Raw genomic sequence first — 72,089 nt, 5'->3', positions numbered from 1 at the left:
TGAGAGACTAAAGGATTTGGAGTTTGACCATGGTCAATATCGGATCAAGGTGACCTCTTTTTGAAATTTTGACTATGCGAGCAGGTTCGCATTGTGTTTTATAATTGAAATGCATATATAGTTTGTCTCCTGAAGGTTCCGAATGAGTTAATATTTTTTTAGCAAATTAATATGCCACTAAGCAGCGTGCCTAGTGGCTAATATATATATATAATCAAAAACAAAATAGGATTCAATGTTTTGCAACATGTCCAAACCCAAAGCTAAAAGAAGTAAAGTTACGACTAACTACAAAGAGCATTCTATCTATTACATTAAGTAAATCATCAACCTTCCAAAGAACTGTGGTGTGTGTATCCACAAGCTAATGGCAAAACCTCACAGTAGCACCTCCAAAGCTCTCACCAGGCACTAAGTTTTGCATGCTAAATGCCAAGGCAAATGTGCTCGAACCGTTTTATGAGCTCGTCACTACTTTTAACCTGAGGTTAAGTTTGCTACTTATTGAGTATATGGGATCGGTGTACTTATACTACACTTCTGCACCTTGCATGCAGATCTTGGAGCTGATGTTGTTGTGAATGGCCGGAGCTGGCACTGAAGATGTACTTGCGTTCCAATTACAGCTACCACTTGTTCTTGGTAGTTCTAGATTTGAGATTCTATGTATGTACATTTTAAACAAATGTTGTATCATTTTCCTATCAGTTTTGTAATTCTAAGTCTTAGAAGCTCATGACTTGTACTACCAATCCTTAGGTTATTGTATAATCATTCAATTATTTCATCATTTATTTCCTGTTAATCTCATTTGGATTGTGTTTAGGGATAATTGGCTTACCTAGTGGGTTCTGTTAGGTGCCATCGTGACTCGTTCAATTTTGGATCATGACAAGTTGGTATCAGAGCCTTAGGTTCATAGGTTCTACAAGTCATGAGTAAGTGGTTAATAGCGTCTTGTGGATCATGATGATGACGTTTATACCTATCTTTGAGAGGATATAGGGCATTTAGGATAAACATCCCATATTTCTTTCCTTATCGTGCAGCATTGATTCAGTTTGAAGCATATCTCTTTGAATTCCTTCCACTCACTCCTATGCATATGCGAGCGCTCTGTATCAGCTGTGCATCGACAGCTTGTGATTCCATGGATGAAGTGTGAGATGTGTTATCTGTGTTTTTGCATTGGTCCAGTCTAGAAGATTTGAGGCCGGGGTTTTGACCATAGCTTGAGCTCGGCGGTTCTAGTTGTGTGAGAATATGCTTTTGGACTTATATATATCTGGTAGTGTCCCTAAGAGTAGGACTTATGGCTCGGTGAGTGGTTGGATGGCTATATGATGAGTATGACGTGACTGTGGTATGCGTTCAAATGGTTTAGATGTGACGGGAAGAGTTTGTTTGGGATGTGGAAAGGGCTATTGGGTGCTTGATTTCTATCTTGATATGTTGTATAGTCTCGAGTTAGAAGCATGTTGAGGGATCTTTCATGATGTTCATGTGCGGGATGAAGTAATTCTTCTATTTTTTTGACGAGCTTAGACTCAGGGAGATTTAGTGAATACATAGTGGTTGTGACTACGGTAGGGCATAAGGAGGTGCTAGTTTGAGGCTAAGTAGGTGGGTTATCTCCTGCAGGATGTTCTGAGGTTCTATGATCCATATGATGTTTCTTTTGGAGAGTTTTTCTCTTATTGGTGGGTTATATGTGTTGCAATTTGCATTTGGATCGCTTGAGGAAGTTGTCTTGACTGTCACAGGTATGAATGTGAGTTTAACAGATGATTCGAGGTATTTTTATGATTAGTGCTATGTGGTTTCATGAAGGATTCTATTGAATATTGTACAAGATTATGGCAGTCTAGAATAAGGTTATTATGGGATATCAGATATCATGTCATATGGCTTCGAGCCAAGTGGGGGAGTCTGCTATCAACAATCAGAGTAAATAGTTATATGTTGTACTAGTTTCGATCTGAGGCATGTTTGAGGATCAGTTATGACTTGAAGAATTTGGATTTTGAGGATGATCCGGGTAAGAAAATTTCTGGATGTATGATATAATACACCTTATGGATATATGAAAATCTTGGAATGGTTTGATTTTGCTGCTCTTGATAGATGTAATGTACTAAGAAAAAGGATTCACTCGGTTGCCTAGAGGTATGGATTACTTCTTGGGGCGTTGGTATGCTAATGGAGAACAAGTCGTCCAACTTTTTTGGACGGTGCATTTGAGATTTGAATAGGTTGGATGACTCTCAAGAAGATTCTAAAGAGTCCAAGATTCATATGTGGCATTTGAGAATTTTTCGGATTTGTATATGGCTAAGATCTGAGGTTTGCATTGGATAGTGTCAGTATTCGAGGTATTTTTGTATCATTATGGATTCTGTATTTTAGTAAAGTAGTAAATGCAACCCCACTGGTGTTCAAAATGCCCGCTATGCGAAGAATTTGCTGACGAGCATCCTCTTTAATATCGAGTCACCTCTCAGAGGCGCGGGGGGGGGGGGGGGGGATTTGGACCACTTATTCTCTATTTGTTCATTAGCGCAACACTTCCTCTTTAATATGGTAAGATTTTGGCTAAATATTGCTTTTCTGAAAGTGGAGAAAAAAAATAAGAATAATATTTTTTGAAATGACTGAAAAGAAAAGAAAAAGAAATAGAGAAAGTTGATACAATTAAGCTTCGACTGTTCAAAAGAAGAATATGTGCATCTACGGAATCGAACCATAGTCAGTATCGTGGGAGAGTACTATGATACCACTACACCAGATGCGCTTCTTGTTAGCGAAATGTCGTTCGCTTTTTTTACCCTCTAAAAATAAATTTCTTTTTTGAACATAAAAGCACGATAATTATATTACTTAAAACATATTACAATAGGAGGACATAGTCTTTAGGGCATTACTATTGCCCATACTTGCCAAGTAAGTACAAACATTGGTAGAGATACTTCTAACCCTATTACATAGTTCATGCTTGTTCGTCAATACTTCTTGTTTAGCAAAATAAGGTGGACGAGCATGATAAACACATTTGGTAGAGGGGGGGTACTTCATTGCTTCTTTAGCCATCAAATGTGCCCCTTCTTTGCCTTCCCTAAAGTTATGCTTTAGGATTGGGAGCTTCAGTTGGTGCATTAACCATTTGCATTCAAAAATAATGTTATGAAAATTAGTACAATCCTCATGCATAAGTTTAATGACATCAGTGCTATCAGTTTCAATTTTCATAATTGTAAGATTAAAATCTTTTGCAATTTTGTGTCCTTCTAGCAGGGCCATCCGTTCTGCATGAATTGATGAGGAGGCATGTATTGCTTTGTGATAACCCATGATCCAATATCCGTTGATGTTACGGAATGACCCACCAATTCCTGCTGCAATATTGTTAGTAGAGAAAGCTCCATCACAGTTTAGTTTAATTATATTTGTAGGCGGTTTGTGCCACTTGATCTCAATTGAAACTTTTTTGGTAGTGAATGAGTTTCTTTCTTTGAAGAAGATATATTCCCATGCAAAGTGAATGCGCTTTTTCACATCCAAAAAACAATTAAGGTTGTTAATGTTGTTTCGATTTCTATTTTTCCATATTTCTCATATGCAGATAGGAAAGAGGGTTTCCCAACAAATGTTGTGAGAGTTGTGACAGATGAAAAAATCTCTAAGGTCCACAAGCCAATTTACATCACCAATTGTGTTAGGGGAAGTGATGCCCATGGTCGTCCAGAATTAGCATGTGAATGAGCAGTTCAAAAAAATATGTTGGATATTTTCTATACCTAATTTGCATGTGGTGCAAGTGGTGTCAATATTCATGCCAATTTTGTTTAGGTAGGATCGACAAGGGATACGGTTATGTAAGCATTTCCATAGGAAAATTTTAATTTTATTTGGACAACGAAGGTCCCAGATCCATTTGAAGGAGTTGAAAGTATGATTAGTTTTAGTGAGGAGATTATAGTAAGACTTCGTAGAGAAGTTACCATTTGAGTTAATTCTCCAGCTAATTTCATCAATTTTGGAGTTGTTAGAGGGTGTTGGAGTAATGTTAATATTTTTTATTACCTCAGAAGGTAATTCAAAGGATATTGCCTTTAAGTCCCAATTATTATTCTTGATTAGGCACCCTAGTGAAAGGTTAATGTCATTCTTGTTGAGGGGCCCTCAATTGAGCTTCTTAGAGATGAGAAATTGTATATCCAATTGTTATACCAGATATTCAATTGGGAATTAGCAAAAGGATGCTAAAGAATACCCTTGTTACATATTTTCCACCCCTTGAGAATGGATTTCCAAATGAAGGAAGTGTTAGTTATTGATTTAGAGTGAGCATATTTGGACATGATGAGATGATACCAAGGAGTGGAAGGGTTTTTTAAGAGTCTCCAAACTAGGCTAGAAAGGAGAACCAAATTTTTATCTTTTGCCTGACGAATACTCAAACCTCCCTCAGTTTTTCCCCATGTACTGGTGGAGCCCCAGATAAAGTCTCTTTGAATTTTATCAATAGATTTTAGGGTTTTGGGGGGAAGAAGAGTGCATTGCATTAAATGGGAAGGAATTGCTCCTAGGGTACTAGTTGCTAAGGTGGTACGTCCAGCCATATTAAGAAAATGGTATTTCCAATGGGATAGTTTGGAATGTAACTTGTCTAAGACGAATTGGGAATCTTTGGCTTTAGGGTAATGGTTAAGAATTAGAAAACCAAGGTATTTTCCAAATTCATTGGTAGATTTTATACCAAAAAGAGATGTTAGAAAGTTTGATTGGTCTTTTGAGCAATTTATCGGGATGACAATCCTTGATTTAGCTTTGTTGATGACTAGACCAGATTCCATAGTGAAAAATTCCATGCATTTTTTATGCAACGACTTATTTTTTTTATTAGTTTTTCCCATAAGGGTTATGTCATCCGCAAATAGAATGTGGACAAAGAAGGGCCCTTATGGCCAATTTGAATGGGATCCCAATTTCTAAGATCAACTTGGTGGTTGATTAGTCTAGATAGTAATTCAATACATAATATGAATATATAAAGGGAGAGAGGGTCTCCTTGACGAATACCCCAACTAGGTTGAAAAAAGTTAGTTCTTGTCCCATTAACTAAAATACCTATTGAGCTAGTAGTTATGCAATGCATAATGAGCCTAGATATCTTTGGAGGAAACTTGAAGTATTGAAGGGTCTTATGGACAAAAGACCATTCTAGCCTATCAAAAGCTTTCTCTAGGTCTAATTTAATAATCATATCTAAGTTGATTTTTTTTGAACGCCTAAGGTTGTTCATAATATCTTGAATTATGATGGCATTATCACTAGTTCTTCTATTTTTAATGAAGCTGGATTGCATTGGGCTAATTAGGAGGGGGAGGAAAGGCTTCATTCTATTAGCAATTATTCTAATGATGATTTTATAAGCAGTATTGCACAACCTAATAGGTCTAAAGTTTTTGAGATTGTTTGCAGTAGGGAATTTGGGAATGAGACATTAGTAAGTATCATTGATGCCACTAGGTAAGGATTGAGTGTTGAAAACTTGGTGACAATAGGAAGTAAAGGAGTTTCCTATTATATGCCAATATTTCTGGTAGAAGAATGGATGGATGCCATCCGAACCTGGTGCTTTAAAGGGTTTGAATGAAAAAATAGCCTTAGTGATTTCCATATTGGTGAGGGTAATCTAGGCAGCTTAGGTCAGCCTTATTGGCACTTGAGGGATCAGAGATTGAATTGTTTATTGGAGAAGTAATCTTAGAAGTTTTAAAGGATTCTATAAAGAAGGATAGTGTGTGATCAATTATTTGCTTTGGTTCAGAGATCCACTCCCCATTATCTTTGGTGAAGTACATTATGGCATTTCGACGTTTACGATTTGAAGCCATAATGTGAAAATACTTGGTGTTGGCATCACCTTCATTAAGCCAATTACTCCTAGACCTTAACTTCCAAAAAACATGTTCCATATGAAGAATATTGTTATATTCCAGTTGGAGGTTAGACTCAAGGTTTTGAAGCAAGTGACTGTTTTAGTAATGAGAGAAAGTTTGGATACCATTTAATCTAAGCTAGGATTTGCCTTTTCTTTTTAAAAATATCCCCAAACGTAGTATTTTTCCATTTTATAACCTCATTTGTAAAATTATTTTGGGTATCAACCAAATCTTTTTCTAGCCAACATTGCTTGACAATATTGATAAAATTCGGATGCCTACACCAAATTGTTTCCAAACGGAAAGGTTTATTTCTACTGTCTCCATTCCTAGGAATTAGATTAATGAGAAGAGGATTATGATCCGAGTGAGTTTTTGGAAGGTGAAGAACCACAACTTTAGGGTATAAGGAAATCCAATCTTTGTTAACAAAGATTCTGTCTAGACGTTCCATAATCAACCCTTTAGATTTTTTTCTATGATTAGACTATGTATACTTACAACCCTTATAGCCTAGATCTAAAAAGTTACACCGGTTAATACTATTCCAAATAGTGTTGCTACATCTACGATTTATGGAGTTACCACCTAATTTATCATAAGAAGTAAGGACATTATTAAAATCACCCCCAAGTAAACAAAGCCCCTTAAAATTATTGCTAATATTTTTTTGTTCCACATTTCAACACGTTTATAAAGTTTAGTACTAGCATAAATGGAAGAAAAAAACCAGGTAGTTTTAGAAGTGAGTACCTCAATAGTGGCATGTATCTCTTGATTATTCCTAACAAAATCATGCACCTTGACAACACTAGCATCCCATAAGAGCACTATGCCACCGGATTGACCTTCACTAGGAACCTCGATCATTTGAGAAAAATCAAAGTCACTTAGAAGGGACATATGACTTTCCATTCTAGTTTCTAAAAGAGTAACCATGCAAGGCCTATGACTATCCAACATTTCTTGAAAATTCATCCTGAAATTCTTATTGTTACCTCCCCGGATGTTCCAAATTATGATATTGGTTGATCTAAACATGTTTGCATGGTTGTTTGTTGGCCCATTCTCCCTCTGGGCCTGAAGGACTAGATTCCTCCTTAATGATGGAACTAAGATCATTGCATGGTTTTCCAATGTTAGGTCCTGAGGAGGCCTCACATCTGTTGAGAATTTGTAAAGTGCTAATGGGCAACTGAGTACATATCTCTTCTCTCGTTGGTCCCTGAATAGTTACACTTTTACTTCGTTGATTCTTGAAAACTCTAGGACTGGTCCTGACCCAGCAGATTTATTTCTTCTTCCTCCTCCATTTGTATGTTTTCTGGTTTTGGTGCATTGGGAGGGTCTTGAGCCTGAGGGATTATTGGTGGGATCTGAAGTGGAGCAGGGAGATATTGTGGGGGTGGTAGGTGTGCATGGGATAGTGTCTGTATGTTGGAGTTGTTTTGTGGAGCTACACTGTCGAATGGGGTTGTCCAAGGAATGAAGATTGAGTTCATATTGTTGATCTCCCCTGGTGGGAAGAAGAGGAGATCGATTGGAACTTGCTGAGATTGGATTGGGTTGAAATGAGGGGGAAGACTCCATTGATTTCTCATTGCTTGAGCTTGACTCAGGTTCGACGATTGGGCTAGGGGGTGGAGGATGTTGTTCATCCACACATTGTTGAGATAGTTGCTCATCGCCCTGTTCATGCCTTCTGATACTAATTGTGCTAGGAAGTGGGAGTTTCAGAGCACAATAATCATTTCCTAGCCATTTAGAACCATGCTGAATGTTATTGCATGGCCCATGAGGGCTTGTTCCACCCATGAAAGAGGTTGATGATCTTGTGGTAGTGGTGGCTGGATGAAGAAGGTCTGGTTGCCCGTTGGTGAATTTTGTGGTAGAGGTGAGTTGGACATGTTTAGGGCTCGTTGGTGCCTTAAGATTTGCACTAAACGATACCTTCTTCTCTGAGTTATTGAAATTCTTGGCATTGTCAAGAGAAGAGGTAAGGTTTATATAAATGTTAGGAGAAGTGTTGTTTAGGGTTGTGTTGTGATTAGCCATGTTGGGGAGGCTATCAATGATTGTATCTGTAGAGATATCTTTGAGGTTACTTGGAGCAGTTGTATTAAAAAGATTTGGCCTTGATTCTGTGTGAGAAACATGGTTGATTCCATTGGCCATTTGGGGTTGATGTATAATTGTTTGTCCACGTGGTGAGAGTTTAGATGTGGAGAATTACTCTCCATGTAGAGAGGTAAGTCCTCATTAGTGAGGGATTGGATACTATTAGCTAGTTGAATATTATTTGTGTATGGGATACGTTTTGTTTTAGGGGGAATTAGGAAAGCATTAGACGTAGTAGTGAAATCATTTAGTTGCATGTTATTTAATTGTCTTATTTTAGGGGCTGCCAAATGGATGTCCATTAGCTGACTGACTGCTACATCAATAGCCATGCAAGAAGTGTCGTTACTTCCTAGACCATATTTGTTTGTATTGGTGAGATTAGACGGAGACTCCAAAGTATCAAAATTATTGTTTGTGACAATGTGAGTTTTGCTGTGGTTAAACTTTTCATCATTTAGAAAAGGAGTAGTAATAGCTTTATTAATAGTAACAGTACTTTGCCATCTAGGTTAATATTTTGTAGAGGGGGTTTAGACTTACCTGAGGTGAAAGGAATTGGAACAACTGTCTTACCAGAGTTGTGGTGTGGCATTTTTGGCTTGTGGATGGATCTTCTTTTTTTGGGGAAAGTAACAGTGTGCCAGGCATCCTCCTTGGGCAGAAAAGATCATGTTTGCATGCTGGAATTAGAAGTGTCCAACGCCTTGGATTGGCTACTAGCACAGTTTCCTTCTGGATTGGTAGATTTGCTCCTTTGCTTTATGTAGTTGCATGAGGCCATTGAGTGACCTAATCTGCCGCAATGTTTGCATAGAAAATTAACCCCTTCATAATGAATTTCCTGCTTATGTTGGCCAATGAAAATGAATGGTGTAACGGGGACCTCTAATGGCACCTTTATGCAAAGCCTAGCATAACGACCCCTTAGAGTGGAAGAAGTACATGCATCAATCTTTAGTAGTTTGCCAATTTTATTGCCAACTTTTTGAGTATTTGTCCGTCATAAATTCCATTGGCAAATGTGGTAAGCGTATCCATATAGCGACTTGTGTTAATTTAGCCTTTGAGGCAATAAAATTAGGCACCCATTTTTGAACGGATAGGAAGTGATCGAAGATGAACCAAGGCCCATTTTGGAGGACTTTGAGCATGCTATCTTTATTGCTAAATTTTGTAATATAATAATCTGACCCTAGATCGATCAGTGGAAAGTTTTCCTTTAATTTTCACAAGTCTTGAATCTTCCGTTTGAGTAATTGGTGTTGAATCCTCATTCCTTGTAGTTTTATAATTGTTGAGTACCTCCAAGGAGAGTAAATTCTTTGAGGATCTTCTGGAGATAGTTGAATTAGGTGATCACCATTTGAGTGGGAGATGAAGTTTCCCATATCATCAGAATGGTTTGGATGAGGTTGGTCATGTGAATCGATGATCATGTTAATCTGACCATCTTGTAAGCCAACGATTAGTTTGTCTTTGAAACTAGGGTTGGAAGGAGTAGTAGTTACTGCGGAATACATTGGATCAATATCAGGTGGTTTAGGAGGGATTAGATTAGAGATCTTTGATTGTTGCATGGTTAGACAGTTGATACCTTTTTAGTGAGAAGGAGGAGATTCTCTCACTAAAACTTTCCAGCAAGCTCGAATAGATCCACAAGTGTATATCTTCTTGTAAGGGAAGATAGGCAAAACAAGAAGATATGAGGAGAAATTTTGGGGTAAGGGACATTGTAATTTCTATTTATATGAAAAGAATAAAACCCCATATTGTGATGCTTACACAAACTTTAGGCACACCAAAATATGAGTAGCAAAATTGATAATGTTAAAGAGTAAATAATTCAGTGAATTCAAATTATCCAAAGTCGCGGAAATTATAATGACAAAGACTATACAATAATACAAATTGTTTATTAGGAAATTTTCTGAAAAATTGTTCAAACACTATTAAATTTGGTAGGCCTTCCAATGGGCTTTGTAACTTGCATCTACATAATATATAATGGGCCTTCCAATGGGCTTGGAGGTAGAAAGTAGGGGGTGAAGTACAAAAATAGAGCTCAAAGTGAATGGTCTTAAATTTTTGTTCTTGCTTTTTCCATGGGAAAAACTTCAATTTAATAAGTATTGTTGGCTTGCTCCATGATTAATATTTTTACCTTTTGACCACAAAATTTTACCTACGATAAATAGGGCAAAAAGTTAAAAGACCACACAAGAAAATATCATATGTCTGCAATTTTTTTCAGAAAATAGCCCAGCACTAAAGTCGTAAAAATTGCACGGGACGCCCTATTTGGTCACCCTCATTTAACATATACCCATTTTTTAAAAAAGTTTTAACTTGTACCTACTTTTTAAACAACTTCAGCCCCCTTTCTCCTCCTCATTCTCCTCCTTCGTCTTCTTCTTCTTCTTCTTCTTCTTCTTCTTCTTCTTCTTCTTCTTCTTCTTCTTCTTCTTCTTCTTCTTCTTCTTCTTCTTCTTCTATTGCTATTGGTGCTTCTATGAAACTTCAGTTCATGGGATGATTTTCATAAATATATTTATCAAATTATTTAAAAATAAATTATAAATAATTACGTAAGTTAGTAACAATAATTTGTGAATATTTCCATGTACGGGAAGTTTAAGGTCACACTTAGTGATTCTTTTCATGACAATTCTGTTCTTTTCACGTTTATTGTTTCCAAAATTTATGATTTAGATACTGTTGGCAATCTGATTATTTATTTAGTATGTTAGAAAGCTTTTTCAAAAACTTCAGCTTATATAGTGTTGAAGTTTTTACAAATGAACTAAATAATTTCAGCATCTTCTGCTGAAGTTTTTGAAAAAGCTTTATGACAAAACTAATGAATCCAGGACAAAAAAACTTCAGCTTAGTTAGTGCTGAAGCTTTTACAAATGAACTAAATAACTTCAGCATCTTCTGCTGAAGTTTTTGAAAAAGCTTATCCATGACAAAAAAACTTCATCTTATTTAGTGATGAAGTTTTTATAAATGAACTAAATAACTTCAGCATCTTCTGCTGAAGTTTTTGAAAAAGCTTAATGACAAAACTAATGAATCCAGGACAAAAAAACTTCAGCTTATTTAGTGCAATTACAAACAAAAACTTCAGCAAATAGAAAACAAAACTTTAGCTACTATGCTTAAGTTCAGCAATTACAAACAAAAACTTCAGCACACTTGGTTCAACAATTTTTGCTATTTCAGGCCCGTCTAAAGCTGTATTGTGGTCTAGGCCCAGATCGGGACCGACCCAGGTCCGCGAGCCAACATGGGCTTTGGGCTAAACGGGCTGGCCCATATGGTCCGGGCCCAAGCGGTCCTAGGAGCCCACTATGGGCCGGTCCAGCATGGAGAGACTGCGAGCCCGGGACCGTTTAGCCTGAGACCGGCTGACGGGCCTAGGCCGGTTCAACCGGGCCTAACGGGCCCAACGACTATTTTTAGCACCTTGTTGTGTTCATTCCATTGGGGGGAGGAAGACTAAGAAAGATATTTCCATTTTTTTTAATGTCGTAATAATAAAAATTATAAGGTATTCCCTTGAATATTTCTTTACAATTTTTTTGTGTTTAAATTTGAATTAGAAGATTTAAGTCATAATTATATAATATAATTTACAAGAAATTGCCTTAGATAAAATTTTTTTTTAAAAAAATAGCCCAGAACACTTAGACCCGTTTAGGCCCGTTTACCCGACCCACTTAGCCCGGGCCCATGTGGGCTTAGGACCACAGTGGGCCGGTTCCATCCTCCAGAACCGTTAAGTCCGAGACCACTTGGGCCTGGCCCGCTAGAGCCCGGGCCCGTTTGGCCCGGCCCGTTTAGCTCATTTAGGCTCGGGCCCGGACCACATAACAGCCTTAGGCCAGTCTATTAGAATGCTGAAGTTTTGCGTGATTACCTTTGCTACTTTAGTCGTGTATGCTAAAATTACGCAAAAAAATAAGTATACTTGTAATTTTTTTTTGTAAAGCGGGCTTGACCCAAAAATGGGTATAAGAAGGAATGACAACTAAGTGGTGCCTTAGTCCCAAGTGTCGGTTCAAGAAGGAAACTACTTTTTCTGGGTTTTGCAGAGTGGGGGTTTTAGAGTGGAGTGTGGAGCATCCCCAATTAACTGCTCAAACCTCCTTCCCAATAATCAATTGAACCGAATATCTAATTGGCATATCAAGCACTCATGAAACGGTTTCTGGTACAACACTTCCCAAATTCCTCAAAATTTTCATATATCTTGATAATACAATCGTTTTCCGTCTTTTTGAGTAAAACTTTTTAACTGTTGTGCAGAAAAAATTATCAGATTGCGGCGACAAATCCTTCATTCCTTGTATTAGCTTTGGCAGCAGCTGGATCAACAGTAGTTTTTACTGGCAACGGGACCAGTTCAAGTGAGCATTTTAATTAAGATTTTTGCTATACTTCTAACTTTTTCTAGCGATCAAATGTGCCCTAAATTTCTGATAGAGGTCCATTTCAGGATCAATTTCGGTTTCAGTACCGCAACCTTTAAAAGATACTTTGACATTGCATTGGACGTATTTGAAAGACAAAGTTCTTCGTCCTGCTTTTCTTGCCGGGGATCCATCGCAACTTTGTATGTTGTCATAAATTTTTGTTTTCCGAATTGTAATTTCTCGTACTTTGTTTTGTTTTTGTTTTTAAATTCAACTGATACCCCACTTAATTTTAGGTATTGTCCCATTATCTTTTGCTAGAACTGGTTTGGACCCACCTGAGAATGTGAAGAAAGAAGGTAGTGGGGAAGATGGAGATGATGAGAAGAAACATAAATGTTGTAATTGTTTCGGACGAGATACTATTGCCAATGCAGCTGCTGCCGTTGGTCCTGCTGTTGTTAATATTTCTGTTTCAAGGGGTATGCTTTTTAACTATATTTGCTTAATTACTCCTCCCTTCCAATTTTATGTCATTCTTTCTGTATTAGTAAGTCCTAAGATGTTGACATAATCCATTTTTGTACAACTTTCGCAACTTATAAAAATCTATGTTTTTAAAATAATCAAATTTTAGCTTTGATGTAATATTTTCTCGATCAGACTAACTTTTAACCATTTCTTGAATATTTCTTCTACTATCATTTAGTGTATAATACTGTCATGCGAAATGGGATGGACAGAGTTTTCAATATGGGGACTGCCTGTAATATGCTATAACGTATATTTTTGGTCCTTTTGTAGGCTTTCACGGGTTGAGCGCTGGAAGGAGTATAGGATCAGGAACTATAATTGATGCTGACGGCACTATTTTGACTTGTGCTCATGTGGTCGATTTTCAAGGCTTGAGTATTTCATCAAAAGGAAAGGTCAGTGTGTTGTAATGTGTTGATGCAAACATTTCGGGGACAAAGCGTCATTCCTGTCACATTACTGCGATGCCGTTACATTCAATCAATTATGTCCTATTGTGCTTATGTTAGAGATGGTTGCCTTATGTTGGTGGTTAACTTTCTGATTCAAGAGAATGAGCTTCTTTCTCTGGTATGTTCATCAAATGGACTTCGATATAGGTTACGCCTGTTGCTTTTTGCTCCAAAGTGTGCATGGAACTTTGCATTATTGCTTCACACTTCTTCACATTAAAATACTTTTACATTCTTGTTGCTTATTCTAATCGTGCTTCCTAGGACTAAGAATAGATGTGCAAGTAGGGGTGTATTTATGATTATGGGTATGGGTATGGGTTCACGTGAACCCATGCTCATCTCTCTAAATCATGGATAACAATGCTATAATATGTCAAGATTACTTGAACGTACATGTGGGCACCCAAGCTCAAAGAGTTCTATGCAATGATTATTGGGTGCACCTTAAGGTGAAGTCGGAGTTTTAAATCTCACGTCTATCTTGTTTTTTTCTTTTTGTTTCTCTAGAATTAGGTTGAGAATCAAATCTTATGTCTATCTTGTTGCTTCTTTCTTTCTTTTTCTAAAATTGGGTCAATCAAGAGGGGATGGGCATGTCTTGTATCCCTTCTGGCGTTTCAATTAAGTACTTTTTTGTTTTTCTTTCTTTCTTTATTAGTTTATTCTTTCAAAATTCCCAAGTCATACATCCAAATCAGAATCATAGGATAGAAAGGCAGAATGCTCTCAAGCACCTTTCTCGAGGCTGACGTTTTCTAGCCTTCCTTTTCTTCAACCATTCTTTCATGGGAAAATTCCGGCGGTTTAGGCTGGAATTTATTCCCGTCTTCAGTTATTTTCGACAAAGTAATGCTTGTTCAGAACATGAAAGAAGATAAGATTTATTATAATGCATGTTTTAAATCATATGACATCACAAGGAGATGCTCCAGGGCGGAGAAGTGGTTTGATTGGGTTGAACGTAGCAGGAATTTAATAAGACAAGTTACTATCATCATAAATGTTGTTAAATGGATAGTTTATGTATTTAATATGGCATCTAAGGAGCAAAAGAAGACAGTGAAGAGGTGGAACAAGAAGGATCACTTTGCAGTGTTCTTCTGCATTCCCAAATACAATGAGCATGGTAGATACATCAGCTTTATTGCTATTCAAGGAGAAAGCAAATCTATCATTATTACATCGGAGACTACATATAAGGAAGGGTGGGGACATATAGTCTTAAGATATCCACTTTCATTAATGTTCCAGAAAAAGAAAAGGTGCTATCTCTCTTCAGCAACCTTCAAGTGGAGTCTTCTTTCATGGAAGCCTTTAGAAACAACAGATGGACGACAGAAGGGGCAAATGTTTCGCCGATCAGAAGGAGCAGCTCTAGAATATTTATTGTGGCACAACAGTCTCAGACAAAGATCTATTGGGTAGATGCCTTGTCGGCAGATTTCAGGAATCAGTTCAGGAAACTATGACTTTGAACGATGTCCGGAGATGGGGCCTGTAACTCATGGAAATCAGCATGGGGGTTAATGTCTTTGAGATGTAAGATCATCAATTTCTGTTTGAACTTCCATCAAGAAGATACCTAAATACGTCTTGTCTGAATGGAGTTGGAGGAAGTCGAAGTGGAAGCTTGAATGGTGGAGCCCTACCACTGGTTGCTGGCCAAATGAAGTTGAAAGAAACTAGGTTTGGATAAGGTTGCTGGGATTACCTATGGATGTATGATCTCAGAAGGTATTCAAATAATAGGGGTCCGTTGTGGGGGATGGACCGAAACAGAGAACGAGAATACTCTAAAACATCATCTCCACTGGGCACGCATTAAAGTATAGAAGTTCTGAGAGATATCGAGGTGGAAAGGGATGGATTTTTGTATACCATTCCAATCTGGTGTGAAATTCCAGTGACACTGAAGACCAGAATCTTTCTTGGAGATGGAGATAGGGAAAGACCTTTGGATGATACGAGGAGTCTATCCTATATAGGGGGAGAAGTGACTTATTAGGCGTAGCAAGGGCTAGGTCACATGGGCACGTCGAAAGAAGGGAGAATTTTGAAAAGGGAACATGTGGGGTAAGTGGGTCTGGAAAGAAAGTGTTTAATGCTCAAGTACATGGACTATTAAAGAGTAAGGAGAATCTGGACCTTGACAATTTGGGCCCAAACCTGAAATATAACGATTTAGTGGGCACGTGCTCCACTTCAGACGCAGTGGCTGGACCCGTTAATGAAAGTATTGCGCCGATTCAATGGCCCATCCGACAAGGATCTTCTAGTCATCAGCCCAACTTTTGTTCCACAAACTCCAACTCTGGAAGAATCGATATTTATCTTGATAGAACATGAGGCAGAGATAGAGAACTTTCATTTGATATCATGTTTTGGGAGTTCAACTCTTCTTCTCTTTCTACCGACTCTAGTCTAGTTCCAGAAGAAGGTCTGCTCCAGACCCCTCACATAGACATGCAATCGACCATAGAGATGGACAATGTTGAACTCACTAGAGCAGGGGAATCAAGCAAAAATGATAATGGTAACAACTAGTTGGTCGTGTTTGGGAAATTGACTACAAGCATTGATGAAGAAGCCACTCCAATAGAAATTCAAGTTCAAAGGGTAGAATCAGAAGCTTCACTATGGGTGCATTTGAATGTACTCAAATTAAGCAAACAATTTGGGGTTAATTTTGAAAGGTGTGAATGGGAAGCCATTTCTTTATTTATGAAGATCAATAGCAGGAGGCACAAGAAATGGAGGACCCCATAATCTGAAATTTTCCTACAACCAAATCAAAAGGCAAGAGACAATTGGAAGGTCTAAAATTAGGTATTCAATACAAATATGGGCAAACTAAGGTTAGGGGGAGAGGCAACCTTAAAGTAGATTAATGAAAATAAGTATATATTTGTGGAATGAATGGAGATCAAATGATAGAGAAAAAGTGGGAGTTATTAAAACTGCTCTTAATGAATCGATATGTGATGTAGTGGTTCTTCAAGAAACAAAGATAGAAGGAGATATAACCTATATTGCCAGACATTTATGGGGGAGCAGATGGGTGGATTTTGTTAACCTTGAAGCTATGGTACCAATGGTGGAATTTTTAGCATGTGGGATAAAAGGATACTTCAAAGGGAGGTGATTACTACTGTAAATCAGTGCATCACTTGTAAATTAACTGCTATAGCTAATGGTTTTCATGGTTTATCATTGGGGTCTATGCATCAACTTCCAGAATTGAGAGGCAAGACTTATGGTGGGAGCTGGCAGCTTCAAGAGGTCTTTGTAGTGGCCCATGGGTGGTTTGTGGTGATTTCAATACAACGAGAGATTCAAATGAAAAGAGCAATCATCACCACCTCACTAGAGCTTTGAAGAAATTCTTTGATTCAATTAATGATCTACAACTAGTTGATCCTCCACTTTTTGGGGTCTGCTTCACTTGGAACAAGGGAACAACCAGGGGATTGCTTCAAAAATTGATAGGTTTCTTTTTATCACTGAATGAGATGAATTTTTCAGGAATATCAGACAGTCTACTTTGCCAAGAATCACATCTGATACATCTGATCACTTCTTGTGGTGATTGGGAACAAAGAAAATCATACTTTAAATTTGCCAGTTGGTGGTTGGAGGTAGTAGAGATGGTTAAGGAATGGTGGTCATCTTTTATAGTCCAGGGTTATCCAGATTATATTTTAGCAACAAAGACTTTTAAAAGTTAAGCTGAATAAGTGGAATGCTGCGAACTTTGGGGATCTAACAAGGAGGAAAACATAGCTTTTGAACCAATTAGCCATTCTTGATGTTTTGAAAGAAGGAAGTAAAGCAACCAATAGCCTTTTTACCTACTCTGCCTTTCAGCGGGTGAGCAAAACAAAGAAACCTCACTGATGATGAATTGATACACGAAGCCAACACAACATTGGACTTTGAGGAAATCCCCTAATATGAAGAGTCATCATGGAGGCAAAAATTCAGAATTCTATGGTTAAAACAGGGGATAAGAACACAGTTTTTTTAATAAGATAGACAATGCACACAAAAGATACAACACCATAGACAAGCAGAAGATCAATGGGGTTGAAGTCACTAATCCAGTTGGGATCAAAGAAGAAATTATATCTTTTTATAAACAGTTATACTCTGAGTCAGAAGCATGAAGGCCTAATTGTAACCTTCAGAATCCTGCTTCAATAACGTCGAAGGAACAAAACTGGTTGGAGAGACCTTTTGAGGACAAGAAGTTCTCAATAATATAAGGCTTTGTGCTGTTGTAGATAACTACTGACCCGGAAGGCTTCTCAGTGGGGTTTTTCATTACTTGCTGGGATTTTTTGATGGATGACATCCTACAAACCATGGCCAATTTTCACTCTCTGAGAATCTTTGAGAAGAGCCTAAATCCCACTTATATGGCTCTTATAAGTTATACCCAAGAAGAATGGAGCCAAAGAATTGAGAGATTTCAGACCAATTAATCTGATCGGCAACATCTACAAGATTATCTCCAATATTTTAGCGGAAAGACTCACAAAGGCAATAGATTAGATTGTGAACAAGCATCAAATGACTTTTATCAAACGAAGACGGATTATTGATGCTACCCTTATAGCCAATGAGTGTCGAAAAAGAGAAGAAATCAGGGATCTTGTGCAAATTACATATTGAAAAGGCATTTGATCATGTAATTGGAGGTATTTGATCAATATTCTGAGAATTTTGGGATTTGAATGAATGGCTCAAATGGATCTTCTTTTGCATTAGCATAGTGTAGTTCTCTGTCCTTACTAATGGATCTTCTGAAGGCTTCTTCCCTTTAATGAGGGGTTTAAGACAAAGAGATCCTGAGGGGATTGGGTCTCCTTTTTCACATCTTAAGAACAGTCTTTTATCTTTGATTGCTTTTTGGTGCACTCATATAGCCCCTACTTGTATAGAAGATTGGGCGTCATTTGTAGAGAATCATGTTCTGATGTAAATTCTGTACTTTTTGGTATACTTCTTGTATACGGGAGTTTTTCTCCCTTTTGATTAATACAATTTACCTTATAAAAAAAAACCTTTTCTTTTCATACTAGCCATGGAAGGGTTAAGCAATATACTGAGAATTTCCACGGCTACCAGATGCTTGAAGGGTTTTATAGTCCAGAACAGGAACACCAATATGGAGATTTCACACTTGTTGTATGATGATGATGCATTAATTCTTTATGATGCTGAACCCGCTCAGTTAATGCATTTTAGGTTGGTCCTCACAATTTTTTAAAGCATCTCGTTAATTGGAGAAAGAGTTTGCTGGTACCAATTAATGCAATTGCAGGTAGTCCAATTCTAGCAGGGATTTTGGGTTGTGAAGTAGGAACTTTACCAACCAAATATTTGGGATTATCACTGAGTTCTAAGAACAAAGCTGCAGAAATATGGGAAGGGGTACTTGATAAATGTGAGAAAAGACTTACAAGAAGGACAACTCAGTACTAATCCCTAGGGGAAAGGATCATTTTGGTAAGCATTGTCTTGGATTCCCTTCCCACATGTATTATGTCCTTATTGCCTTTTCCAGTCAAAGTAAGGAAGAGAATTGACCAGCTGAGAATGAACTTCATTTGGGAAGGCAACAGAGAACCCAAAGGCCTTCATCTTGTTAACTGGAAGGCTCTTATTTCAAGCAAGAGAGTTGGAGGTTTAGGCATTAGAAATATAATAGCCTTTGGCCAAGCTTCTAAAATCAGCCTATTTTGAGAAGTGCTTTTTCGCAGAAGTACTTTTGGGGAGAAACAGTTTGTGTTTCGGCTAATTAATTTGAAAAATACTTTTGAGCAGTAATTAGTGTTTGGTCAAGCTTTTAAAAAGTGCTTCTGGGGAGAAGCTATTTTTTTCTGCTTCTCCAAAACTGCTTCTGCTTCTACCCAAAAGCATTTTTTTTTCCTTCAAAAACTTTGCCAAACACCTGAACTTTGAAAAAAAATACTTTTTTTAGGAGAAGCTTGGCCAAATAGACTGTAAGTCTGGTTAACAAAAGTCTCTTAATGAAATGACTTTGGAGATACAACACTGGAAAACAAGCATTATGGAACAGGTTATCAAGTGCAGGTATGAGCAGTGAGGACACTAGAGTACCAATCCAGTGAGAACTTATGGAGTTAGCAACAGGAAATACATTAGGAACCTATGGGAGGAGTTTTCAGCAAACATAGGTTTTAAGATGGAGATGGAAGGATCGTCTCTTTCTGGAATGATGATTGGCTTGGGCATGGAGCGTTGAAAGACCTCTTTCCTAATCTATTTATCCTTTCAGCTTCACCTAATACCACAATAAAAGAATCTTGGAGCCCCCATGGAACTTAACTTTCAGAAGGTTTCTCTTCCCAGAGTTACTGAAATTCTCAAAATGCTAGAAGGTTGCAGGATTGGATGGGGAAGAGGACTCTCTTACATGCAAAGGAGGCAGTAACTCAAAATCCATAGTTAGAGCAGCATACACCTATCTTTCATCTATTGGCAGCCCAACACCCCTAGCCTTGGAAAAGGATATGAAGATCAGAGTACCATTCAAAGTTATATGTTTTTCATGGTTAGTGGTAAGAAAAGCCTACCTCACACTGGAAATTCTACGGAGAAGAGGTATTCAGACCAATTCTACATTCTTTCTATGCTTGCTGGATGCTGAAACCAATGAACATCTGTTCCTACACTGCGTTACTAAACAACTTTGGCAGCTCTTCTTAACACTAGCTGGAACTGTTTGGGGTGATGCCTAAAGACATTATTGGCCTGATATGTAGCTGGAACAGTATAAAAGGAAGAACTTGTCACAAGGTATGATGGAAGATTGTTCCAGCTTGCATATGGTGGACAGTTTGAAGGAGAGGAACGCAAGATGTTTTGAAGGTGAGAGCAGCTCATCCCAGAAAATCAAGGGTTCGTGCATTTCTCTTTTTCATGTTTGGTGTAAAGAACAATTGGTAGATGATGCAGAATCATTGCTAGACTTTTTTGACTCCTTGTAAGAATTGCAGGGGTTTTCTTCTTGTAATTATTAGATACTAGCCCTATTTTGGTTGTTGATGATAAAATTATTACCCTTTCTCAACAAATAAATTAAATTCCCAAGTCTAATAAATTGAAATTCCCAAGTCTATAATTTAATTGAATGTCTTTATCAAAAATTGCGATAGTGGAGGATGTAGCATATAGGCAATGGGTTCACCCGATCCTAACAATTTCGGTACAAATTATAGATGTATGCATATGTGGAAAATCACTAAAACTACCCAAAAAAATACTTTTAAACCTATAATTTTCAAAGTATAATGAATTCATGGTAAGAATGCAAAAGTTGAATGCATCAAATGTTAATCCTGAATCTACCTCCTCGTAATAGTGTACCCATGTTCTTGAAATCCTGAATATGCCGTTGTATGCAAGTGGATCTCGGGTTGTGTTTCTTTCCTCTGTTTTTATTTTTTGGTTGTAATTAGCGTGTTTGATCTTCTGTCTTGGACCTTGAAATCCGAAGGATGATCCTCTTCTTTTTCTTTTTGAGTGGTATGCATGGGTCATTATGTTAAAGTAGCTTGTCCATATCTATCTATCACCTGTATTCTTTCGCTGTTGTCCTTATTTCAATTGTGTGTAAGTCAATTTTGAAAACCTTTTTTGTAGGTTGATGTGACTTTGCAAGATGGCCGTGTATTTGAGGGTACTGTGGTCAATGCCGATCTACATTCTGATATTGCAATTGTAAAGATAAAATCCAAAACTCCACTTCCAACTGCCAAACTTGGCACTTCAAACATGCTTCGCCCTGGGGATTGGGTGGTGGCTATGGGTTGCCCCCTCTCCCTTCAAAATACAATTACAGCAGGCATTGTGAGGTAATATGAGCAGAAAGCAACATGGAAATTTCTTTTGTTTCTTTAGTAGTGGTGCAAAACTATTTGTTTCATGAAGTTTCATTCGAAGATAAGTTTGTATGGGCATGCAGAATAACATGAACCAAAGAAATGTCCACTGCTGTCAGTCCTAATTATCTCTACTTTGAGTAGATGTTGCATAAATGATTAATCTTTATTGATCCCAATTTTTTCTTTCCCTGTTCCATGTAGCTGTGTCGATCGTAAAAGTAGTGATCTTGGACTTGGGGGCATGCGGCGAGAGTATTTACAGACTGATTGTGCTATTAATGCCGTAAGTTACTCATAGTTTATGTATATATTTGCATATTTCTAATGTTCCTTGCTCTTTGGATTTCTTTATTTTGGAGGTGGGGTGGGGGGTTTCGGTAGTTGGTGGCAAATCATATTTAATTTTTCCATGAGAAGCACATCAAACGATGAGCTTTCAAGACTTTACTAGTTGAGAGAGCAAATGAATAATGCTGGTAATGAAGTGTAATTTTCACCGTCAGTATGTGTAGGATTAGAGTCCTATTCTCTCTCTAATCTAAGCTTATCAACATCTGCAGTCTCAATGCATTAGAGTACATAATGTTCTTTAAGGATATTGGCTGTCAATGGAATTTGTGCAACTTGAATATTTTTCCTTTCCTTTTCACAGCAAGAAGCTTCGGTAAAGGATTGTGGCCTTAGTCATCCCACCTCAACAACCAACCTCCTCGTCAGGTTTAGCATTTGAGATTACTCATCATCCATATAGTCTTCTTCCCTACAAATAATAGATTTTAGTTTTTGTAGTTCTATACGAAGTGCAGGTTTTTGAGGGATATACAATTGCATAATGCTAATCAGATACATAACATAGCTTACTTTGCTTTGATCTATTTCTCGTTGAACCTTAGCACCCTATGGTGTTGATTGTCCCCTGTTAAGTGGATTTAGAGCTTCTTAGAAAGTGTACTTCTGGGAACTTAATGTCCTATTTGCAGAAGACAATCCCCAGTTGAAAGTTAGATACAACCAAATCTCTCTTTTTGGATGTTATAGCGAAGTGCTGTTATAGAGAACATATATTATAACATAACTTAAAAATTGGTTCCGAAAAAAGCTTGGCTTTTATAGTGAAGTATTGTTATATAGAGATGCTGTTATAGAGAAGTATGACTAACCAAGAAAACTTTAGCAGTAGTGCTTCCTTAGGATCAATCATGTCATCCAAAAGCGACACATTCTGAAACTATATCTGATTAAATCTGAACTGAAGTCTGGTACGGTTATGTCTTAAGATTCCAAGAAGTTTCGTTTCTTTCACATGATTGTGTATGATTAATATAGGCAATTGTGCAACTTTGCCAAATGTGTATTGCCAAGGAAAACATTTGGGTATCCAGAACTTTTCATAATCAGGTGGAATGATATTTTCTGAAATTAGCAGTGCCATTCCATTTTATATGAAGTTAGATAGTTATGTAAATAACATGAACAGAGGCGGATTTAGGGGTTCGTCAAAAAATTACATTGTGTATATAAGGTAAAATCTGTTTTCTACCTCTATATATTATGTGTTGAATCCCCTTGATATAGCCCAAAAGCATAGCTTAATGGTCAAGGGGATTCAAAACCTTTGTAAGGTCATTGGTTCTATTCCCACTGGCTACAACCTTTTTTTAATTTTTTTCTTTTTTGAATCCCCTTAGCGGAAATCCTGTCTCCGCCATTGAACGTGAATTAGTCCTAGTCCCACATAGAATAGGAGTAGGATATGTATTATATAAATAGGGCTCCTTGTATTATAATTGAATAGAATATTAATAATATATTTTTCTTCAGTGTTTTCTCACATGGTATCTGAGCAATTAGTGAGAAATCTCTGATGTGCAGTAACCAGCGAGTCCGGGATAGTCACCGTGCCTTTTTTTCGATGAACTACGAAAAGTAACACCACCAATAGGTGCGGAATTCTCAGGCGACCAAACCCTAGAAAACCACATCGGCATAACCCTATCCACGCGCCCTCAAGCGCCTGAAAACCCTCTGACGTCGGCGACGCGTCAGACCCATGCGCCGGCACGTGACACGTTTTCCGGCCATTTTTGAAAAAGTTTCTTAAGGACAGCTGTCTCGTCTAGTAATTCCGAGCCTACCCATCCAATTTAAACCAAATTCCGACAATTTTTATTTTTTCTGGCATAAATAGTGCACCTTTTCCGGCGTGATCGACGCTTTTTTTTTTCCTGTTGTGAACAGTGTTTTCTCGGATATTTCTTCAGTTTTTCACTATTTCAAGTGAAGAACTTGGTTGCCAGAGGTCGTCTTTTCCTTTCCAACTCCGTCTAACTAAGAAGAAAAAAAAGGGAAGTCTCCAGCTTAACTTGTTCTGATTTGGCATTCTATGGTTAACCATACAAGTTTTAGTCAAAAATTTGAGAAAATTTGTTGTAGCCAAATGGGATCCAATACTATGAATAGTTGGATGGTTTCTCTACCGGATTATATTGAGTTCCTTCAGTACAAAGCATATAAACTGACATCTTCAGATACCTTCCGTTCAAATAGGTAATAGCGTGACTTGTGTCTCCTAATCTTCATCCTCCGATTCTTGGGATAATATAGGTGCTCCAGTTATATTATTTAGCCGTGAATTTAAGAATGCGGATAACACGGATTTATATTAAGTAGTATACTAAATAATTCAAATTTTATTTTTTTATTAATCAATTTTTTTAGATATACACCAAGATGATGTTCAATAAAAGAAAGTTATACTACAAGATCGCATTGATCATCCAAAACTCCTGCCAACTCTCTACACAAAATGGATGTCATGTTTACGCCTAAAGTAAATGAAACAAGGGTTCTTTTAACTTTTAGTACAGAATTCTCAAAAAGTTCTTCTATTCCTCTCTTTTATATTAGCTAAACAATACATAACGGAATGCTGTTCCATAATTTCTTCTCGTAGCATCTAATTTTTTATCGTGCAGCTTATGCATGTCTCTTCTAAATACTGCAAACTTACTATCTGTATAATTAAATATCAGTGGCTTAAATTTTTCAGTGACATACAGTTTAGACATAAATATTTAGTCTTTAAGCCTAGATATTTATTTATGCAATAGTAAGGGAAAGAGACAATAAACAAATGCTCCCTGTATCCAAAATACAACGTATTATTATCCCTTTTGGATAATCTATATATATTTCTATTTCCAGACAGAGAACTTTTGTTCTTGCGCTTTTGCATATTTCTTAAAACTCAAACTGACTCACAGGTATTAAACCATTTATGTAAAGAAAAGGGCAGCCCGATGCACTAAGCTCTCGCTATGCACGAGGTCGGGGGAAGGGCGGGACCACAAGGGTCTATGTAAACCATTTATGTACTAAGAAAAATTCCATTCATCAAGAAATTATTTTATACCCACTTATGTTGTCCCTCACATTTGAATATGATATACTCCCGATCTTGCTTTAACAGCCATGGGCTATAACTAAGAAACCTGATTTGGGTTTTGGGACTAGAAGTAATTTTCTGGAATCTGCCGATAAACATGTGGTCCCAAAAATTGCTGCTGTGAAGGTTCCCTTGAATCAATAACTGTTGGTAAACTGCAAATTATGCCAATTGTCTACATTCTTTTTTCTGGGTGACCAACTAATTGGGATTAAACTTTAGTTGTTATTGTAGCACTCAGATCGTTTATTTTGGTCCAGTGTTTGTCAGATGCCTATTTGGTCTAGTTAGAGACTTGTATTAGATAAGTGGGAGATTTTAATAATCTTAATTGAAAAACACTCCCAATAATATATATATTGGAATGAGGGATTCGTAGGGAGTCAAATGTTTATTCGAGCCAACTACTTCGGGACTGAGACGTACTTGTTAATTGCTTGATACCTTTTGAGGCTCAGAGGCGATGGGTCGTCCTCTCCCCTTACAGTTGAATATGGGAAGGAGAAAATCACTGGTTGATATTAATGGATCTAATTTACTTCATCGGGGAAAAAAAAAACCACTGGTTGACTGAGAGCTTTGAGACATTGGATTTTACACCTGCTTAAGGGGCAGGCAAAGGAGATATTATCATTTTCTTATTTTTATAAATAAAGAGAGGCGTAGGAGCAATATATCAGGAGGGAGCAGGAAAAGTTGATTGTTGAGGAGTGTGTGTGGAATGGCATCGTAATGTCAGAATTTCTTATTGCCTTCTTATTGGGCTAATTTTCCTGCATAATGCAATCCTGTATGTAAGTCGAACAGCCGTTTGACAGATCGAAACGGTGGAAAAATGTTCTAATTGTGTTGACATCTGCATGGATCTACGAAATCCTGAGAAGCATGTCTTGCTTTATTATCTCTGCCAGATTGACTGGATTATGATAGATAAAAAATTTTCCTCTTTTCAGCTTCAGTTTTCAAAATATGAAACTACCAATTATGTTTTGACATAGATAAAAAAATTTCCTCTTTTCAGCTTCAGTTTTCAAAATATGAAACTACCTATTTTGTTTTGACATATAACATAACTTCGTCTTTCCCCAATGTAGGGCAATTCTGGAGGACCTCTTGTAAATGTCGACGGAGAAGTAATCGGAGTTAATATCATGAAAGTATTGGCAGCTGATGGTTTGGGCTTTGCTGTACCAATTGATTCTGTTACCAAGATTATAGATCACTTCAAGAAAAGGGGGTATGATATCAAAACACTATAGTTGTCGTCAGGTGCTAAATTATCAGCATTTTGTGTAGGCTTGATTTTAACATCTCCTTCCCCTTCTCCCCCTCTCCCTGATTCACTCGCATTAACAGGAAAAATCAAAAGATATGAATACTGAATAAATTGAAAGATCCAAATGCAGACATAGAGCCACAGAGGCTCTGTCACTGTGTTGAATGGATATTTGGAGATTTTGTGAACATTTCTACCATAATTTTAGTGACATCTATTTGTTCTTTATCTCTGTTGGCTTTCAAGGACGCATTTCTTCTCTTGTCTCACAAACTTGTACTAATTGATAAGAACCAATAAGTTTCCATGTAATCATTCTTCTTGCATGGGCATCTACGAGTTACTCCTTCCTTTTCTGAGGTATTTGAGACTCTTTTTTGATTGATTTTGAGACTTTTCATTAAAAAAAATTTAATAATGGAATTTGATCTTACACAGGAGAGTTATTCGACCTTGGTTGGGTTTGAAAATGCTCGATCTTAATGATATGGTTGTTGCACAGCTTCAGGAAAGAGATCCATCTTTTCCAAAAGTCAACAAGGGAGTTCTTGTATCAATGGTATGGCATCTTGAGTTTTTCCTCTTCCCTTATTTATAGATTGTTCTTTTATCTGGTGAAGGAACGGTGGTAGGCTCTCTTTTACATACCTTAGGGGCAGATATTATGTGCATTACAGCTTGCGCAGAAACAACTCTGGTACATTTTTTTTTTATGGGGAAGAAAAAAATATTTCGCGTCATGGACCCAAAACTAATTTAACGAGAACATCTTTACCGTCTGAACTTGTTTCGTTGGCTGTAAAAAGCTTTCTTTGTTTATCATTTGATTTGTGGCATTTGCCAGGGAAAATTCAGATTTACACGTGTGGCAGCTCAAACATGAGCGTTCAGCTTTTCTTTAGTTTGGCTTATTCTATTTTTTGATCAAACCTAGAATCAGCTTCCTGCCTGGAACTTCCCTATTATGTTTATGAATGCTGCTACACAGATGGATGTTAGGCTGGTGTTTAACCATCACCAGCTTTGTCACCACAATTTTTTATTGTTGATGATCAGTGATATCGGGCATTTGCACTATTACAATGACAATAAATTTCATTGTCTTGTTTTTCTTCATATACTAGTACATCTCTGAATAGATCTCCGTGTTATAAATTTGAAGGAGCACTGGCGTGAGGTACATGTCTTTGCCATTTGTTTGTGTATGGGGTTTGAACTGTGACATTAAACTTCAAGTTAATTTATTTCATGGATTCTTAGGCACTAATGCTGCATCGTGAATCTTTAGTCTTTAGATATTCACCCTTTTGATGCTTTGGTGTTATCATGAGACCTGCCAATCATTTTCGCTGTCATTTTACTGTATAGGGTGGATGTTAATGTAGTAAAGTAGTGAACATACATGTTGATCTTTTTCTGGGTTATGTACATAACTTATTGGCTCTCTTTGGACCTTTACATGTTTGTCTGTTGAATATGTTTTTGAGACAGTGAATCATTTATTTTCGCAGGTGACTCCAGGGTCCCCTGCTGATCGTGCTGGATTTCACCCTAGTGACGTGGTTGTTGAATTTGATGGAAAGCCTGTTGGGAGTATAAAGGAGGTAAAATCACCTTAAGAGCCATAATGTTAATGACGTCCGGTTGGAGGGACCAAAAGGGCAAAATGAAAAGAATAAAAAATTGATAATTTTCCACCTGCAGATTAGGCGATCTACAAGTTTCTTATTTCTTTGTAATACTTCTCGGGGAGGTGTATTTTTATGGTTTGCAAAATACCAGATGACATTTTATTATCTCCTCTAAGTACGTACACAACCTGATTTCCCTCAGCTGATACTTGCTATATTTGTATTAATCACCAGAACCTGGTCAGAGTTTATAGCCATTACCTTCTCATTTCACACACTACCACTTTGAGCCCTTTTGCTTAGGATTTTCTTCTGAAGACCAGTTGCTTCATGTAAAGATAACTCTACCCTTACTTCCAGCTGGCACATTGTCGAAAGCCCTTCCTTCCTTATCGTTATTTGTGTAATTATTAATTGTCCTACCTTTTTCTCATTGTTTTACTTGTCAAATGCTGCCTTTTCCACCTATGGCTACCACCCTAGCATGCATAAACCTCCTTTGAAAAAGTCTCATACGCACACACCAAAGAAAGAAAAAGCACCTAGAACTCGAGACAAGGCAATGATTGGGTGCTTTTGTCACTGCTTTTCTTTTTATTTTTGTGTTTCTTTTGGAGGGGAAGCGGTAGGTGGGTTGATTGTGGAATTGGGGTTCTGGATCTGGGGGGTAGAAGGCTCCAATAAAAACAGGAAGAGTTAGGTGTCAATATGCTTGCTTCAGAGCAACTGCGCTGGAAAAGCAGCATAGAAGAAGATGGTGAGATTCTTGTAGTTCCATCTAGCGTCTAGTAAATTCTTCATTCCCACAAATATTCTGAAAATCTCATTCCAGCAAAATGGAAACTTCAAAATGGTTTAACAGCCTTCAGTTTCTTCCTCCTTGCTATTGGGGCGAAGGAGCAGTAGATGTGCTTTACTGATAAAAAGGGAAAAGGGCTACCTGGTGCACAAAACATTCCGGATTCACACAAGGTCCGGGGGAGGGCTGCGCCCCAGAGAGTGTAATGTAGGCACCCTATCCTGAGACAAGCATCAATGGTTGATTCCACGGCTCAAACCGGTGATCTATAGGTCACATGGAGACAACTTTACCATTGCTCCAAGGCGCCCCTTCTACGTGCTTTACTGATAATCAGGGTAATTTTGACTGTTACAGTGCAGGTGTCATGGTTACTCTGCAAATATTTGTAGTTGAAAATGAAAAGACAAATATTCATTCTACTGATGAAAAGTTAAGACATTCATGTGAAGTGCAAAATTTGAAACCTGAGTGATGGTATATAATGACAATTACCTGCGATATATTATTATTTTAATTGGTTGATTGGCTCTTATATAATAATAATTACCGGCATTGCTCTGTACTAAGCACTAGTGACTTTTAATTCTCTGATTTTGCTACAGATCATTGATATAATGGGCGAAAACCTTGGAAAACAATTGAAAGCTGTGGTGAAAAGAGCGAATAATGCTACTGCCACCTTGACTGTGATTCCAGAAGAAGCCAATCCTGACATGTGAAATGACCATTTTGCTTTTGTTCCTACAATGTGGCCTGTGAGTTCAACCACTTTCCGTCACTGGCCTGCTACCTCGTTGAAGTTGATTCAGAACCAATTCCATGTGTGTCAATTTCTCTGGGTACATATTTCCTTACTGTGCATAACTGTACTATGCCAATGGTCTTCTTTTGGCTAATGTTCCGTTATGCCACATTCATCGGGTATTGGTGGAAGAATTTAGGTTGAAGGAATATTTTCCCATGTAATTGGTGACACAAATTAGGAAGATTAGATTCTGAACACATTGATCGTGTTATGGAGAACGCGACAAATGCTTCCAAAGGACTTCTCCTCTAGGGTTTGCCTTTTCTACCATCATTTAGAAATACGAGGGAAGATACTGTGCTATGGCAACCTAATAAGAGGTTAGTAGACAAAATGAACATGACATCCAATTCTATTCCCCTTTGTCCAATGTATATCATCTATACTGTATTAGAACAGGAACCCTAAGAGATAAGTTAAATTACAAATATACCCCTTATATATCTGAATACACTATTAAATGAAAAAAAACTAACGCCACTTATGCGACTTATCGGTAAAATATTTAAATGACCAGGCAGCACTTGACTTTTTGCTCCAGTAAGCAACCCCTTAGTTTGCTTCATTTTCCACATACCATCGGCATCTGTCTTTGTTTTTGTCTGTCTACTTTTACTGGTTTATCTTTACCAATCATTCGTCGATTCTCAACTATTATCTTTTACCTGTTGATCATGCTAATTGTGTTTTAGTTTGAGCGCTTCTCCATTATAGCTTTGGTTGTTCAGCTTTTCTGGCGAGTTTTCTCCGGACTTTGTCCTTGGTTATTAATGTTTGTACAGTTGATTGATGTTAAATATTGTAAACCTTTGATGCTTTTTCCTTCAAAATTATTGATCTTAAAACCTTTATTAAGTTATCTATAATTTGTGCTACTATTTTTTATGTTGGAACTTGGATAGTAGATGCACATTTTTTCCTGTTTTTTCTCCAGTTTTCTTGGTGGAAACGTGTACATGCATATGGTTAATCATTTTCGGATATATTTGTTGTCACTTAATCTGTATTCCTTGTGGGTTTCCTTGCATTTCGATTGTCTAGATCTATTTGTCAATTAGGGAATAATACTGATGCCCATGATGTGTTTGATAAAATTTCCCATAGGAAAACCTTCCTTACTGCTTTAGGAGATGAGATGACACCATTAACAGTACAGTGCTAGTGCTACTACTGCACTAATACTATAGAACCAACTCTGCTTGGTGAATGTTTCCGTCCGTTCACCAACAGTGTAGCCTTTTCGTCGATTCGACTTTAGCATTATTCTCAGATACGTACTACTCCCTCTGTTCCAGTTAAAAAAAGAATGATCCTTTTTAAAATTTGGTAATAATTTAGCTTAAATTTACAATTCTAGCCTTATGAGATGCTTTTATAACCACACAAATGTTTTGGGTCCCTTTATCACTTGTTTAGGACCAAATTTCAAAAGTCTTCATATTTTCTTTAACCTCCGCGCTGGGAGAGTATGTTTTTATAAAACCTTCGTCTGCCACTATTTAAGAGCTGAACTCTTGGAGAATAGTCATATATTTGTTATCATCACATAAATGAGCCAATCCCATCTTACTATGCGCAATTTCTAGCTGACTTGTCCTTTCCTTCCTTCCCCACCCATACAGCCCTATTTAGAAAAAAGTGCATCCACTTCGCTGACTTTGTTGGAATAACACTGTACATACATGAGTATAATTAGCTAAAATAATAGGGGGATTTGTATGTATATCCGCTTTTTGGGTTACGTTTTAACTTGTGCCCGATTTGCATCTTTTCCAAAAGTCATCCGGGTATCTTAATACCCAATTCAATTTAAATTAAGGGAAAAAAAACATAAATATACAAAATTTAAGAAAATATTTCGCAAACATAGCAGCAATAGGTATTTATGAGAATAGTTTTTAAAAAGGGAGCAACCATGTAAAAATTTCTATATTGATTGGATTCGGAAAAACCATCTTCCAACTAATTTGTAGCTATGGGCTTTTGACTTGATGTCCTTTGGTTCATCAGTATCGCAAGAAAAAAAATGGATTATTATATCTATCAAATAACTGGATAATCAAATTTTGGACTCTATTTATGGATATGCAGTTGGATCCACAGAAGAAAGCACTTACAACTTACATTCGGTATTTATATTGAAGAATAATCTCTTACTCTGTGCTGGTTGCTTTTATAAATTGTCACTGCTCATAAAGAACTAATCAGAAAACGAAAGATCATTATCCAAAATATGTACATAAAATGCTGCACTTCATTCATCCAAAATTAAGGAAAAAAACAAACAAGTAGTTCTGTGTTTTCCTATTTCAGTATCATTTGGAGAACCAAATTACTTTTGCCAATATAACAAAAAATTAAACTTTAAAATATTGGGGTTGTAGGCTTGTAGCACAACGTAAAAGAATTTTATTTAATAAAATGAATTAGTTCCAAAAATCAACATAAATGTCCAATGTATTATTCGAAGTGTCAAAATGGGATAATATATTACTGACTTTTTTTTTATAGCTAAATTATGGTACAATACATACAGTCTAACAAAATCTAATCTATGATAGCTTTTCAGATGTTTTACCTTTCTGTTTGCCTTGCCGGCATTTTAACGGGTCGAAACAACCAAACGAAAGACGAAGCATTAAAATAGAGAATTACCTGCAAGGGATGAAGAAACTTTCAGAATAGAAATAAAAGAGAGAAATTGCTGAACAGTATTGAAATTAAAAAGAGATTAAGTAATTAAATTGAACTACGAGCTTCTTCAAGAGTACTACAACACAATTTCGTCAGCGACTCTCCTCCCTTAAGCAAGTTTGAACATAATTAAAACACGTGTCCCCATGATGTTATCATCAATAGCTACTCCTACAAATATTTTTAGTTTCTTTTATAAAAAAAAATAACGCAGTAGTATTTTCTTTATTTCAGATACTGGATTTAAGTTATAATGATGAAAACTTCAGAATTATGTTAATATTTTTATTTTAAATTATAGTAATAATTTGATTATAAATTTTGTTGATATTTACTTGATGGAATGAAACCCGTCTATTCTACATATTTCTTTCTTAGCGTTCTTAGTAAATGTCTCCATTTGTTTAAAAATTACTTATTTATTCTGATTAGTCTGAACTTACTCTTTCTTTGAATTTACAAAGTTGAAAATCGTACTTCTCTTACAGCTTGTTTAGTTGGTTGTTACTAGGGGTGTACAGAGGAAACTGACAAACTGCATCAATCCGATAATCCGAGTCAAATCGTGAAAAAAAATCCGATTATAATTTGGTTTGGTGTTGGAAAAAAAAACCCTGACCATAATTGGTTTGATTTTGTTTTAACTAAAGAAAGTCAAACCGAAACCAAACCAACCCGACATTACATATATAGAAATTTTAGATATATTTAATATATAAATATACTTATTGTGATGTAATTTATAAATATTTCTTTAAAAAATTCATAATTTTATCTTTTAAAGTATTATTTCAACGTTGGACTTAGAATTTTTGCGTGTTCCAATAAGTTTTATAGCCATTAACATTAGTAAATTAAATAATGCTAACAAAAGCCCGAACCAAAATCAAGTCAATATTAATGCTAATAAAAGACATTCAATTTCAATACTACGAACGAGAATGTATTGAATATCTATTTTTTGTTTTGCAATAATTTAGATAAAAATGCATAAACTATTTTTATTTTTTCTTTAGCGTTTAGTCATGTAATTAATACTCCCTTATTAGTCTATTTATTTTAGCATGACTTAATACTTTTAGATTATGTTTATTTTTATTATGGCTTTTTAATTAGCAATATTTATATTACATAATTTTATTGTCTTTATTGTTGAATATTTTAGGATAATGCCCCATGACACATCTCATATTTTGTATTATTTTCTTGGAAAATACTTTATATAGTTGTATCTTATTAGGATTAAAGAAATATTTTTGAACACAATTTATATGTTTTGTTCTACGAGATTTTATCGGAAAAAAAACCTCGAAAAAATTCGAATAAACCGAGAAAAATCAAGAGTGAAAAACCCGAGTTTTATTGGTTTGGTTTGGTCTTTGATTTAATAACCCAACACAATTGGTTTGGTTTGGTACTTGTAAAATCCGAACCAACCCGATCTATGTACACCCCTAGTTGTTTCCCATTGTACTGTATTTTATTGTAATTCCAAAACAATGTTGTTTTGATTAAAGGGCAATTCGGTGCACTAGGCTCCCGCTATGCGCGAGGTCCAGGGAAGGGCCGGATCATAAGGGTCTATTGTAAGCATCCTCACCCTGCATTTGTACAAGAGGTTGTTTCCACGGCGCAAACCCGTGACTTCCTGGTCACATGGCACCAACTTTACCAGTTACGCCAAGGCTCTCCTTCAATGTTTGTTATGGTTATTTATTTAAAATTGATCGTATTATATTGTTAAATTTATTGCTCCGGAAAAACGAAAAATCCCATTTTATGAAACAATCAATTTGATGTGGTGGGATTGTTTCCTATATTTTCTTCAATTATGCCCTTTCTTATTATTCCATAATTTTATTTTATCCTTAATTTTATTTTTAACTCAAAATCTCCAACCTATTGACCTACTTTGTTTTCGTCCATCTTGTCCAGAATTGGTTTGTGCCATGCTTTTCATACAAATCTACGTTCGTTTTTTGTCTCTTTCCATAGTTCTATGATTATTATTTTATTTTTTGGGCTTTTCTCACTTTTAATTCGTGCCAGAAACTATTTATATTTGATAGCCAAAAAAATGCATAAATTTGTATAATTTTTGTTTATAACATATATATACAAAATTATTAATTTTTCTGCTATTACTTTGAAAACCGCTATACAGTGTTATTTTTTTCCCCTAATGGTTGTTAACCTTTTTCTGTAGATTTTGTTATTATTTTCAAGCTACATAATTGGTGATAAATTATTAGAGAGATCTTGTTGAATTATTTTTATGCGTAATTCTTGATAACTTTAATATTTTAAAAAATAATTGGAGGTATTTCAGTAAACTTATCCGTTACAGTACATTACAATACAGTCAAACCAAACAACAAAAATATTATTTAACAACAGCAAACAATACAATCTATCCAAACATAATATTCATAAAGCATTACAATACGGTACAATCCAGTACAATACAATATATATTATAAAACGATGGATAACAATAATCTAAATAGAGTGTTACTTAGTAAATTGTAACATTTAATTATTAACGCTTGAGCGCTCATAAAATTATAACATTAAAATAAGAAAATATCCAAAGAGAAAGTTTACGTGTATCCTTTTCTGCCTTGACTCGGCTTGTATAATGTTGAAATACCACAATATCAATTACATTAAAGAGGTTAAGCATTACAGCCAAACGGTATTCCAACCACCAGTAAAAAAAACTTCCTATACTTTCGCATCCAAAACTTCTATCTTCTGGAAGTGGAGGTTCTGTCGAAACTCTCAATAGAAAATTATCCGGCACTAACTGTTCTTGGTAATTATACAACAAAAATCCCACCAGCCATCACACACTATATCCCGCTCCACCTAAAAGTATTCTGATACTGTATCTTATTCTATCTGTGGAAGAACTTATAATAACAAATATTTGATTAAAAGAATAACCAATAAATATCGGTGTGTGCTACGCGTCGAAGTTTTCTCATGCATCATCTCGTTGACTAGGAGGAGGAGGAGCAAGCCATCCCCACACTCCACCAGAGCTCTGCCTTTGCTTTGCGCTCAAGGCTTGCTCAGAAGCAGCCTTTTGTAGTCTCAGGAGCTCAAGTTCTTTTTGTAATGTTTCCATTCCTTGTAGCTTTTGTCTTAGCTCCGCAACATCAACCTGTCAAACGAGGTTATAATTAATGTACTACCTCCACTTCAGCAAATTAAGATAAATCAGGCCTTTCTCTTGAAAACTTTGCTCTTCTCAGTGCGTTGTAGCTATAGTTTGATAATAGTGAGTAGTGTCTGAGTTCAACTTTTAAAAGCTATTTGTATGTGTATGTTTGCAAGTGCATATGCGGGCAGAGATAAGTAAGAAGGGTATATTGGAACCCGCAACTTCTGTCGTGTCTTAGCTCCTGATCTGTCCAATGTATTGTAGACATGTCTCTCATCGTCACTCATTTTTGCCATCATGTCATGCAAATAATGAACCACAAACAGAAACTAAATGTGCAAATATGCTGACGGACATAATGACAACATAAACAAAAATACCTGGTCATTCTGATAAAATCTGCTGTTATTTGATGGGCTGGAACCAGTCCAAAAAAATAACTAACACATACACGATTAATCCTTTTTTTTTTTTTTGGTTGAGAAAACACATATACATGTTTAATCAAAAAAAGAAGCTGGGTTTAAATAGAAATGAGAGACAGGGGTGAAGTCTAGAACTGAAACTATAACCAACAAGATGTTACCAATAAAAGCATGTGAATCATTAAAGTCAAAATGTTAACCACAATTTTGGCAGGTACCATCCTAAATCCTAATTGGTTGCAGGTTCAAAGCATTTCCCCTTTCCACCAAAGCCTCCAACCAGAAATTGGTTTTCAAAGGAAAGAAAAGGAAAAAAAGAAGCAAAAGATAGTCTCTTACCTCAAGTTTGAAACAACTCGACTGTTCAGCAGCAAGTTGACCTCGTACAGATTGGAGTTCCTACATATGCAATAGAGAAATACAAAGTTAGATGTGACGCACAGCTGTCAGAGACCTGGATCTTGCCTGGTGGCAGTCTTATCTTTTGGAAATTACTTAGGGGTCGTTTGGTAGGGTGTATAAGAATAGTGCGGAATAAGGTGTATTAGTAATGCATGTATTAGTAATGCAAACATTAGTTATGCAAATATTATTTCTTATCTATTGTTTGGTGTGGTGTATTAAAATTATAATGCATTGCATAATTTTTTTTAAAAAAACAGTTGCTTACAAAAATGCCCTCCATATTCTCTAGCTTTAAGGGACTTTAAGGACAATTTTGTCTTTAACCATGCTAATGCATGCATTAAAGCCTTGGTATTACTAATGCCATGGTTTTCTATGCATTACTTATGCATAGGATAATGCCAAGTATGGTGTATAACTAATACAAGTATTAGTTATACACAAGTTGAAAAAAGGTACCAAACAATGTATTAGTAATGCATAGAGCTAATGCTTGCATTATTTTTTCTAATACCTCCTACCAAACGACCCCTTAAAGATCTCAAATACATATGTGCAAAACTCCAAAAGATATTTCTTTTTCTCTTACTACATATTTTCACGTTATCTAAACTTGCACTTAGGTGAGCATGAGCACCAAGACCAAAATGCTGGAAAATTAGCTCAGATCTTGTTTCAGAATAAAATTGAAAATTAGTTTATGTAGACAAATGAATGCAGTAAAGAATAGGAAAGACCCATATGGAATATGATAGCATGCCCTGCAGAGAGCATTTGAACATCAAAGTATCCAAACAATAAAATCTGTTTGAAGAGAATAATAACATTAACAGTATCCAAAGGGAGCAACAAATGACAAAGTGGCCACTTAACCACAAAGCATTATCAAATCCGAAAGATACCAAAAGCATGTAGCCATTTACCGGAGATGGAAGATAAAACAGACCAGTAGTTTAAACAAAACAATGAAACACAGAACATAGGCTACAGTGCAACTCAAATTTTAAAAAGAAGCAAAAATGGGAAGGGGAAAAAAAGCACTTTGCTTTCACTTATAGTATACCTATCAATTTGAGAGTTACCTTGTAAAGGTCACTGTTGTGAGCCTCGGCATCTGTCAAGTCTTGCTTCAGCTGGAGAGTCTGCAACTTCTCTTTGCTGAGAGATGACTCTACTTCTTCCTTCTCAGCTTTGAGAGCTGCTAAAAGACATTCACTAGTTTCTTCAACTTTATTCACCTGCATGATGAAACTATGAGATGATGTCCCAAGGGAACGACAAGGAAAAAGACAAACAGAAGGATACCAGAAGAAGTATGGTCAAAGAGAACAAGTCATGACTCATGGCACTGCAAAAAAGAACTCGCATAGAAATATGACAATATAGTGGTTTGTCAGTTTAAATCATGTTCAAGTGACGGCAAATTATTGAACCCTTCAACAGCATAAAGCAATACGAAAGCAGGCTAAGCTTGTGGAGACAACAGCGATCGAAGTTTTGCACTGGCGTTCTGGCTTACCTGGCTTTTACATTTAACGAACAACAAATCCTGCATTCTTACAAATATCTCAGTTAACGCCACACATCTACATTTTCTGTTACTCAAGTAGTATATACATTTAGTGACAGTGACCTGCTATTTGAGATATCAGAAACCAATCGCTCTACTCAACTCAAATTTTAGACATTTAGGCCTATCAGCAGACATTTAGCCAATTTAGAACTGCCTCTGATGGTATAAGATGTTAGTGTGATTGAAGCGCTAGAGAGAAAAAAAGAGGGAAGTACCGTTAATCATTTCTGGAAAGCTAGGACAAGTTGGAAGATTGAAGGCCAAGAAGAAAATGGCATATTCTTATATCATAGATCCTCTGTTTCACTTAAAATCTATAACTGGAGGGTTGAGTTACAGAAATAAGGATTTTTTTATTTTTTTTGATAACCGTGGTGTATGGTCCAGCTAGCGCACACTTCGACTAATTACACGGGATACCTGCTACCTCCCACTAGTAACAGGTACCAGTTAAGGCTTGGAGGGTGAGTTACACACGTCTGGAAAGGAACATATTTCAAACTACTGGATCCTAACGTTTTATTTTTTTTCCTTTTGGGATGCAAGAAAAGATATTTGAAATTTTCAACATCAAAAAAAAGTGAGAAAATAGGAAAAACTAAAATAGGAGGACCAGACATGTTTTACAGAAGCGCTAATATGGCCCGCAAATGTAATTGCTAATTGAATAGTATATGACATGCCAAACCTTCAAGCATGTTTGTTATTTGGTTTAAATTTGCTTAGGTGATATTAACACATATACCTACACAGGTATACTATGTTTGATGCTTGTTTCGTGTGCCAGACTCAGGGACTCATCTTTGTCTCTATGCCATGTGAAATGTGTGCGCTAAAGTGGTTAAAATTGACTATGGTTAATCTTTCAAGGACTATAAATTAAAGTTGATTATATAAAAAAGACTAAATTCTTTTCATTGGGATTGACTATGTTTAATCTGCACTTAAATGACTCTGCCAGTATGAACATCCATGAATACTCTTGTTGGATATAAAGATATATGAACAAGGAATTAACAAATCAAACTCACCCATGTGCAATTAATGATGTGGATTCAATCCACCCAATAAATGCACCTCACAATAGTTAAGGAGGAGTCATAATTATAAATCTATAGCACACAATCATTTATTGCTTTCACTATTTTTAGTTTTTATACAAGATACGTTACACCTATACATAGGTGGTGTTTCGTAACAAGCAATCATCAATTTCAATGAATTCAAAGATCCTTTGTTGTCTTGTTTGAACAACATTTTTATTCTCACGAGCTTTTTTATCTCTTTCTTAGTCTATTATCAACTACTCGAAATATGCAAGGAATTTTAGAAACAAGACATACCTAGTTGGTTGAGGCATATTCTCACAGAGAAGAGAACAAAATGTGAACTTCAAATGCAGCTTTATAGATGTACCTATTTGTTTTTTTTTCCCGAGTAGATAGATTAACATACTAGTTATCTTAAAGAAAGTTGATAGCACAATTAAACTGAGATCTCAGTGTACAAGAAAAGCTAGCAAAATTCACATCACATCACCAGTCATAAATGCAAGATAATGAATTTCAAAGCATCTGAATACCGTTGGCTCGGACTCAACGTTGTCCATCACAATTTCCGTTATTTTGCCGTCTTGGCCCATTCCATACTCTGATTCCATATCTCTTGTGGCATTAGTCGCATTCTGCACTGCTGAAACACTATCTGCAGGAGTCTCAATCACTTTGGATTGAAAGGTTGACTTGTGGCTTGGTTTTAGTACGCTGACCTTAAAACAGTGATGAAAGACACCATAGAGAAATTTAATTAGCAGAAGCATAGCAAGGATAAAGAAACCAACCAACAATCACTTGCCCCAGTGGAAGGGCTGACCAAACTAGCAAAGAGAATAAATATGATTTAGCTGTGCTGGAATTACCTCATTATTATATCGCCCATTGTATCCTCCAAAAGAAACTACAATATCTTCACCATTATATGAACATAAGACCAAGCTCAAGCCCTTTAGGACAAGAAATTGTCTTAAGTTAGAAGCTAAAACACTTTGATATTTAGAGAAAAAGACAATATAGCAATCTCTTAAGCATAATTTGATATTCGGAGAAAGAAAAACGCAAAATATCAATCTCTAAGAATACTTAAGAACCCAACGTACTGTTATCTATTTGAAAAATAATTTCATGCAAACGCAGGTTCATCAAACACATTTAGGTCCCAGATGATCAGTGGCCCGGGCAATAAGGAACAATACAATAGTCTTGGCATAGTAGAAACTGAAGAGTTCCCAAACTTTCCAACATCATTTCATTGTTGTTTACTTCTTAAATGAGGAACAATAAGTTAAAACTTTTGACAACTAAAACAAATGCAGTATCAAAATTCAAATCATCTCTAACTTAGGCTTAACCTGAGATGGTAACATATTCATATCTGTCTGCATCACAATTTAGTGGTAACTAAAGATATTGCAACCGCACGGACAATCTAGATTTTGTCAAGCTTATTTCCACAGAAGTTTAATCAGGGATGAGCGTGATCAGAACTTGAATAGCTCAAGGGTACTGATGGATGCTCTTCTTCATTTTTGTCTGCTGTATTATGTCACATTGATGACATATCACAGATTCTGTAGAGTGTCGAGCACACCTCAGGAATTCAATCGTAGGACCACATTGGACAGCCAGAATAATGGGATATGGAAACAACAGAAGCAGCACGTGGCATTAGTTCAGACAGCTCAAATTTGAGTCATCCAACTAAAAATTATTTTTTAGTTGGAAAACAGAATAAGCAAAAGCTTTGTATCCAGTCCAGATACTTAAAGGGGAAAAAAAGGAAATGAAAACTGGTAGGTTGCTTGAAAAAAGAAGACGCCGCCCGGAACAGGAATACCTCAGTGGCAAGAGGAACATGTCCTTGAACAGTTGTTACAACTGACCAAGCCAAAGTAGACATGTTGAGCACAACAGTTTCAGAGACCCCTGCAACAATTGTAAGATAATAAGAACAGCATAAAGTTGTAAGAGAGACTGAAACAATAAAAATAAATTAAAAAAGCATAAACACAAGAACGATGTCAATGGTCCACAACTAAAATCATACTGAAGCAAATATAAGTGATCCACAGATATCATAATTTTTTGTCCAACTCCGGATTACTGCTTTCACTTTCTAGAAAAATTAGAATCTACAGTACGCTCCCCCCCAGATTATAAACAGAGTGACCTCAGATTTCTACTGTACTTTTGCACCGGCTATTCAGATGATTCTTCACAGAAAACCAATCATGCTAAGCACAACAAGCTTATGCATAAACCAAGAGACAAACCCACAAGTCCCCTGAACCTGTTAACTCTCACGGGTCATTTGGTAGGGTGTATATGAATAGTACTGAATAGGGTATATTAGTAATGCTGAGATTAGTAATTGTAGGATTGGTTATACTAGGATTAATTATGCTAGGATTATTTCTTATCGACTATTTGGTTTGGTGTTAAAACATACATTGCATAATTGTTTTTGAAATTGTTTGTATACAAAAATACCCTCCACATTCTTTAGCTTTGTATGTGAAAAAGGTTTTGGAAGGGCAGTTATGTCTTTATACATGCTTATCCATGTACCAAAAACCATGATATTGCTAATGTCATGGATTGCTATGTATAAGAATAGTACTGAATATACATGTATTATATTCCCTAATAATACCAAACGACCCCTCATAGTATTAAAATGCTCTAGTTCTGTACTAGATTAGAAACAGTTGACCTCATATTTCTTCTGTACTTTCACTCATTCATCTGCACCGGCTATTTAGATGATGCATCACAGAAAACAATCATGCTAAGCACAACCTGCTTATGCAAAAACCAAGAGACAAACCCACAAGTTCCTAACCTGTTAACTCTCATAGTATTACAATGCTCTAGTTCACACATCAAGAAAAGAATTTGTACATGCAACTCAAAACCTTAAGGCAGGGGATAGAGTAAAAAGAGACATTTGCAAATCAATTTGGAAAACCCTTACAAAGCTGATATGGGAAGCTATCGTGTCAACATCATCTCGCACATGTAACTCAGTTCTAGGGTTTATATACTAGTTGATTGTTTTTTGCTCTGCTTTGGCTTTTTAAAAGGCTTAGTATGCTAAAGAGTCAGCTAGAGTAGAGAGAGTAAGCTCAACAAACTCAAGAGTGGACAGGAGAAGAGTGACTAAGCTCAACAAGCTAAAGTGGGGGCTGGAACAAAGAAAATGGACTCAGAATGCTGAGATACGAACCTAGAACAAAGTTAGCGGCTCAATGAGTTGAGTTAAGATAGCGAAGCCCGGAGAGATGGGAATAAGCGAAGACAATATACAATTGAACCAGAAGTAGAGATAAACAGTTGTAAGCACCGAATTAACAGTGAGAACAGAATCAACAGATGACCGAGATTTGGCTGATATGACATATTAAATGATGTAAGCCGCCTTATCTGAAAGATTAACCCAAGCTTAAACACTTAGAAAGAAGACACATTTATTTATTTATTATAGGTTCGCAAGACGTCCTTACACAGGGGCTGACACTCTCTTTCTTGGATCAAATACCTATAAATATTTTGTCGGGCTAGTGGAGGTAAGACTCAAACCTAGAACCTCACAAGTTTTTAGGTGAAGTGGTTCACACCATTGAATATAGTATCAGAGTTCCTGGGTCAAGTTCAATAAACCCATCAACAATTGAGGCAATTCACACAGTTCAAAATGTAAAAGAACACGAGCTTACAACGCAGCAATGTATCAGCGTAAACCCTTTAGAAAGGCCCTAACATAACCAATATGTAAAATGTTGTAGATCTCTAACATATCTTCTACAAGACATTTTCTAACTTGAGAACTACCTTATCAAAAGAGGTTGTACATAACCTTTCCTTTTTTGGGGAAAGATGTGGATAACAAGTTGAGAGATAAATAAACACTATTTTACCATGAAAAGTTAACCAACCATTCGAACTATCGAATGGCCTTTCCCAATTGTTCAGGGGCACATAGGGACACTTCTCATGCACCAACAACATTGACTCCAAGATTCTAGGAAGTAACAAGATGATACAGTCAACCCTCTCTATAACAGCCTCGTTTGTTACGATATTTGGCTTTTACAGTGAACGGTTGTTACACACATATAACAGCATTTGACGTTAAAATAATTTTTTGGTTGTTATAGATAAAAATTATTCAAAAATCAATTATTTTTTCTTTTTTAATGTTACATATAAAAGATAAGAAAACTATTCAAATTTAAATCTCAAAAGATATGCATATTTCACTAGTTAAATATTGAAGAAAGCAAATACATTTTTAATAAATTCATAACTAAACCTATACATATTTAAACTCTAAAGCAAACATTTTAAAGCTACCTAGAAAAATAAATTCTTTCAAGATTGATGGAAGAACTTTGTAATTGTAGCTTGTTTCGTAGATTTCATTCTCTTACTAATTTAACGCTTGAATTGGCGAAGGTTCGTGTCCAAATTTCAGCAAAAAGGTATCCAATAGCTTTCCCTTTAAGACAATCTAAGAGCTTAACAGTTAAATTTTCTATCTAAATATTTTTTGGAATTTGTCAAATAGAAAAGATATCATGTGTAAATCTTCAAATCTTATATATTATGCAAGATAGAAACTTGTTATACTGGGTATGTAGTTATTGTTGTTGTTGTTGTTGTTATATAAACTTGTTTAATGGAATAGATTGTGTGCATATTTTTAGAATTATTAGTAATTTTAAAGATTCTATATGGTTGTTATAGAGGGGTAATAATTTTTTAGCGTTTTGCTATAAATATGGCTATTGTTGTTATAGGTAAAAAGTTGTTATAGAGAGGTAAAATATAACTTAAAAATTGGTTATGAGAAAAACTTGGCTTTTATAGTGAATGGATGTTATATAGGGATATTGTTATAGTGAGGTCTGACTCAGTGTTTTGGATAGCGTGCGGCGACAAATAGCAACGAGGGCCCGCTTCACTGAGGCGAGAGGCGCGCAGCGAAGCGCTCGCCTTTTTGATGTGAAGCGACAATTTATACAAAAACATAAAATATTATATACATATAACTAAAAACTCAATAACAATAATATATTAATAAATATATCATTCAAAAATTAAAGACTCAATAGATAGTCATAGACTCATAGTAGATTCATAAACTAAAGTCTAATAGTCTAAAACAAGAGTGTTTGTTAAGAGAAGCAGCAGCCTCTGTTATTTTGCCATAACAGGGCCTCGAAACAGCCTCTGTTATTTTGCCAAAACAGAGCCAAAAAAAATTAAGAGAAGAAGAAAGAGGAAGGAAGGAGCCTCTGTATTTTGCTCGAAAAATAGAGCACAAAAACAGACCTCTGTTTCTGTTCTTTTCGACAAAAAACAGAGGACAAAAAATAGAAAGAAGAAGAGAAGAAGAAGGAGAAAGAAGAAAGAAGAAGAAGAAAGAAAGGATACTCAGAGAAGCATACCTGGTCTTTCAATGGCAGAAACTTGATGAAGAAGAAGATGGCACTTGGCAGAAACCTCAAGCTTTCAGATGAAGAAGACGATGGCACAGTAAATGCGAGCCCTAATCGGCTAATCGCGAGTTCAGATGAAGCTCTGTTGTTTTGTTCGAAGTTGAAGAAGCTCTGTTGTCAAGCCCTAATCGCAACCCTTTTTGTTTAATCTTTGCCCTTTTTCTTTTTTGTTATTTTAAAAAGCGACGCTGAACTCGCTTCTCGCGACACTGTCGCCTCTTGCCACACAGGCAAAGGCGAACGCTATTTTGAAACGCAACGCAAAAGAGGGAATGTAGCGACACTGCCTCGCATCGCATCGCCTCACGCTATTAGCGCTGAGGCGAGCGCTATTTATAACACTGGTCTGACTGTATAAAACTAATCCCTCTAGCCAAAAAAATTTAACTACTCCCTCTTTCATTTTGTATGATGGTATTGCACGAAGTTTAAGTAATAAAGACTTTTGACACATACCAAAAGTACCCGTAGAACTTGTGGTCTTAAACATGTCATGTGATTGCTATGACTACAAGAGCATGTCATCAAGGGTAAAAATAAAAAGTTAAAGAGTTTCCACGTACAAAAATGTGTCATTCTTTTCGGAACCAACCAAAAGGAAAGAGTATCAGATCAAATGGAATAGAGGGAATAATTGAAAGCTACTTCCTCTGTCCCAATTTAAGTATCATACTTTCTTCTTTAGTCTGTCCCAGAAAGAATGTCATACTTATTTAAAAGTAATTTAACTTAAATTTCTCATTTTACCCTTAATGAAATGATTTATAGCCACACAAATATCTATAACTTGTTTTAGACCACAAGTTTCAAAAGTCTTCTTTTTTCTCTGCCTCAGTCAAACACTGCTACATAAATTGGGACAGAAGGAGTACTATCTTACTCGCATGATCTGTTATGGACTAGAAATTGCTCAGACAACGAGATCGTCATCATATCTTATTCAAATTTCATATATTTAAAATTGTAGATTCTGCCAAGAACCCTCGACGAAGGAAAAAGGCATTAAAAATCCTAGCATAAACAACGGTTGGAACTATTATGAACGCCGTGGCTATTCTTAAAGAACAAAGCATACCGCTCTTGTTGTTGCCTCCCCCAACAATAAACCAATTCTCTCCAACAGTTACACCAGCATGGCCGGCACGTGGACTTGGTATTTCACCCTGTTGAGTAGGCCTTGACCACTCCATCTGTAAAAGTTAAATTAAATAACAGTTACCAATAACAAATAATATTCTAATTTGAGCAGTTCTCTATCTTTTGGAACCGAAAATATTATCTCACAGTTTGCAGGTCAAGAACATGCAGATCATTGAAGCAAGCAGTGTGTGAGCCCCCACCAAAAACTAGAAGGTAGCGCTCTGCATGTATAGTGGCAGCATGATCTGACCTTGGAGAAGGAGGCATTCCCCTAAGAAGATAATAAGGTCAAGGAAAGTGGATATTACCAACTTATAAGAGTAAACTGCTTAAGCAACCAGTAAAGGCATATACCAAATGATGATGGTTTTTTAACGAAAGATAAAAAGATACATGGGCAAAATCTTTGTAAATGTTCACACTATTAGCATCAGTAGATTTTTGAAAATGTATACAGGCAATAAGACATGCAAGCTAACTAGATGAGGATTTCTTTTGCCAAACAAGAGAAAACTCCTAAAGTAGACAGATGGTAACTGACTTCTATGTCCTTCAAAAAGACAAGCAAGAAAATCTGAAGAAAAAATAGCGTGCTTAAAGACTTCCTGGAAGCATCTTACAGCGTGTCCACTTCATCCCAGGCCATGGTTTCTAAGTTTAGAATGTGTAGATCATTCAGGAGAGATCGATTTGCATCTTGTCCACCAAATATTACTAAGCTTGTTCCTACAAGGGTTACTGAATGTCCTCCACGGGAAACCTGCAAAAGCAAAAGCAGAAGTTAATCAACTCATCAAACAAGAATAATTAGTTTGTTTGTTTCGTTCGTTTAGACTAATAGCCTGTTTGGCCAAGCTTCTAAAATCAGCTTTATTTTGAAAAGTGTTTTTTTCTAAAAGTGCTCAGAAAAGTACTTTTGGCGAAAAGTTGTTTGTGTTTGGCTAATCAATTTAAAAAGTACTTTTGAGCAGCAATTAGTGTTGGCCAAGATTTTAGAAACTACTTCTAAGTATATTTTTCTCAAAAGTGCTTTTCAAAAAAGTGCTTTTGGAGAGAAGCTACTCTTTTCTGCTTCTCAAAAGCTACTACTGTTTCTACTCAAAAGCACTTTTTTTCTTTCTAGAAGCTTGGCCAAAGACCTGACTTTGGAAAAAAAAAAGAGTGCTTTTGGCCTTGGAGAAGTTTGGCTAAACAGGCTATAAGACATGAAACAGATGGATAGAAAGAATACAACATTTAAGTCAGGAAACATCCAACCCCAGAAATCATCAAATCAGAAGCAGGGACGCCAAGAATATTTGAAGCCACTAAAAGGTAAAACAGCATTATGGGATAAACAAATATACCGGTGTCTTTCCATATGTCTTCAAGGTCGACCAAGTATGCATTTGCAGATCAAACACCATCACTGGCAAACAAATGGCACATAGCATTAAGCAAAAAAAAAAAAATCAAGTAAATAAGGTTCTATGTAATGACTCGAATCCTATGAAGATACTCTTTAAGTTAGGTGACCAAAACAGGTCGGTAGTTTGTCTCACTTAGGCAAAGCCTTTAGTGCAGACACAGATGTGCTAAGGCATGTGCCTCATTACCCATGAGCTCTGTCTGGAAAATAATGACACTAAACAATAATGTCTCACTTTATTGTAGTGTCTGAATTCCTTCTTCCTTTTTGTGATAATTTGTAGTTTTTTCAATTCCTTTGTTCATACAACTATTATTTTCTTAAGTGTATATTTTCCTTTATCAGTGTGAATTTGTAGTTATCATTCTTGAATTCCTTCCATATATGGGTTTTGCTACCTACTACATGAAGGTAGCAGGTTAGCATTGTACCCATTATTTATTTCACGAAAGTGCCCCTTAACCTAATTAAAATTAGAGACTTTTAAGGACTTTTCAATCTTTTAGTTTTCCGTAGAAAATTCGTGCCTGAAGCACTCTGCATTCTCTCTATGAATCTTTTCTTCATTTTCAATTTTCTCAACCTTCCATCTCCGGGCATACTTCTCAATTTCAAAAATTCAAAGTTCTTTATAGGATCTTTTCTCTATGCTACCTTGACCAATACGAACTTAGTGTTCATCTTCTGGTTACATTCAATTTTTCGTTTTTGAAGTAATAAATTATTCCATGAACTGTTTCAAACAGAAAAGAACATAAGATATTGATGTCGCACCATGTAGATTCAAAAAGATTAGAATATGACATTGAAAATGCCTTTGGTTTCCTCTGCTATTTTGATTATTATATTTAAAAACTTGTACTTTTGATGGTTCTAAAAAAGGGTAATACAGGTTCTTAACAGTATTTTCATGGATCCCATAATAGGGGTTTTAAGAAACATTTCTCGACATCAGAATTTGGGGTAGAGCCTCTAGAGCAAAACGGTGGAGGAAATGGCAGATGGGTGTAGGAGAATGTAGAGATGGAAATTGGGGATTTAAATAAAAGACTGAAAAGCCCTTAAAAGTCTCTATTTTAATTAGGTGGCAAGGGGCATTTTGGTGAAAAAGTTGGTATAATGCTAACCTACTACCTTCATGTAGTAGGTTAGCAAAACCACATGTGTATATATGTAGAGAGCGAATTTTTTCTGTTGTTTGTGTCTTTATTCGTTAAACTTAAAGCTCGTGCTTTATTTTCTCTTTGTGCGTCTTTATTCATTAAAGCTCATGCTTTATTTTCTCTTTGTATTTAAAGCCCAATAAACAAGGCCAGAAGTTCTCTAGGTCATGGAATAGTACTTTGCAGATATTCATGGAACATAAATGAGACCAGAGCGTCTTGCGATCTTCATACGTGCATGTATGTCACCCAGTACCTTGCAATATGCATGACTGGATAATATTGGTAGTCATAGGCCCAAAGCTGGTCAAAGCATTCTAATGAGCCAAAAGTACATCTTCAAATGGCTCAAAAGTAAACCCCAAATCTTCTAATGATTATCATGAAGCCAAGAAGAGTAATTTCATCTCTTTCTTCTTTTCTTCTGGGAAAAGAAACTTCCATTTTCAGGTGTAATGACTTGGAGTAACTACACCTGAATCATCTCTAGGCTGCTCTTATACAAAGAAAAAATTGGAATCCAATTTAAGTGACAAGAACAAACCTTGCACACTTTCAGAAGGATTTCTCATATGTCCACCAATTGATATGAGCTTAGTTCCTTCCCATGGTACCTAGAGAGAGAGAGAGAGAGAGAGAGAGAGAGAGAGAGAGAGAACAGAGGATAACTAATATGAGCAAAGAGAAACCTCAATGCTTATGTGGGTTGAATCCCCATGTAAATACCAGGCAGAAGTTGGCGTAGCTACCACAATAATTTGATTATTACAAAAACCATATATCAATACTAACCAGGGTGTGACCAGCCAAAGGAGCTACTGGTGCAGGGGAAGCCTCACCACCAGCTGCTTTAACTTCAACTCTAGACCATGTCCAACTCTTCAAGTCCAAAGCCTGCATTGACCCCCAATCCATAAAAGTTGAATGTCCAGCAACCAAAGGAGGAGAAAAACTACAATGGAAGAATACCTACTCTTTAGGATTGGGAAAAAGAAAATCTAATGAGGCAATAACATAAAAAAGTTGAAAAGAATGAGACTAAGAATGAAAAAATCTGCAGTAACTAGTGTTAACCAGCTTCCCAGGACAAGCATGGTAAAGAATCATTTGTATTTAAAGGGTGAGACCCGACCCAGTTGTACTTATATATATATATATATATAGATATATATAGATATATAGACACATTTATTATATATATAGATATAGATATATAGATATATAGATATATAGATATATAGATATATAACACCATCTTAGATAGTTTCCATACCTGGAGATCGCTAAGGTAACGCCCATTGTAGTTGCCCCCGAATATATACATCTTATCATCAATAACAGCAGCTCCATGCTGTGAAAGAAGATGGAGATTGGTTGAGAGTATGAGTAAAAGCAACAACAAATAAGAGATGCAAAACAAATACCTCATATCGAGCTTTCAGTCGTGGAGTAGATACTGGAGGTGAAACCCATTGATCATATACACTAACTGCACCAAAACTTTCTGATACAGCATCTTTATCCCAAGCATCTGACAAGTTGCCATTTTCAATAGGAATAGTTTTTGTCTCAGGAAAAGTATTTCCGTTTTCAATAATTGACTCAGCTTTTGGATTATGCTGAACGAAAGGAGAAAATGGGAAGTTAAAGGAAAAGATGAAAGCTCAGATTAGGGAAAAAGAAAGAGAGAAAAGAATTAAAGAATCATACAAAGGAAAGGGAAACTCACATTCATATCTCCGTCAATTACAGGCTCTGAAACAAAATTTGAGGCCCTGGAATACCAACCTGGATCTTCTTCCTATTCATGTTCCATAATAAATAAAAGTTGTTTAATTTTTTCATTCATACCGCGAAAATTATCAAGATAGGCAGGGTTAGCTCTGCACAGACCTCTAATATTTTTACGAAGAGACGCATTGCCTCAGTGGAAGCCATGTTACCAAGTCCATTCCAGCTACAAATATAGGACCACCTTTTAGAATACAAATTCAGCCCACAATAATGCATATGGAATATTAACAGCTGTGAGTAGGATTTTTTTTTTTGGCTGTGGCACTGGGATGTCCTGTTTTCTTTTCTTCTCTTCTCCTCTTTTTCTTCTTTTTATCCTTTTATCTTTTTATTGCTGGCTCTGGGATACCTGTTTAATAATGAAATAATGAATTACCTTTTGGGCTAGGACTGACTATCATGATGAATCTTGATTATTAATATTCCAATTTCATAATCCCATTAATCAATCTTTTCCCCTGCTTGTTATCTCGTCTCTAAATTTGACATATAGGCGACCTGTTCAACACCAAACAGGTCAATAAATATTCAAGGAAAAAGAGCTAAAGATGCCCCTATCGTTTGGTAAATGGTTTACTATGGAGCTCCGTCCACCTATTGGTCCGAAAATACATACAACGTTATCTTCTGGTCTAAAATTACCCCCGCGACTAACGGCAGAATTTGTGGACCCCACTTTTAATGTGTTGGCATCACATAATTGGGTCACGTGGCTTAGTGGGTCAGACAATACATATGGGTATAATATACCCGCCCCATTATCCGACCCGCCCCAATTATTTTATAACTTGAAAATCTTGCATCTTCACCGCCCTATTTTCAGCCATAACCACAGGATTCCGAAGCAATCCATCTTTTCCGGCTACCTCTGAAATTTCCGAAAAACTTTGCCCTCATTTACAACACCACCTCTCCTTGTTCACTTCCTCAAAGTCTCAAACCTAGAATTTATCAAAACATCTTCACTGCAAAATTAACACCATCTCTCCTTGTTCACTTCCTCAAAGTTTCAATCCTAGAACAATTTACCAAAAAACTTTTAATACCAAAATTAATTTTTTTTGACTGGCCTGTTTAGGGAATGAAAAAGTACAGAAACCTCCTATAAAAATAATTTTGGTAGCTCACATATGGAATAAATAATTAGAAGTCTTAGAGTAATTTAAGACTGAAACATCAAGAATTTGAATAAAATATGTGAAGTGTCTAATACCAGTCTATCACCTGTAACCATCTTGAGATTCTAATTGTTCATCTTAAATGGTTAAGTACTTCTTTTTCATCTCAATGGCTGTTATATCTGGAAGGCAGAAACAAACAATTTCAGCTATTACACGACGACCCAAGAGAACAGAGATACATCCAACAATAAGAAGATACATTAAGACCCGGTTTGGATCCTACACTGTTAAGGAAAAGAATGTGAAAAGAAAGGAATATATAGTTTTAATAATGGTAAGGTAATTTTATTAATAAGAAAGTATCAAGTACATACGCTATAGCATGAAAATAAAGGAGTACATAAATTTTTGGAACAAGATTTCCTGATTCTGATTGGATCATTTGGGGAGAAGGAAAAAAATGGAGAAATGTGCAGATATCCTCGAAGAAGAACGGGAAAAAAGAAGAAAAAGAAAAAAGAGGGCTCGGGTTATAATAGAGTTGGGGCGGGTCAAATAATGAGGCGGGTAAATCTGAATATAAGGAATAAAAATAAGGAGCCACGTGGCCCAATTACGTGATGCCAACACATTAAAAGTGGGGGCCACAAATTCTGCCGTTAGTTGCGGGGGTAATTTTAGACCAGAAGATAACATTGTATGTATTTTCGGACCAATAGGTGGACGGAGCTCGATAGTAAACCTTTTACCAAACGATAGGGATATTGTTAGCCCTTTTCCGAATATTCAATTATATTACTTATCATCAGTTGTTATCTGTTTCAGAAGCCAATTGACGCATAATATGCCATTAGTTATGACCCCACAATTGTTCAATGCGAATGAGACTGCAAATGTTTTCCTATTACAACGACCAAGGTTCTTCTCGCCTATGGCACCACTATTTGCCTTAGACAACTGATTGTCGTCAACCGCTTGTCTTCAGGTGTTGTCAAAAGTGAAAAGCTGTAAAAAGCGCTTTAAGTCTATTGGGCTTTAAGCGCAAAAAGCACATAAAAGTACTAGCTTTAGTAAGAAAAGGCGCAATGACGGTAAAAAACAAAAATATGTATGTAATTCAAGAACAAAATAATAAAACAAAATAACAAATTCATTCATAATGTTTTCCTGCCTCTTTGCCCTTCCAGAGGTAGGGGTAAGGCTGCGTACATCTTACCTTCCCTAGACCCCACTTGTGGGAAACTACTGGGCTTGTTGTTGTTGTTGTTGTTATTCATAATGTTTTCCTTTACAGCTAATACACTTATTTTCTAATTATATTTGTTGTTTATTCCCGCTTGATTCACAATAAAACTCATGGGCAATGAGGCGCATGTCTTAGTTTCTTGCCTTACACTGAAGTGCAACCTCCTTGAGCTTCTTTGGGCTTCAGGGCTTAAAAGCGCCTTAAATGAGCCTTTGACAACACTGATGTCTTCCCATCCCTGGCTGTTGCTAACTGTTATAACACTCCTTCGATTATAAACTAATGAAATTGTTAGCCTGTAGCAATGACTCTACTTAAAGCTCTGCTGCTGGAGACCTTCTGATGTCGCAGCACAAATGAGAGAAGGGAAAACAAAGGGGGAAATGAGAATGAGAAGAAACAGAAGCAAGAAAGAAAGAAGATTTGAGAGAGAACAAAGAGAAAGAGCAAATGAGATAAAGAAAAGCTAGGAAGAGGGAGAGAGAGAGAAAGAGGAGAGAAATAGAGAATGGGAGAGAGGAGAGGCTGAGAGGGGGAAAGAAGGAGAATGGAGGAGGAAGAAGGGGCCTGTAATACCAAATGAATTAATTAACTATTTATGGAAAAACGTCTAGAATTACTTATTTATGAATAAGACTCTTGTGTGTTTTTTTGAGAAACTTATAAGAAGGAAAAAGAACTAGTATCTACTTTCTCAACATAATACAGAACAGTCCTATTCATAAATAAGTAGCTCTAAACGGTTTCCTTTTAAATTTTCAATAAGTATCTCTAAGCAGTTAGTATTCATAGAACAATTAACACTCTATTCTAACTTAAAGATAAAGACTACTGCAAACTACTAGGTAGACATTATCAGTTACTAATAGACAACTTTATTTTCAACTAACCAGAGTAGAAATAAATAAAATTCAATGTTATTTTGGGTGCTATCTTGTTTTTAAGCTACATCAACTTCAGTTAGGCAATGGAATGTATGTCTAAACTAATTTTATGCAGACATAAGAGAATTTAGCACAAATATGTTTATCATGTAATGAAAAAGGTAAAAGAAAAACTTCCTCGAATAAAGTAGATGATGAAAATCAAGATTAGATAATATTCGAATGATAGAGCTCATTAAAAGAAACCTTGTCCATTTGCTTTGTTCTACTGGACTCCAACTTCTAGGCTTAGGAATCTTACAAGGTCCTACAATTGCCTGCACCAATTAGACACAACAAGAATATCAATAGTCATACTATGTGCCAGATCCTTTGGAATTCAGCAAACAATTATAGAGTGCATAAACAAGAGAAAGAAAAATCATTTCTTTTTATAAGGTAAATAATTTTATTAGTATTGGGAGAGAAAGACTCTCGTATACAAGAGGCATACCAAAAAGTAGAGAAATTACAAAAGAACATGATTCTTATGGAACGACACCCAATCATCTATATAGATAGGAATCTTATGGGTGCACCAAAAAACAATCACAGACAAAAGGCTATTCCTTAAATGTACAAAATCATATTCAATCTCCTCAAACACTCCTATTTCTCTCATTCCATACGACCCACATAAGAGCTAGCAAAGTAACCTCCCAAGCCGTTTGCTTCATCTCCTTCGTCTAACAGTCCAGCTATGCAACACATATTTTGACAGTGCCTTGCATCACCCACTATATACCAAACCACCAATTCAAGATCACCCTCCACCGACCTGACGCCACCCTACAATGACCAAAAGATGATCAACTTCTTCACCCGAACATTTGCACATATAACACCAACTAAAATAAGTAATATTTCTCTTTGGATTACCAGCCGTCATAATCGCTCACCTCACTGCCAACCATGCAAAAAAATATACTTTCTTGGGCACCCTTGGTATCCAAATCGATAAATGTGGAAAATTTGTCTCCTCTCTCACCAGCAAACTTTGAAAAAAGATTTGACTGTAAGAAAAATCAGTCTATTCTCTACCCTCCATTTTCTAAACTTAGTAGTCTTAAGCCTTACACCCAATAGCACAACTGAAGAGAATGAACCATGCTAAAACTTACTCTCTTTTTTTTTTTGGCTAATGAAAGGAACTTGAATTATAAACGGGAACTAAAAACTTATGTTTCTTAAAAATGATACAACAACAACAACATATGCCATCAACCCTCTAACACCACCCCCCCCCCCCCAAAAAAAAAAGGGAAAAAGAATCATAGTGCATTTGACTCCACAAAATAATGGAACTTTAAGTTGTTTCTAATCAATTCAACTTGCAGGTGTTAAGCATATAGCTCGGCGAGATAGTACCCTGGGCCTAATTCAACATCATAAGTTAGCTCTAGGGAAGAGGATCGCCCAAGACTGTATAAGGAGACAACAACTCGTTTCCTCCACCAATGATTACCTTAGAACCCCCTCCCCCCCACCCCCGCATATCAGGACTGGACATTTGGAGTGTGGACAACATATCATAGGGGGGGTCCAATATTGAGTAAACTAATAATACACGATTCTAGCTCTGTATTGGGTAACCATCTCACTAAAAGCTTAAATTGTTAGAAGAAGCACATTTTTATTTACTTAATTATGTCCTAGACGCCTTGTCTTAAACTACTCTATGGATCCGTTTGCACGATATTTGATCTTATAGATCCATCGACAACCTATTGCCTTCTTACTTTTTGGTAGTGGCAATAGCGTCCATGTGCAACTTGTCTCTAAATTTTTTGCTTGTATAGCTTGCATCCACCTTTCATCTTTCATGGCTTCAAACTAATTTCTAGGCACAATTGAAACTGGTACACAAGAATGTCTTGTGTGCTGAAGAGAAACGTTCATAACTAAAGTGGTTTGAGAATGGGCTTTACCTAAAGAAGCTATACACTAGTATTTCGAAGATGAATTTTTCTTTTTTTCTTTTTTGAATAAGTAATCAAAGATTTATATATACTTGCTCTAAGCCAGTGCCCAATGACATAATTACAAAAAGTGCAGTTCCTCTATCATATCTAGAAATCCAACTTCATCATGTACAATAAGCAGGTTGCACCAAAAATCGAGCAAACAAATACATCATTGTTCAAGGCTATCTATGTTTCTCTTGTTGCCATAAAAAAATCTGCTATTTCTTTCAAGCCAAATAGTCCACCAAATGGCTTGGGGAATGGTATTCCAAGTCTGTTGTGATCTCTTGCGCAATCCCTTTTTTTCCAGCATTGCAATCGCTCAAAAATGAATTTTGGCATGGTCCAAGACATGCCAAGTATTGCCAAAACATGTTCAATGGTTGATTGTTAACTCTATAATGCGAGAAGAGGTGGCCAATGAGTCAGACAAACTTCCCCAGCCATGATCCAAGAGAAGCAAGAGACTTTCAAAGGAGCCTTGCTAAGCCAAAAAATTTTCCAAGGCGAATAATCCCCATTGTTGCTTGATTCCAACGAATCAACTTTTGACTGTAAAGAGACCTTTGGAAATATCCCTCCCATTTGACAAAATCTATTTTATTGTGATCCAAGGCTATGGTGTCGCTGAAGCAAAAGACATAAACTTTCCATTTCCCAATCATTTAAGTTCCTTCAAGGAAAGAGATTCCAGCCTTGCATTGAATAAATTCAGCAACTACCCCATTGTGCGGGAAGAAATATTGTATTGATCTTTAAGAGGAGTGTCGCCCATCCATGCATCTTTCCAGAGCCTTATTTTCCTTCCATTTCCAAGAATGAAGCCCATATCTGCCTCAAAGTTATTCCAACCTCCTCTAATATGCTTTCAAATTCCAGTGCCACGAGGTGTTGTGGATGCTTTGGTGAGTCATTGATTCTCAAGAGAGAATTTTTCCACCAAGGTTCTCCTCCAAAGTGCATTGTCTTCCTTATTGAATCTCCGGTGCTATTTCAGTAATAAGCTTTCATTATGGTTCCTCAAGTTCTTGATTCTCAAATCCCCTATTCTTTATCTTCAGCAACTGTCTTCCTATTAACAAGAGAGGAGTGAGATTGTTTGTTGCCTTTCCAAAGAAAGTCTCTCCTCAATTTGTCCATGCGCTTCAAGACAGAGGATCGTACCTAAAAAAGAGACAGCATATAAGTAGGAATTGCACTAAGAACACTACTGATGAGAGTGATTCTGACACCTAAAGAGAGGCATTGATTTTTCCAATTTGCCAACTTTTTCTCCATCTTCTCAAGAACCTCGTTCATAACATATAAGGATTTGAATTTATCCCCGAAAGGTAAGCCCAAGTAGATAAGGATAAACATTTTGCAGTCCGCTAATATCTGGCACATTGTTGAGAGGAAACCGAGAGCTATTTGAAAAGTTTATATGTAATCCCGAGACGGCTTCAAAGAAAGATAGAATCATCCTCAAAATCATAACCTGATGTTCTTATGATGTTCTGCATTACACATGATCAAAGTATCATCCGCATATAAAATGTGAGAAATTTTGAGATTCCTTGTACATCTACAATCCGCATGAAAACCATAAATCCAGCCTTCCTGAGTTGCACTACATAACATTTTGCTAAGTCCCTATATAACTAGAATGAAAAGAGAAGGAGAAAGAGGATCTCCTTGTCTGAGGCCTCTTTGTGAGGAAAAAAAAACCATGGGGGTTATGGTTGATGAGAACGGAGAATTTTATTGTGGATAAATAAAATCTCACCCAATTAATCCATTTGCTACCGAAGCCCAATCGACTCAATAAATTCAACAAAAATTCTCAATTTACATGGTCAAACGCATTTTCAATGTCCGACGTGCAAATGATTCCCGGCTTCCTTGACTTCATCCTGGAATCCAAGCATTCATTAGCGATCAACGCAGCATTTGTAATGTTTCTATCACTGAGAAATGCCATTTGAGAGGAGCTGACAAGACTGGGCAGTGCATTTTTTGGCTTATCTACCAATGCTTTGGAGAAGATCTTACAGAAGCTACCTATCAAACTGATAGGTCTATAATCTTTTGAGTTCCTTTGCACCGATCTTCTTGGGAATAAGTGTTATGAAGAAGGAATTTAAACTTCTATCAAAGTATTCAGAGTTGTAAAAGTGATTGAGAGCATTAAACAAATCAACTTTTATAATCGTCCAACACTTTTTGAAAAATCCAGTTGAGAAACCATTGGGGCCCGATGCCTTGTCACTTTCACAACTTTTGATAATCCCATGAATTTCCTCATCCTGGAGGGGTCTTTCAAGCAACTCTTTTTCCTCGCTGGAAATGCTAGGGCGGTCGCATATTCCCAATGTGGTCTCCAAGTCTCATTCTCCCGATACAAAGCTCCATAAAACCTACGGATCTCATTTTTTTATGGCATCTTCATTTTTAGATAGGACTCCTCCAATCTTCGGGTTGTCTATATGATTGCATCTCCTGTGGGAGTTTGCCATCTTGTGGAAGAAGCAGTGTTGTTGTCCCCTTGCCTCAACACAAAACACTTAGACTTCTGTCTCTAGGAAATTTCTTCCATTTAAAAAATGTCCTCAAGCTCCAGATGTAAGTTGGCTTTTGAGAGCAAAAGATAATTCGAGAGTGGTGCTTCTTCAGCTGCTTGATCGAGTTCCATGACCTTATTCAGGATAGGAGCTTTCCTGTAATGGCCAAAACAGGACTTGTCCATTTTTTAAGCTTGAATTTCAGTAGCTTAAGCTTCGTAGCAAAAATATAATCCGGCTTGCCAAAATACTAAAAGATATCCGCCAATTTTTGTCCAATTCCTCAAAATCACAATGCTCCAACCACATATCTTCAAACTTAAAATAAGAGGCATTTCTAGACCAACGCCCGCACTCTAGGATTAGTGGTCAGTGATCCGAGACAACACATGGGAGCTTGGATTGTTTGATTGCACTAAAGAGATCATCCCACTCGAAACAATACAAGAATCTGTAAATCCTAGAGTTGAAACTATTTCTTGACCGTGTATACTTTCCCCCAAATAAAAGAGGATCTATCAAACTCAAATCTTCAATGAACTCGAAGAACTCCAGCATTCCTCTACTAAACCTAGAACAATGTTTTCTATCACATGGGAACTCAGTGATGCTAAAATCGCCACAAATCACCCAAGGGCCCTCATACAATCCCTTAGTTGCCGAGAGTTCCAACTATAAATGGACTCTGAGAACTCCAACATTCCGAAGATGGGTTTTTTCGACTGTTGGTTGCATATGATTCCTCAAATATGATGGTGCTTTCTTCTCTTGTTGTAGCCTGCTTTGTAATTTGGCTTGTACAAGTTGTTCCTCATTTTTTTAATAATCAAAGAAGTTGCAGTAGGCTTGCTTTGTGGGCCCAACCTCACTTTGTGAGAGGTATAAGCTGGTTCGAAACTCCAGGAAGTATGAGTCCACCCCTCAATCTTCCTATCACCTCAATATACCAAGCTTTTCTTGCTTCATAGCAGACTGTTCCTCACATTTGTTCCCATTAACTTCATTTTTTGGTGTGCTTGTTTCATTTTATTTTACTTTGGATTGCATATGCTCATCCACATTCTTGTGAAGATGCTCATTAGTATTATTTTTTTGTGACTCCAACTGTTGCACTTGTATATTTGTCACCAATGAAGATTCCTCTCCCTGAGAGCCTTTCTTTTTTCTGATAAGGTAAGTAATTTTACTAATAATTGATAAAATCCCATAGACAAGGCATATACCAAAAGAAAAAAATCTACATCATTTGTTCTAAATTATTCTTTTTGTGAGAGTTCCTTGATACAACTCAATGTCATGTACCTTGCCTTCCTCAAAAGGAGACTCTTCTTCATACATACTACATCTATTGATGTGAAGACTCACCTTGACTTGAGGTCATAAACACGTCATCTCTTTTGTCCTTTTGGGTCCCCAATGAATACACACATTATCACCCTCTCATCGAACATTCCTCTAATTCTAAGATGTATTTGAACGTAACAAAGACATCCAAACACCTTGAGGGGAACAGTCTTACTTTAGGTCTTATTTTAAATAACATCTCATGTTAGGTAGTAGCAAATCCAATCTTTCACGAGCATACGGACACATAACAGTTGATTTTCCTTTTTGTTAGGTTAAATTCATATAGGAGTAAGTCACACAAGCTATGTTTATGTTCGTACTAGAGAACAAAAGGCTGACATATTCACGAAAGGCAACAACAACAACAACAACAATATACCCAGTAAAATCCCACTAGTGGGGTCTGGGGAGGGTAGGATGTACGCAGACCTTACCCCTACTCCGGAAGGGTAGAGAGGCTGTTTCCGAGAGACCCTCGGCTCAACAGAAGAGATAATAATTTCAGAAAAGAAACGAAAGAAGAGATCTGTAACAACAAAAGAAGCAAGAGAAGTAATAATAATATCTTAAAATACACCAAATAAGTGAAAGGGGGTGCAATAATACAATCATATGCAAAACAACAAAATAGTGTGAATATAACATAGACCGTTACCAGACATAGGCAAAACTCTATCAGACTACCCGGTACAAAGAGGGAAAAACTATGAACTACCCCCTAGCCTACAACCCTAATGCTCGACCTCCACACGTTCCTATCAAGAGCCATGTCCTCGGAAATCTGGAGTCGCGTCATGTCTTGCCTGATCACCTCGCCCCGATTCTTCTTAGGCCGCCCTCTACCTCTTCTCGTACCTGCCAAAGCCAACCGCTCGCACCTCCTAACCGGGGAATCTATGGTTCTCCTCTGCACGTGTCCAAACCACCTAAGCCTCGCTTCCCGCATCTTGTCGTCCATGGGAGCAACGCACACCTTCTCCCTAATATCTTCATTCCTTATCTTATCCAGTTTAGTATGCCCGCACATCCATCTCAACATCCTCATCTCGGCTACTCTCATCTTCTGGATACGTGAATTCTTAATTGGCCAACACTCAGCCCCATATAACATAGTCGGCCTAACCACCGCTCTGTAGAACTTACCTTTGAGTTTCGGTGATACCCTCTTGTCACACAGGACTCCAGATGCTAACCGCCATTTCATCCACCCCACCCCAATGCGGTGCGTGACGTCCCGTCAATCTCCCTGGATAATAGACCCTAGGTACTTGAAACTTCCTCTCTTGAGGATGACTTGTGAGTCGAGCCTCACCACCCCGTCCGCTTCCCCCGACAGGCCGCTGAACTTACACTCCAGATATTCCGTTTTGGTCCTACTCAACTTGAAACCTTTAATCTCCAAAGCCTGCCTCCACACCTCCAGTCTCTCATTAACACTGCTACGCGACTCATCGATCAGAACTATATCATCAGCGAACAACATACACCATGGCACCTCCCCTTGAATATGGTGTGTCAAGGCATCCATCGCCAGAGCAAATAAGAATGGGCTAAGCACAGATCCTTGGTGTAACCCCATAATCACCGAAAAAAGCTCGGAGTCACCTCCTGCGGTCCCGACCCGAGTCTTAACTCCATCATACATATCCTTTATCGATTCAATGTATGCTACCGGCACCCCTTTCACTTCCAGGCATTGCCAAAGAACGTCCCTAGGGACCCTGTCATACGCCTTTTCTAGGTCAATAAACACCATGTGCAAATTCCTCTTCCTCTCCCTGTATTGTTCCACCAACCTCCTTATAAGGTGGATAGCTTCCGTAGTAGAACGTCCCGACATGAACCCGAACTGATTTTCAGAAATAGATATCGCCCTCCTCACCCTCCCTTCCACCACCCTCCCCCAAACTTTTATGGTATGACTTAACAACTTGATGCCCCTATAATTGTTATAATTCTGGATATCACCTTTGTTCTTAAACAATGAAATCATCAAACTACATCTCCACTCATCTGGCATCCTCTTCGTCTTGAAAATAACATTAAACAGCCCAGTCAGCCTTTCTAAGCCCGCTCTACCCACATACCTCCAAAATTCTACTGGAATCTCGTCTGGTCCTGTCGCTTTGCCCCGACTCATCTTACCCACAGCTCCCACTACCTCCTCAACCTTGATACGCCTACAGTACCCAAAGTCTCGGTAACTCTCGGAGTGTCCCAACTCCCCTAGCACGATGCTACCGCTCCCCTCTTCATTTAGAAGTTTATGAAAGTACGTCTGCCATCTATGCTTAATCTGGGAGTCTTCTGTCAATACTCTACCTTCCTCGTCTTTGATGCACCTCACTTGATCCAAGTCACGAGCCTTCCTCTCTCTCGCTTTGGCCAACCGAAATAGCTTCTTATCCCCACCTTTGCCCCCCAGCTCCTCATACATCCGATCAAACGCAGCAGTCTTAGCCTCTGTGACCGCTAATTTTGCCTCCTCTACTCCTCTGACATATTCACGAAAGGCGTTAGGTCAAAAAGTAGTTTTGGGCATATATAATGTATTTACTCCAACTGGAGGGGTACGTATTAGCATATTAGGTTAGTTATAACAGAAAATTGGTTTGTATTTTAGTTGTATTTATAATCTTATATAAATATGAAGGACATTGCCAAGGACATTGCCAAGTTTAAATCTGTTTAGATTTAAACTTCAGCTTGGTTTACTCCTTGTTGATCACGTGCATATGTACGGGAGTGCATAAATAGTACTCTATGAATTATGTAAACTATTTCGTTGGACCAGAATACATTCACGATTTGTTCTCTTCTGAAAGCTGCGAATTTACATATAATAAGAAATAGCAAATGATTTCATCAAACAATATATTTCCTATCATAACAATACAGGGAAATGAAAGTCCAGATCTACGAGAATTTCAACGGGAATAATATGCCAAAGGCGCCTTATAGATTAAGTACTCCTATCAGTTATCCCTCCTCTGCCGTAACTCAACATAAGGGAAAATCAGATCAAGCCATTTAACCAACAAAATTACAATTTAAAAAAAAAGGAAACGGGCAAGAAGGAAAGAAGGAAAAAGGGACCTGCTGGTAAAGGGCAAAGAGGAGCAAAGCGACTTCGTTGGAGAACTTAGAGCTATTAGGGTCGGGGGGAGATCCATCAAAACCTGCATACGCAGCAGCAGCAGCATGAAATCGTTCCGGGTAAGCGAGGCCAGAGCTTCCCCTCGCCATCGCCATTCTGATTGCCGATTCCTTTTCGCTCCTCGGATCGAAATAAGTTGTCAAGAATGATTACTAATATTTGTTTGCTATATATACATTGGGGTGATTTGAATTGAATTTGGGGCGAATGAACTATATAGTATATACATGGCATCGGGGTTATAGTATATAGTATGCACTTCAATGTTGTACACTGGGCATCGGGGTTATACCCTACCTTGACGGTTGGGAATTTAGTGCATTTGCTAACCTTAGGAAAAGTAACGTGATCTTCTTTGTCCTTTTACGCGTTAGCCCTTTGTCTTGGTGTCATGAAATTGAGGTAATCCTTTTTGCTCCGAAAAGCATACCATGTTGATATATGACAAGCTACATCTTGTTGATGGAGTGGTTTGACATTGTTTTATTAGAGAGAACGGTGTACACGTAAACTTCTATACTTTAATTATGTAGTTATTTTGGTTTGATATTCAACCATTTGCAATCTTCATCAAATTCTTATTTTCAAATGGTTAAAGAAAGGTAAAATCATCATTCATTGTCATGATCCAAAATCTCACATAGTCATGATGACACCTAATCCCTAGTATGCTAGGTAAGTCAAATAATAAATAATACCGTTCAAACGAAAGATCATCGATAACGATAAATAAGAAGGTGAAAATCCATACAATTACCCCCAAGAATTTGTAGTACAATTCATGAGCCACTAAGATTTAGATTTATAAAGTTGGTACGAAAAATAAATAAAGCATATGTTTGAATATACATAAAGAGAAGTACAAATTATAAACTACCAAGAACAAGTGGTAGCTTATATCTCGAAGGTAGGTATATCTTCAATACTAGCTTTAGCAGCTCAGCTCCAAGATATGCACTCAAGCTGCAGAAGTGTAGTATAAGTACAACCGACCTCACGTACTCAGTAAGTATTCTGACTAATCTCGGTGAAGTAGTGACGAGGTTTCAGGTCAAGAATACTCACTTTACATAATCTGCATGGCTCAATAACATATACATGTACCCAGCATCAGTATCGAAATCTAAGCATGAAGCTCGAATAAGGCTATCAGTGCACATAGAGAAGATACGCACAGGAATTGTAATCAACTAACAGTTTAACATATAGAGAATACACATTTGATATCACATAACACATCAATAATTGCATATAAAGAAAACATGAATGAAATATCAAATTCTGTCAACAATTGCATATAGCTTGAATAAGCAAGTCAAGTTGCACATATTGACACATAGAGAAGATATGTACTTTAAATCAATTCTTAAATAATGTGGCATATTGAGAATATATGCATAAAAGGCATGTATATGTTCCAGAACTAGCATATATAGAAGATATGTAGTAAAAATTATGTATATATCCAAGGAGTTTATATATAGAAAAGACACACAAAATCCAACCACTGATCTATTTTCTGTAATCCGCGTGTACCTTGTCAAGGAAAAACACGAGAGGTCGATCCTAGGGGGTGGATCATTATTCACATTCAGCACGGATAACTCACGTGCCATAATTACAATGAACGCACGAACAATGCACGTTGATGATTTCACATCAATTGGTTTGCAATTTTATATATATATATATACATACATACATACATACATACATACATACATACATACATACATACATACATACATACACACACATTCATCGAATACTCATGGACTGACAAAATATCATGCTAAGGTGTAGGCATATGCGAAGTGTATAACTACAGCTCAGGTTAGGCGATGCCATATAACAACAAATAACATGTTCAAATAGGAAATCAAGTCCTGCCCATGATCTCTACATGGTTCGAGAAGTTCATGTTGTAACACCTCGTACCTTAGTGTTTCGATGCATCGTAGTAAAACCATGTTAGTTGTAAGAGATTAAGGTCGTACATGAAGCTATAGATGTAAGACCCCATAAGTTTATTGAATTTTAAACACGTTGTATATTGCCTTGATATGGTACTTTCTTTTAAGAGAAACATTCTTTTGTAAATGTTGGATAAATATGATTATCAAAAGTTATTAGTGTAATATTTTTTTTTGATAAGTTTTAGTTAAACACATGATATGAGGAAACTTTTAAATAATATTTCATGTATTGTAAAAAAAGAAATTACTTTCTCATAAGAAAAGTTATATTTTTACCCATTTTAGAATTAATAGTACAAAAAAATTGTGCTTTTGATATTAGGTTAAAAAAAATGAATTTGATAAAATTACATAGGTCTCAATAAGTAGTCATGCATTATTTTATTAATGAGTCAAAATTATTAATATAGTGTGCAATGTAAGGTATAATATTTTATGTTATTTATACCATCACTTACATATATTCCATTACCTCTATATAAAGTAATGTGATATGTACAGCTTTGTTGTAGTGGACACGTGCCAAACTTTCTTAAAAAGCTGCATCTCTATCTAATTAGTCATGATCCACCGCCAAATACTACTAGTATTGCATCATATCCTTTCCTTACCTTCTTTATAAATCAATAAGTAGCAATTTATATTCCTCTTCATTTCAATTCAATGAAGTACAACACAAAAGTCTTGTTTATTCTTTCTATTTTAACGAAGAAGAACTGCAGTCTTAATAAGAGGCTCATTTTATCAAATTATCTCAATTGAAGTAAGGTGTAGGGGAACTTTAAAGAAGACAATCTTCTATGAGCTCGTATAAGTAATTAAGGTATGTTAAGGCTAATCCTTCCTTATTTTAGCATAATTCAAATTATAAAACGTAAATATAATGGTATTCTATAAGTGATTCTACTCTTAGTAGTTAAGGATGTCTACGTTATTCATTCTTATAAAATGATACTCAAAGCATGTCTAAGTATGTTTCTAATTCCCTATTGAGGCATACAAGATGTTAATGTTCAAAATATAATGTTATATGCATCTTCATTTACCACCGAGTTACGGCCGGTTAGGAAGTCATTCATTTACCATCGAGCTACGGCTGGTTGGGCAGTCATGCATTTACCACCGAGCTATCTGGTCGGGCAGTTATGCATTTACCATCGGCTACGACCAGTTAGGCAGTCATGCATTTACCATCGTGCTACGACTGGTTGGGCAGTTACCACTAATCAGTTGGGCAATTAACATCACGATAATGATGTATTCAGAACTATGGTATTGTAGCTATATATATGTATATCCGAAACTGAAATTATTATGCATGTTATGACCCATAGCGGTGGGTTAGATATTACAGGTTGATTCTTATCCCTCTCAGTAATAGTGTCTTATTGTTATGTTTCATTCCTGCATTACATACTCGGTACATTCTTCGTACTGACGTCCCTTTATCTAGGGGCATTGTGCTTCATTCCACGTAGGTGTAGATAGACGAGATGAGGACCCTCCAATGTAGGCTGCCTCCAGATATCAGCTTTTGGTTGGTGAGCTCCACTTCTTCCTGGAGTATTTCCGAGTTAGGGTTCTATATATATTTTTTTATTTTATGAGGATGTCGGAAGCCCTCTCCCGACTTATATACTATGGTCATGTTTTCTTAGAGATTTTGCAGACTTATCCTATGTATAGTTTTGGGTATGACATGTCAACAATCTTATCGGCCTCTATGTATCTATATAAATCTTTTTGAATTAGGTATGCGAGTTAAGTTCTAATATTGTTACTTATATATACAGATGTGGCCTGTAATGGCCCGTGACAAGTATGATAGTAAACAAGGATAAAGTACGTGGCGCTCGGTTGAGTATGCTCTGGGTGCCAGTCATGGCCCTCCGTTTTAGGCCGTGACAAACTTGGTATCTAAGCGGATCTGTCCTAGGGTTATCTGCAAGCCGTATATAATAGAGTCATGTTTATAAATGTGTTGTGCACCACGTTTTATAAAAAGGAAACTACAGCGCATTTAGGGACCAATTACCTTTCTTTCTTGATATTAGATCGTGCAATAGAGTAAAGTTGTAGGGATTAAAGCCCTCGACCTTAGACTTGTTTTATATATACAGCGATGTCTATGACCAGGAAAGCTACAGCTAGTCAGAAGGGTAAAATAGTGGCAGATGAGGGGATGAGTAGAGCACCAGTATCTAGTGAGGGCCAGAGTAAGGCCCCGAGTGGAAGTGTGACACCCTCGCATAGTTCTCCGATTTCGCCAGCACCCGAGGAGCTGAAGAGGAACCCAGTACATCCACCTATTGCTCATGATGAAGATATGTATATGTGGAGTGCAGTACGATTGTTGACTAGATTGGTAGCCGCTCAGGCTCAACGCTAGGTAGGTACATGTGTTGGTTACGTTGATAGGGTTATTAGCGCGAGAGTTCGAGACTTCATCAACCCGGATCCTCCAGTGTTTACCGGATCCAATAAGGATGAGGACCCACAAACTTTATTGATAGGATGTAGAGGATTTTGAGGGTGATGCATGCATCAGACACTAAGTCAGTAGAGTTAGCCTCTTACCGATTGTGGGATATTGCGGTTCAGCGGTATGAAGTTTGGGAATTGTCTAGAGGGATAAATGCACCTCCAACGGTATGGGAAGAGTTCTCAGGGGCTTTCTTCGTCATTACTTGCCAGTAGAGATTTGTCAGGTAAGGATAGATAGGTTCTTGGCTCTTAAACAAGAGAATATGAGTGTGCGGGGAGTATAGTCTCTAGTTTGATTTCTTAGCGAGGTATGCCCCTCAATTGTGGCTGAGATGAGTGACCGAGTGCATCGGTTTGTGGTAGGACTTGGGCCACACCTGATTAATGAGTGTTTCACGGCCGCTTTGCTCGATAGTATAGATATTTCCCGTATCTAGGCTCATGCTCAGAATTTGGAGGATTGAAAATGGTAGTAATACAAGGATCGTGATGAGGGTCAGCGTAAGAGGGCTAGATCTGCTAGACAACTTGAGGATTTTCCGGGCGATCCTATGCCAGCATATCCTGTTGATAGTGTCCGACAGTGGCAGAGGTCGCATTATGAGGGATCTGTTTATTCTAAATCAGGGTAGGACTTGAGAATTTTAAGTTTTCAAAATTGGAGGGATTCAGCGCAGATGAGGGCACCTCCTCTGTGGTGCATTTAATGCGGTAGAGCTCATTCTGGACAATGTCGTTAGGGGTCTAATGTATGTTATACTTGTGGAGACCCTAGTCATTACATGAGGGATTGTCCTATGAAGGAAAGAGGCGAGATGGTTCGGCCCACCAGATCTATAACAGTCTCCTCCTCTTCAGTACGCCCTCTAGAGCGAGGCCCTCAGTATCAACTGGTAGAGGTAGAGGTAGGGGAGGAGCATCTAGCTCCTGCAGTAGTCAGAATCGCAAGTATACTTTGGCAGGTCATCGGGACCTAGAGGCTACACTGGATGAGGTGTCAGGTACTGTGCCTATGGGTAATGTTCGATCTTATTAATGCAAATTGCCTGGTTAATATGATTAAATATAAGAGTGATTACGTCTGAAGGGTTGAGGGAAATCAAGACTAACTTGAAAGCAAAGTAAGAACCTGAGGATAGAGGACTAAGGGAGGAGAGGGTGAGTGACCTAGGATATTAAAAAAGTTAGAACTCTAATATCTCTAATGCCCAAGGGAGGAAATCGCAGAAAGTACGCAAGATTTTGGGAAAATTAGTATAATAAAATAGAAAGTTATGAACCCGGTTATTAAGATTACAACCAGTAGGTGCCAACGCCTAGAAGATAGATTAACATACTTATAAGTGACGAATGGTTAAGAAGTAGTTTTAAGGAGGGACGATGTCCTAACCCCTGAGAGCCTGATATTTGTTTCAATGGTGTATAGCCGGGGAGGTAGATACATTTATAATTGATGAGTATGTCATGTAAATCTTATGAGTTAAAATATTCAAGGATGAATGTTCCTAAGGTGGGAGGATGTAACACCTCGTACCTTAGTGTTTGGAAGCATCATAGTAAAACCATGTTAGGTGGAAGAGATTAAGGTCGTACATGAAGCTATAGATGTAAGACCCCGTAAGTTTATTGAATTTTGAAAACGTTATATATTGCTTTGATATGGTACTTTCTTTTAAGAGAAACATTCTTTTGTAAATGTTGGATAAATATGTATCAAAAGTTATGAGTATAATATTTTTTTTTGATAACTTTTAGTTAAACACATGATATGAGGTAACTTTTAAATAATATTTTATGTATTGTAAGAAAAAAAAATTATTTTCTCATAACAAAAATTATATTTTTACCCATTTTAGAATTAAAAATACAAAAAAAGTTGTGCTCTTGATATTAGCTTGAAAAAAAAATGAATTTAATAAAATTACATAGGTTTCAATAAGTAGTCATGCATTATTTACTAATGAGCCAAAGTTATTAATGTAGTATGCAATGTAGAGTATAATATTTTATATTATTTATGCCACCACTTACATATATTCCATTACCTCTACATGAAGTAATGTGATATGTATAACTTTGTTGTAGTGGACACATGCCAAACTTTCTTAAAAAGTTGTATCTTTATCTAATTAGTCATAATCCACCGCCAAAGACTACTAATATTGCATCATATCCTTTCCATGCCTTCTTTATAAGTCAATAAGTAGCAATTTACATTCCTCTTCTTTTCAATTCAATGAAGTACAAACAAAAGTCTTGTTCCTTCTTTCTATTTTAACAAAGAAGAACATTAGTCTTAATAAGAGGTTCCTTTTATCAAATTATCTTAATTGAAGTAAGGTGCAAGGAAGCTTTAAAGAAGCGATCTTCTACGAGCTAGTATAAGTAATTAAGGTATGTTAAAGATAATCCTTCCTTATTTTGGCATGATCCAAATAATAAAACGTAAATGTAATGGTATTTTATAAGTGATTCTACTCTTAGTAGTTAAGGATGTCTACGTTATCCATTCTTATAAAATGATACTCAAAGCATGTCTAAGTATGTTTCTAATTCCCTATTGAGGCATACAAGATGTTAATGTTCAAAATATAATGTTATATGCATCTTCATTTACCACCGAGTTACGGCCGGTTAGGAAGTCATTCATTTACCATCGAGCTACGGCTGGTTGGGCAGTCATGCATTTACCACCGAGCTATCTGGTCGGGCAGTTATGCATTTACCACCGAGCTACAGCCGGTTAGACAGTCATGCATTTACCACCGTGCTACGGCCGTTAAGGCAGTTACCACTGATCAGTTGGGGAATTAGCATCACGATGATGTATTCAGAACTATGGTATTGTAGCTATATCTATGTACATACGAAATTAAACTTATTATACATGTTATGACCCTTAGCGATGTTACAAGTTGATTCTTATCCCTCTTAGTAATTGTGTCTTATTGTTATGTTTTATTCCTGCCTTACATACTCGGTATATTCTTTGTACTGACGTCCATTTGTATGGGGGCGTTGTGCTTCATGCCACGCAGGTGTAGATAGACGAGGTGAGGACCCTCCACTATAGGCTGCCTCCAGATATCAGCTTTTAGTTGGTGAGCTCCACTTCTTCTTGGAGTATTGCCGAATAAGGGTTCGGTATATGTTATTTTATTTTATGAGGATGTCGGGAGCCCTATCCCGACTTAGATATTATGGTCATATTTTCTTAGAGGTTTGGCAGACAGTATCATGTGTATAGTTTTGGGTATGACATATTTTGCAGACAGTATCTTGTGTATAGTTTTGGGTATGATATGTCAATAGCCTTGTCGGTCCCTATGTATCTATATAAATCTTTTTGAATTAGTTATGTGAGTTATGTTCTAATATTGTTACTTATATTTATAGATGTGGCTTGTAATGGCCCGTGGCAAGTATGATAGTAAACAGGAATAAGGTACGTGGCGCTCGGTTGAGTAGGTCTTGAGTGCCAGTCATGGCCCTCTGGTTTGGGTCTGACACACGTAGTCATCCAACATGTAAAGCATGATAGCAGGAAGTTTAGTATCCAAAACAAGGCATGATACATCTTAAAGACTACTTTGCTCATAAATCTTACAAAGCACCCACATATATGCTCGTCACCTTGTATATGATTTGCTTCTCATATATTTCAATTAGAAAAATAAGATCATGTCCTAAGAGTTATTCCCTCAACAAGATTAGGCAAGATACATACCTCATTCGGGCTAACCTCCAACATCAAATCACGTAAGAACCTCGCTATAGCCCTCCAATAACATAAATCCAAGATAATCATCAACCAAGGAAGTCAAAGAATGTTGTAGGAAGCAATCCCAATCAATAAAGTTTTGATCTTTGATGTATTCCAAAAAATCAACGAAAGTCAACCTGGGCTTGAGTGCCCGAAATCCGGAACCAATACCAAATCTCTATGACCCATAACTTGCCAAGTCCAAATATGCGATCATATTCTAAAATTGATTCCAAATCGATACTCAAATCCCAAAAATACACTCTCTTAAAGTAGAAGCAAACCTCCAAGTTTCATCTCAAAATTCCATGTTTGGGGTGTTAATAATTCATGTAGATTCTTGAAAAAATACCATAATGTGTAGAAATCAGTTACTCCAAAGTCTTGTATGAAAATCTCCAATCAATTTACCCTCTCTAAATTTAGGATTCAAAACATGAGAGAATGAGTAAAAATACTGAAATAAGCACTTAAATAAGTCTACTCAGGGGTACCCTTCACAATTGCAACAAGGCCTCGCGATCGTGAAGCACAAGCACGACCTATCGCACTGCCCCTCTTCACGAACACGATGACAATGCTGCCAAGAACTACGCAAACGCGAAAACTTCCTCGCGAATGCGAAGAATAAAGCTCACAGCGCATAATCCCTCCACGTGAACGCGATGACCTCTATGTCCGAAATCGATCTGATACTCACCCAGCCCTCGGGACCTTGCCTAATCATACTAACAAGTGAAATAACATTAACCAAACTCATCCAAAAACTCGAAATACCATGCATAATATTAATATCAAGAATCGAAGATCAAAATCATTCTCTTATCTTTCAAACATTCAAATTTTGTTGAACTCCTCCGAATTACACTTAGACATACTGATTCACAACCAAAATTTGCACACAAGTCCCAATTAACCAAATTAACCTATTTGAAGTCTTGAACACCAAGAAAATCTGGATAACACCAAAGTCAACTCCCGATCAAACTTATATACTCTCTAATTCTTCAACTTTTGAAAGATAAGGCCAAAATCTTCTAAGAACCTCCTAATCAAAATTCTGTGATGACCCGGCCGGTCATCTTAAGAATTAACACCCCAATCCCCTATTAACTGCTTTCCCCGAGTTTATTTCTGCTATTTTGATTTGTCGGGATGTTCGGTTTTGAGTTTCGGAGAGTTTTGGGACACTTAGTCCCTAAATGAGAGCTTAAGTGTTGGAAAGTTGACCATAGCCGAAATAGTATGAAAATGGCTTCGGAATGGAAATCTGATGGTTACGTTAGCTCCTTTGGGTGATTTCGGGCTTAGGGGCGTGTTCGGATTGTGTTTTGGAGGTCCATAGCTAATTTAGGCTTGAAATGCTGAAAGTTGAATTTTTGAAGTTTCCGGTTCGATGGTGAGATTTTGATCTGAGGGTCGGAATGGTATTCTGGAAGTTGGAGTAGTTCCGTAGTGTTTAATGTGACGTGTGTGCAAAATTTTAGGTCATTCGGATGAGGTTTGATAGACTTTTTGATCGAAAGCGTATTTTTAGAGTTTTTGGAATTCTTAGGCTTGAATCCGATGAAAACTAGGTGTTTTGATGTTGTTTTGAGCGTTCCGAAGGTTGGAACAAGTTTGAATGATGTTTTAGGATTGGTTGGCAGGTTTTGTTGAGGTCCCGCGGGCCTCAGGTGTGTTTCGGGTGGTCAATCAGACCATTTCAAGTTCTGAAAAACTGCAAAGAACTATTGTTGGGTGTTGCAGAAAAATGACCTTTGAGTTCGCGAGTAGGCCCTCGCTTTCGCGAAGGGTCAACAGGTGAGACTAAGGATTTAGCCTTCGCATTCGCGAGGGAGTCTCCACGTTCGCGAAGGGGCTGGGGTCTTGTGCATCGCGTTCGCGAGGTGATGTTGCGTTCAC

The 72,089-nt window shown here is 36.9% G+C and overlaps 2 protein-coding genes across 3 annotated transcripts; one reads left to right on the top strand and one right to left on the bottom strand.

The window, feature by feature from the left end:
- Positions 1 to 12,554: 12,554 nt before the first annotated feature.
- On the top strand, positions 12,555 to 29,694 carry LOC107774648 (putative protease Do-like 14; the record flags this gene model as incomplete). The annotated part of the gene is made up of 9 exons (XM_016594257.2): positions 12,555 to 12,681; positions 12,778 to 12,963; positions 13,286 to 13,410; positions 21,139 to 21,350; positions 21,582 to 21,663; positions 25,920 to 26,062; positions 26,540 to 26,660; positions 27,613 to 27,705; positions 29,137 to 29,694. Coding segments are annotated over 9 exons (1,206 nt in total), but the record flags the coding sequence as incomplete, so codon positions are not given.
- Positions 29,695 to 34,632: 4,938 nt separating this feature from the next.
- LOC107774649 (acyl-CoA-binding domain-containing protein 4) lies at positions 34,633 to 62,414 on the bottom strand. 2 transcript variants are annotated; one of them, XR_012703875.1, is made up of 19 exons: positions 61,901 to 62,414; positions 53,161 to 53,231; positions 49,763 to 49,826; positions 49,599 to 49,670; positions 49,294 to 49,488; positions 49,143 to 49,220; positions 48,662 to 48,763; positions 48,414 to 48,483; positions 46,645 to 46,706; positions 45,919 to 46,058; positions 45,443 to 45,569; positions 45,234 to 45,348; positions 40,495 to 40,583; positions 39,521 to 39,604; positions 39,185 to 39,370; positions 38,946 to 39,018; positions 37,112 to 37,267; positions 35,964 to 36,023; positions 35,074 to 35,199 (listed from the first exon to the last, which is right to left on the bottom strand). XR_012703875.1 is itself a non-coding variant. In XM_016594258.2 (18 exons), the coding sequence occupies exons 1-18, from the start codon at positions 62,054 to 62,056 to the stop codon at positions 35,017 to 35,019; spliced, it is 2,010 nt and encodes a 669-aa protein (XP_016449744.2). In that variant the 5' UTR covers positions 62,057 to 62,414; the 3' UTR covers positions 34,633 to 35,016. The 2 variants fall into 2 exon arrangements, 1 of the variants encoding a protein (XP_016449744.2); XM_016594258.2 differs by lacking the exon at positions 38,946 to 39,018 and having other exon boundaries at positions 34,633 to 35,199.
- Between the last annotated feature and the right edge of the window lie 9,675 nt (positions 62,415 to 72,089).

The sequence above is a fragment of the Nicotiana tabacum genome, chromosome 20 (assembly GCF_000715075.1).
Source record: "Nicotiana tabacum cultivar K326 chromosome 20, ASM71507v2, whole genome shotgun sequence".
NCBI lineage: Eukaryota > Viridiplantae > Streptophyta > Magnoliopsida > Solanales > Solanaceae > Nicotiana > Nicotiana tabacum.
Note: the sequence above shows the minus strand (reverse complement) of the source record. Positions and strands in the feature narration are given on the sequence as shown.

Coding starts and splice junctions, on each gene's coding strand:
- LOC107774649 (XM_016594258.2), bottom strand. CDS start 62,056: ATGGCGATGGCGAGGGGAAGCTCTGGCCTCGCTTACCCGGAACGATTT. Junction 53,232..61,900: donor TCTTTGCCCTTTACCAGCAG/GTCCCTTTTTCC, acceptor TAATTGGTGCAG/GCAATTGTAGGACCTTGTAA. Junction 49,221..49,293: donor GACTGAAAGCTCGATATGAG/GTATTTGTTTTG, acceptor CTTCTTTCACAG/CATGGAGCTGCTGTTATTGA.